The 72,089-nt window shown below is 38.7% G+C and overlaps 6 protein-coding genes and 1 pseudogene across 21 annotated transcripts in view; 4 read left to right on the forward strand and 3 right to left on the reverse strand.

The window, feature by feature from the left end:
• The window catches only part of esrra (estrogen-related receptor alpha), a 14,986-nt gene extending 12,248 nt beyond the window's left edge, over nt 1-2,738 (forward strand). For all 3 annotated transcript variants that reach the window (XM_053331293.1, XM_053331294.1, XM_053331295.1), the window contains one exon: nt 1-2,738. This exon is cut by the window's left edge and continues 713 nt beyond it. The gene's annotated coding sequence lies outside the window, so the exon portion shown is untranslated.
• A 1,473-nt stretch (nt 2,739-4,211) lies between these two features.
• prdx5 (peroxiredoxin 5) lies at nt 4,212-7,876 on the forward strand. The gene is made up of 6 exons (XM_053331296.1): nt 4,212-4,455; nt 5,770-5,904; nt 5,994-6,125; nt 6,513-6,551; nt 6,644-6,708; nt 7,509-7,876. The coding sequence occupies exons 1-6, from the start codon at nt 4,357-4,359 to the stop codon at nt 7,612-7,614; spliced, it is 576 nt and encodes a 191-aa protein (XP_053187271.1). The 5' UTR covers nt 4,212-4,356; the 3' UTR covers nt 7,615-7,876.
• A 4,651-nt stretch (nt 7,877-12,527) lies between these two features.
• Nucleotides 12,528-13,054, forward strand: LOC128371461 (barrier-to-autointegration factor B-like; annotated as a pseudogene).
• A 782-nt stretch (nt 13,055-13,836) lies between these two features.
• LOC128371540 (barrier-to-autointegration factor) lies at nt 13,837-16,230 on the forward strand. Of its 3 annotated transcripts, none has more exons than XM_053331888.1 (3): nt 13,837-13,926; nt 15,079-15,237; nt 15,715-16,230. In XM_053331888.1, exons 2-3 carry the CDS (start codon nt 15,112-15,114, stop codon nt 15,859-15,861), a joined length of 273 nt encoding a protein of 90 aa, XP_053187863.1. In that variant the 5' UTR covers nt 13,837-13,926; nt 15,079-15,111; the 3' UTR covers nt 15,862-16,230. The 3 variants fall into 3 exon arrangements, with proteins under 3 accessions (XP_053187863.1, XP_053187862.1, XP_053187864.1); XM_053331887.1 differs by having other exon boundaries at nt 13,854-13,926; nt 15,074-15,237; XM_053331889.1 differs by lacking the exon at nt 13,837-13,926 and adding an exon at nt 14,101-14,131 and having other exon boundaries at nt 15,074-15,237.
• A 3,899-nt stretch (nt 16,231-20,129) lies between these two features.
• On the reverse strand, nt 20,130-23,321 carry gng3 (guanine nucleotide binding protein (G protein), gamma 3). Its single transcript, XM_053331597.1, has 3 exons — nt 23,153-23,321; nt 22,182-22,281; nt 20,130-20,394 (listed from the first exon to the last, which is right to left on the reverse strand). Exons 2-3 carry the CDS (start codon nt 22,278-22,280, stop codon nt 20,266-20,268), a joined length of 228 nt encoding a protein of 75 aa, XP_053187572.1. The 5' UTR covers nt 22,281; nt 23,153-23,321; the 3' UTR covers nt 20,130-20,265.
• An 11,499-nt stretch (nt 23,322-34,820) lies between these two features.
• Nucleotides 34,821-38,969, reverse strand: si:dkey-175m17.7 (dual specificity protein phosphatase 10). The gene is made up of 3 exons (XM_053331596.1): nt 36,869-38,969; nt 36,164-36,466; nt 34,821-35,086 (listed from the first exon to the last, which is right to left on the reverse strand). The coding sequence occupies exons 1-3, from the start codon at nt 38,967-38,969 to the stop codon at nt 34,821-34,823; spliced, it is 2,670 nt and encodes an 889-aa protein (XP_053187571.1).
• A 19,983-nt stretch (nt 38,970-58,952) lies between these two features.
• Nucleotides 58,953-72,089, reverse strand: part of slc8a4a (solute carrier family 8 member 4a) — a 16,802-nt gene continuing 3,665 nt past the window's right edge. Inside the window, exons 3-7 of one of the 12 annotated variants that reach the window (XM_053331317.1) lie at nt 66,884-66,990; nt 66,084-66,202; nt 62,568-62,667; nt 61,302-61,574; nt 58,953-59,381 (exon numbers count right to left, since the gene is read on the reverse strand). In XM_053331317.1, the coding sequence (XP_053187292.1) occupies nt 59,002-59,381; nt 61,302-61,574; nt 62,568-62,667; nt 66,084-66,202; nt 66,884-66,990 (979 nt within the window). In that variant the 3' untranslated portion in view covers nt 58,953-59,001. Of the gene's footprint in view, nt 59,382-61,301; nt 61,575-62,555; nt 62,668-66,083; nt 66,265-66,865; nt 66,991-72,089 lie in introns of all 12 variants that reach the window. The other 11 variants (XM_053331318.1, XM_053331319.1, XM_053331329.1 and 8 more) reach the window with 11 other exon arrangements.

Consider the following 72,089-nt stretch of genomic DNA (forward strand, 5'->3'; position numbering starts at 1 on the left):
CTCATGAAAGCCATAATAACATATCGGGCGAAAGACTTGAGGGTCCAGTGTTGGATCAGATTGACATGCACATGGAGTGCTTGTATTTACTATAGTTTAGTGTGCCGTTGTAGGCAAATTCATAGGAATTACTTGCAATATGTTAAAAGCAATATAATGACTCGATTATTGTCTGTCACATTTAAAATGTGGATAAAATGGTGAGACATCTAGTTGTGTGTATGTCAGTAGTTCTCCACTCTCAGGACCCCAAGTACTGATTTTATTTAAATTCAAGTGTATAGACTGGTTTGGGTCGGGATGCCACGAATGATGACATGAGTTGACTTTAACGCCGGTAGAAGAGAAAACCGTCATCACTTGGGATGTTGAAAACTGGACTTGGGAACCATTGGTCTACATAGATGCAGGATACTTTATAAAAGGTTGTGCAATGGACTTATAGTCCAGGAGAGATGCATATGAAGACTGTACTCATAAAATGCTCTACTTGGAAGGTAATATATTCAGTGTTGTTTGTAAATCCTATTGACACACAAAAGACTGGCTTCCATAGAAGCAAGCGTGTGCGTACGTATGTGTGCAGTCAAAACCAATGAGCCACACTGAGATCAGGGAAGAAAACTCTTTGACATTAAAGCCAGTGTGGCAACAACAATGGTTAGACAAGAAGTGCATATGCCTCATCTGCTTTTTTATATGATCGCCCTCCACTAGATCGAACCACTATTTTTGACTTCAGCAGCTGTGCTGTTCAAAAGTAATGGCCTGACCTATGTGACCTGTTTCATTTTTGGGCTTTAATGTGTAACACTAACCCAGATGATTGGTGTAACCTATATTTGCAAGGTGTATGATAAGATTTAGCTGCATTTTCTGCAGTAGAGAAGAACGTCGCATAAAAGATCTCCTTTGATCCAATGCGAGATCCCTCCTCTGTGTACATACGTCTGTTTAACTTGTAAGTGCCCATAGTGGGCTCAGGGCAACAAGAAATGCAACATATGCAACATCTTCCTTTTGGATGTTGAGACCTTGTCTGACAACATCCTCAAAGTCCTACTCATTGTTCAGCAGGTTTGTATACAATTTAAATTATCATTATAGTAAGCTTCACAGGCAATGCACAGCTGAAGTATCTGATGTCAAAATCAGATCCCTAAAAATAATATTTAGTGGTCAAAAGGCCATGAATCTTTTAGCCATGTACAGTTCCATTTAAATGAAGAGAAACATGCAATTTATAATGAAACATGATAAAGCCAGCAAATGTGACATATTCCCCATTACATTTATGCTGTATTTGTGCAGCTTATAATGTACTGAAATTTGTAAAAACTTGAAACTTGCTTCTCCTTTCTAGGATTTAAGGGTATTTTAATTACGTTGTGACACACTTGTGGGTTTGGTATTGAACTGAAGCTGTTCATTCTGGATATTAGGAATGCTACATGTTTTTTTTTTCTTTTTCTTTATATAAGCAGTGTGTGTGTTATCTGAAGCTCATTGTCATTTTAGGGATCAATTTACATGGCTCTATACATCCTGCGACATGGTGAGGCTACAGGGGGGCTACCTCAGGAGGCAGAGTTAAGCCAGATGGCCAGATAACTGTGGAGACAAATGTGATTCTTGATCTTTTGATTTGTCTGGTTAAATTTGGACATTTGGGTATATTGAATGTCTTGCACCTGAGATCATATTTTCCTTTTTTTTTCATAACTTTTAAGGTATATATGGCTCATCAGTCATGCTTTATAAGATGCCCCACGGTACAAAGTGTCTCACACTGGAGGGCAAGCAAATAGTTGGTCTGGTTCTACAAGATTAATGGTGCACCTCAAAAACATGGCAGTTCAAAGTGAAAACGGTTCAACTTGTAACACAGGTGTTCTATTAGCAACAGCTAGCACTGCAGAGCAGGGGCTGATACTGTCTGATTCACCTGTTTGTACGTGTTTTCACTGATTTTGTTCAGTTCTTCGTGGGCCTGGAACATGTGAAGTAATACAGCATGTAATCGATTACAGCTCACATATTCCTGTCATCTAAATAAATGCTTTTGGTTCCTGATTTGCTTACTAACCTAATTTTCTCAAGTAGCAATCAGATTTCTGAAATGAACAAATATAGATGCATGGCTCCAGTTAGAGCTGTTTAAAGTTTCTCGATACAAACTTGGTCATTCACACACAGGTAGATTTTTCTTTAGCATACAGTATGTGTATTTAGGTACGGTGGGTTAAGGGTGGAGGGTGGGTCATTTGCAGTCATTGTTTAAATTATACAGTCATTTGTAGTTTCTACTAAATACGTGCGCATTAATATAAATGAGCAATACAATAAATTACCAAACCTCACACATTTCCTTGTATAGCCACACTGTACATTTAACATTGCCAGTTATAATGAAGAATAGCTACTAAACGTTATATTATTTAGAAGTTCAAATCAATGTTTGTATTTTGAAAGACTATTTAAATGATTAAATTCTATTTTTTACTCAATTTACTGTTGTTTGTTGACACTGCTTTATTTTTGTGTGTGATATTGGCTGTGAATTTCTGTGTGTAGGCTTTTTTTTTTCTTCATTTAGATTAAACAGTTTGATGTCCTTGTCTAAACATGTCCACATAAAAATCACTGTGAAAAAAGTGAGATCATCCACTGTCTGAAGCAACAGAGGAGTGGATTATTGTAGGTGCTTTGTGTTGTGTAATAAATGGACACACCGCCACCACATATCATTGGTCTCATCTCTACCTGTGTGTGTTTATGTATGTGTATGTGTTTTAGATGGGACTACTGCTGAAACTTTCAACTAATATTAATATTTTCCACCATGCAGCACAGATATTACATTTGGGTTTAACTGATGATGAGGGATAGTCCTTCAAAGGTTATGCAAAATCTAAACACAGACTTCTCATCCAGTTGCTGGGCATGAGAAATGAATACATGAAAGAGTGGAAGCATTTTTAATTTTTTTAATTTACCTTCATGAATGAAGGTGTCGCATTTGTGAAACGGCATCAAAAAATTGTGCACTCAATGACTATATCATCCTGCTTAGTTCCATGTTTTAAGTACCTGCGCATCGGGTTAGATAAAAAATTGCTTTTAAAACTGATGTTTCAGAACTCACTAAGAAGCTTAAATTTAAATTTAGGTTTCTGTTTTTTAGAAACAAGCAGTGCCTCACTTTTAGCTGTAGATTGCAGACTGTATGAGACATTTATCAATGCTTGACTATGCAGATGTGATTTAAATGCATGCTGCTGCCCGAACCCTAAAACTACAGATTACAGGTGACAGTTTTAAAACTCTTCATTGTATCCTCACAGAACGTAGGGTGAACATCACTTACCACTTGAAGGGTAGAACATTGTCTTGTTTTTATTTAGAAGGCCATTCTAAATAAGCTACCGTTTACTTATCATCACTTCCAAGACTTAGAAGTTCAATGCATTACCTTGGCTATCATATATGTGAACACAGAACTGGGAAGGTGGAATACATTGTAGCTAGGACTCCATTAAGTTGGACACATTTTTAACCAAAGAACACTTTAAGTTTATGTAAAACAATATTTTATATCATGAATCCTGTTTTCTTTGTGTCTGTTTATCACTGTGTAATATACTTATATCAATGTCTTTTCTATTTCTTTTGCATTTTTAAGCCATTCGTCTTCTGTGCTCTATTTATGTAGCCTATAAGATTATTGATATGAAAGTCTACTTTTTGCTATATGACTTGTTTTAGTTGTGTATCTGCAGGGTACCATTGTGAATGAAAGCTATATATTTTTCTGAATAAATTAAGGTTTCTATTTAGACTCTTAGGAAAGCCATTACATGTGCTTGAGCTAAAGTATTAAATAGGCTCAGAATGACCCAATAAGAGAACTAGCACCAACATTACTAGAATCTTTTAAAAACACCTTTATTACAATATTATGCAGAGGTTGCCTTGCCTGATATTCAATAGATAGAAACCTTGGTGAGTTTTATCAGACTTGTCATGTCTCCATCAGCAGCTTTCAGTGTTATGTCAAACAGACTAACTTACTGTCCACAACACCAGCTCTCAGTCTAACAGCTACTTCATTAACATAAGGCTTCTTGCTAGCAGATGGCGCAGTAAATAAAGATTTAGTAGGCCCAAATCTGGACGCTGGGTTAAGTCCCAGCCAGCAGCCAAACTCAATGAGGCAGTGTGTGTAACAGTACAGCAGAGTGGAGTGAGGTGTGGTTGAGGTGTTTCCCGTCTATAAGCGGAGCGACAGGAACTACACACCGCGCAAACCCACCGGAGAGAAACAGTCAAAGCTAGCCGGTTAAGTAACGAGCCACGATGCTTTCTGTCACAGCCCCCCTCATTAGGTCCAGCCGCGCCGTCCAGTGCTCTGCCAGGCTGCTCCACACGTCTCCTCTTGCCAAAATGCCAATTCAGGTAAGACTTGCGTACGTTTTTTTTTTAATCTAACATTAGCTGTGTGTGCTGCAGGGCAGGCAAGCACTCACCGGTGTCTTATTTTACTGCCTGTCAACCACACAAACTGCACGGTTACATTAAGGGTATTCATCTGTGTAGCTCACAGTGCTAACTCCGACTCTGACACTGGTCGCCATGATGCCAGCCGTTAGCTAGAAATGAGAGTTTGTTTGTTTGTTTATTACACCGTGACGGCCCCTCTGTACTTTACCAGCTGCTTCCTTCACTCCTGTCGGGCGACATGTGAAGGTCGCATAAAGCAAACTGTCAATGATTAACGCTGCTGTGTCGACACTAGGAAACAGGGCTGCTTACGCCGTATTAAAGGCCTGAGTAGTTCATATTAATCTTGCGTTGCCCTGTCAGTCTGTTTTTAATGTTTTAGTTCAAACGTGACAAGTTAGTTAACTTACAACTGTGTGGAAGCGCGCCTGCACTTCACAGCTCTGCGCACAGTTATGAATACATTTCATATCAACAAGAACGTAGCCATAGCTGCTAAAGTAATGTTATTGGGGGCTTGTTGAAACTGCGTTTAAGCACTCAGCGTGATTTGGGTTAGCTGTGACAATTAATCAGTCCGTCAATACCAATCTTTATTATTTTAAAGAAGTCATTCAGCCATTTTTAAGCACGCACCTGTATGTAGGTCGTGTCTAGACGGTAACCCTAGATTAAAAGTCTCGCGAGACTATTCATATTATTCAGGTCTCACTGTTTTGAGACGTTCCGACGCTGTGGTTAAGGTCTGGATATGTTTAAGCACAAGAAACACTAGGTTAGAGTTATCATAGTTTTGGTTGAATTGATCATTTGTAACATTGGGTGGATTAAGGTCACTAATTCCTGACAAATATCGCGAGTGTTCGCAACTCTAGGGTTACCGTGTGTGCACCTGCATCTGTATATGGGGGTTTGTCGCCCTCTAGTGGTCAGCAACTAAAGTATGCGTCTATTACAACAATATAAATCAGTCCTGCCAACTCCTAAACCACGATGCCTTAATCTAAGCTTTAACGAGAGGCCTAATTGGAGGTTTATTTAATAATCCCTTATTATGTTGAGTAAGTAATACAATAGCATTGCTAGCATACCGTACACAGTTGATGTGTATATTGTGCAAGTATGCTGACAATTTCTGCTCTGATAAATAAAATAAATTCTGCAATAAAAAGATAAAACAGCAAAGAAAAATAAAAACAAGAACTGACATTATTTTGATGTGGCAATTTAAAAAGTATTTTTGTGTATATTATCTCAATCCCCATATAGGTGGGTGCACAACTTCCAGCTGTGGAGGTCCAGGAGGGCGAGCCTGGAAACAAGGTGGCTATGGATCAGCTCTTCAAGGGGAAGAAAGGAGTCCTCTTTGCTGTGCCCGGAGCTTTCACCCCTGGTTGTTCCAAGGTGAGTCTACACCATTCCCCTTGTTTGCCATGTGTTGGGCAAAATGATCTTTGAATCAGTTGACCTTATATTTCTCTTGTTGCTTTCAGACTCACCTCCCAGGTTTTGTGCAGCAGGCTGCAGACTTGAAGGCTAAAGGTATCCAAGAGGTTGCCTGTGTGTCTGTCAATGATGCATTTGTCATGGCTGCCTGGGGAAAGGAGCATGGAGCAGATGGTAAGGTATGGATCACAATTATTATGTGACTTGCAAGTTCTGTGACAACCTGCATCTACAAAGTCAAACTGAGATAAAAGCAGATCACATATTATTATAATCATTCAGAGGTTAATCATGTGACATTCACACATAGATGTAAAAGAGCCATGGACAATTCCTGTCAGACATAAATGGGGAAATCCGATTTGGCACCAGTTTCTAGTGGATTTGACCAGTGCGTAGTCCCAGTAATGTTTGGTATCTCTGACAGCAACATGCTGACAGGAGACCATAAAGAAAAGATGAGGCATCACACTCTTAATATACTCCAAGCATTGATATCATCCGTGAGTTTATTGACACAGTAGTTATACTTAGATTGTTGAGCTTCCTGCTATTTTCTTCTCCAGGTTCGAATGCTGGCTGATCCCACTGGAGCATTTACACAGGTAAGCTAAATCCTCTGCTACACTCTGTGTACTTTCTGTTTAAAGTTTTATGTTTGTGTACACTGATCTGTCTTTTTCTCTCTGCCTCTTAGGCTGTTGACTTGTTACTTGACAGTGATCAGATTGTACAGGTACTTGGGAACAAGCGATCCAAGAGGTACAGATACTTCCTCCAACTTCAGTTTTTAAATGATACATTAATATAGCAGACGTGTTTAAGCTGTTGTTTTCTTGTGTTAAATCCAATGAAAAGTCAGGCTGTGTCCAAAAATACTCTCTATTTACTACAGTAGTGTACCATTTTCCCTGTCCACCATTCAATTTGAGTGTATGAATTTATATTGTGAAATGTACATACTATATAGTGCCAAGTCAAATAGTCCAGCAATCAAAGGAAAACAATGTACAATACTTTCTGCTACAAATCCAACTATGTAATACATTGCATTTTATGAATGCAAATTACTGTCATGTGACTTGACAGCTGTCAGTGATGAAAAATAATGTTTGTCATCACATCATGTTTCTGAATTCTCAGTTTACTGCTCACTAATGATAAACTATTATATACTGTATACTATAATAGCGACAGTAGTGAATGGTTGAACAAGTAAGAGATTTCAGACACAGCCTCAGATGTGCAACCTCTTTTTTTTCGATATCAGAAGTGGACACACACAGATACAGGCACATGATGTTAGTGTATTAGAGTACTTGAATGTCTGCTGTTAGACTCTCCTCCGGTGCAAAGACCAGTGACAACATCAGTATTTCTAGAGTGTTACTGAGAATATCACATCAAGACTAGACATGAAGAGTAGATATCCAGGCATATTCCATCTAAAATTAAATCTCTTTTTCACATCAGTTGCATTGGACTGAGTAAGTGTCTGGCTTTCACAGTCACATTTGAAGTTCATAGCTATAAGTCAGTTTGTACTTCATCCTGTGTTTCAGATATTCTATGTTGGTGGAGGATGGAGTTGTGAAGAAGATCAATGTGGAGCCTGATGGCACTGGGCTGACCTGCAGCCTGGCTTCCAGTATTCTCTCTGAGCTGTAGGCTTTTTCGCAGCCTATTACACCCAACTGTTAACCTTTAGTTACTGTAAAAGTTGCACTAACAAAGCCCAGGTCCAACCTGTTCAAGCTTCCTCCTCTTCCCAAAGATGTATGCAAATGCCTCATGCACACTAGTACTGAAAACAGAGCTGGAAGGCACTTAATGCGCACAAATATGAGATGAATGGCATTCCAAAGGACTGTGCATCATCCTCTGTATTTTGTTCCTTGATAGTTAATAAAAGTCACCCTGAAAGCAATAATCAATGTTTTCTTGTATTATTTTTAGGGAAAGTTATTTAGTGGATATTGATTTAAAAAACTGCAGCTGTGACCTTTTTTTTATTGTAATAAAAGATGCAAGAAGACAAATGCCCAGTGTCATCATGTTTTATGTTATGATGTACACCACAAGAAAGGCATTTTTCCCTCATTGTAGTTCATAGAATAAAAGAAATCAAAGTAAAAGAATGAATGTGGTCAGTGGAAGATTGGCCATATGAAAATGTACTTGACTAAAAGGGCAGATGAGAACATTGTATAAAAATAATGTAGTTTACTCCAGCCTACACACTCGTGCATAATTTATGCAAACTAGAACTTTCAGATGCACATTGCATTAATTATTTAATAGTGTCAGTGTCACCACATTGGGGCTTTTGAGGTTTGGCAACACGTATGAACAGAAATGTACATTACCTCAGTTATTTGACATTTTCATTGTTAAATATTAAGAGGTGTGCAGCAATCTTTGATAGGTTTGTTATTTTCAACAGAACTTGATAATTATTAGTATTAATCTGAAGGCCACTGATCTATATGACCAGGTGAGGTCTATGAAGAGTGTGATCTAGAGAAGTGTGAATTTTTTACTTATATCTATGTTACACTGGGATATGTTATGAGACCATACATATGTGACAAAAGTTTGTATCAACGCTAGTCTACTTGCATTATCAGAAAAAAAAGTAGTTGAGAGATGAGACATAGTAGGCCTGGAAGTGGGTCAGCCTCTAGTTGAGGGAAAAACAGCTTCAGCAGTAAATCAGACCAAGCATGTTCTTACTCCTAATGCAAGTCGTGAGAATAGTGATGACTATGATAATTACGATGGAGAGGAGGATAGCGATGTAAACCAAGTTGGAGGGGTTAGGCCTCAACAGAGAAGCGTAAGACCAGCACATGAGAACCTTTGGACACCGCAACAACGAGTTGTGAAACAAGAATTTGATGATCTCTGGGAAGTTGCTAGTCATAATGATTGGTACAAGTGGGCCCAATATACAGCGAAGGGAATGACAGATGAAGGATGTATAGTGTGTGCAGGTGCTCCTACCACCCTGCCCATAGCCGTGCCGGAAAATTACACCTTTGCAGGATGTGCAGTAGAGCAGAGGCGTATATGTAGAGAAGGAACCTTTGTAGCCCAGGAAAATCTGCCACGCGGAATGCCATGGGACGCATACAAATATCCCATGTGCAGTATATTATGTCGAACATTATGGTTATGGTTCTCCCCTGGGGCATGGAATAGTGGATCAATGTAATGGTTTCAATTGTGACATACGTGATCAATGCAAGAAATTTGGACTATCTACCTCTCAGAAAGAGCCTCCGACCAATTATAAAGTTGACGAAAATGCAGAATATGAATGCTATGCCAATGGAGGACATACAGGAAGCAGTGGAGGTGTTGAAGTAGGTAACACCTCTGTTAATTGTGCAGTGACTTGGGTGGTGTCGTGGTTTCCACAGGCCAAAATTACACCAAAATTTTTGAGCACACCTGTTTGGTTTGAGAATCCTAAACCATTTAACCCAATCTGCAAAAATTTAACCATGACTCTTCCGAGCCTGCCGTTACTGAGAAACCAGGCGCGTGCAGTTGCAGACAGCTATTGGATGTGTGGAGATAACATTTTAAGGAACACTCTGCCTCTCCGTTGGATAGGATTGTGTACACTAGTCCGTATGAAAGTACCAGTAGGCCTAGTAATCACCTATGAGGGAGTGGAAGAGGTGTTAGAGATTAATAGAGTCAGTGACGAACTACACAGACAGAAGAGACAGATAACATCAGATGAACAAATCTATCTCAATAAAATAGGACTACCTACAGGTATCCCAGAGGAATTCAAGGCTCAAAACGAAGTTAGAGCAGGACTGGAGTCTATACTTCCATGGATAACAATTAATAAAAATGTGAACTGGATCAATTACATTTATTACAACCAACAGAGATATGTTAATTACACCACTGAAGTCCTTAAGCTGCTAGGTCAACAATTGCATGAAACTAGCACTATGGCATGGCAGAATAGACAAGTACTAAATTGGATGCTAGCAGAAAAAGGGGGAGTATGTAAAATGTTATGTTATGTTATGTTATGTTGTACATATATTTCAAATAACACTGCAGCTGACGGAACATTTTCTGTTGCAATGAGAAAGCTTGAAATGTTAAAATCTGAGATGACTGACAATGCTGGTAAGGGTGGAACCATTAAGTGGGATGGGCTAGAAAACATATTTGGAAAATGGGGAGCCGTTTTGGCTAAAATAGGGACCGGACTTATTCCCAACTCCTGACTACATGAAGGACAAAAACAGTTCGGATGAGGAGGATGAACCGTGAGGTAAAACGAGGAAAATGAACAATGGCTGATTTACTCTTTGACTGGAAAAAAGATACACTATAACCACATACCACACATATAACAAGAGACTATGATCAGAATACAATATCATTGTCATTATATCATGCAATCAACTGTGTGTGATTTATGTTCTGTATCCCATATTCATTTTTGCATTTTTGAGTTGTATTTGGCATATTCAATGTGTGCCTTGGGTTGCAATATAACAAAATGAGCCCTGCAACCCCGCTAAAATCTGAAAGGATTCATGTTACAGTTCAGTCTGAAGCTATGTTGTTAATTCATCAATAGCATATTTGAACATCTGTCAGAAGTCCAATAATTTTGAATAGGCTGCCCTTGGGACGGGAGCGATGGAGGAATTTTCCTGAACTCGACAGCCGATCAGGTTTTTGGCCTTCATCATGAGGGTCAGATGTTGAAATATGTTCCAGTATTTCATGTGTGCCAAATTGTCATGCTAAGCCATATATCACTATACTTCATATATGTGCTTCATACGTGTATCATGTTCATGTTAAGAAATTCACAACATATATCCAGGAGAGTGAGGAACACTGGGTGTACTCACTGTCACATATCTACCAAATTCATATCATATATTCATATTAGTGAGGAACACAGGTTGTACTCACATTATCATATATCCATTATATCCACACCTATATAGACACATTTATCATACATAATCTCGGCGAAGAGGAGGGATATGTAGAGGCAGATATCACATTGTGTGTATCAGAAGGAAGAACGAGGCAAAGCACCAGATAGAGGCGAAGGTTAGTACATGGCCCAACATTGCTCAACAGCATCATGTTTATTCCATCAACTCCTTAAATTGTTTTTCACCATGTCTAATATTCCCAGGGAGATCTTGGCCACCAACACTTAAGAATAGAATTCCAGGAACTGAGAATTAGCCTGAACATGCCAGGTCAACTTGACCTGGTGCACGTACACAATGACACACAACACCACATGCAAACAATGGTATAAAGGGTCTGTAAGGGCGTGCCTCGGGGGCTGTTTTGCCGTTCGTTGGTCTATCATTGCTGTTTATATTGAATATCTGCAATAAAGATCCCAGTTGGCTGTTCGACGACTTCTGTTCTCCGTCTCATATTTAAGATTACTGAGTTTAGGTAATTGATCAAAGTTACTATACTACCATGTTGATGAGATGTATTTCAATTACTTAATTAATGTAACGTAACTTATTACATTTGATTACTTTTCTAATTTTCGAACAAATGTTTTCAGCTGTTAAGGTAAGTGTACCAATTAAGCCCACCAAAATCTAAGTTCAGGCGTTTTTCATGGATACTGATATGATTTTTAAGGGATATCATTGCGTATAAAGTTAGATTTATCCCTCATTTGAAAATGTATTCATTAGTTCATGTAGATTTTGGAATATGAAAGAAAGATATTTGATGAAAAAAGTCTTAAGTCTGGCATAGTTTGCCTTTAGCACATTACTTATACAGGGTGTCAGTTTTCTATCAAATAGTGAATTCCACTGTGTGCAGAATGCTGCATGCATGTCCGCACTGTTTTGTATTTGTGTATTTTCACATGGCTGTGATTATCTTAACACATTTTCATTATGGTTTTATTACTATAATTAAATCACAACCAAAATACACTGCTAGTATTAGCTACAGGTATTAATATAACTTTAAATAATGTCTCTGTAATACATCAATATAATGACATGCCATAATTACCAGTACTCTTTTTTTATCAGCTTGAAAAGTTTTTATCAGTTTTAAGATCTGTAAAGCGATATATACAGCAAGAAGGATACAGTTTATGATTCTTCAGTTAGAGCAAACGTTAAAGTTTAACAAAGAGATACTTATTACCATGAGGGTAAAGACTTAATGACTGTTGAGATAAAAGCTTATGTTGATGTATATAAATTGGGCAATACAGTGTTGTGCACATTCTGTTCAGTTTCTGATCACTTTCCCTTTCAAGATCACTGGTTGCTATGACCAAATATGAAACAACATGAGTATGTTATCTTATCCAATTATTATCTATCCAACAGGAACTTCAAGCTGAGTCTCAGCAATCAAGTACTCGTAGTCTATTCAGAAAAAGATTACCAAAAAATAACAAGTACATTAACAAAACGATTAAAACAATGGATGGGCATTGATTCCCTTTGTGGTAGGGATTTCACTGTATTTGTTTTACATTTTTTTGCATTACAGGTCAGTAGTTGATGATTTCGATCATCTACAAAGCAGCCATGTCATCAACGTCCCAAAAACATAGAGACTTTGTGGCGAGCCCATGGGCGAGAAGCCTGTGATGGCTCTTGCAGGCATTGGAGATGTCCTTGGCAAACGACTGGAGGAGAAAGATTTTGACAAGGTGACAATTGGAAATTCAGCATATCTTATTTGACAGGTTATTTATCAGTCTTTCACATGAGTCATCAAAATGGCACTCAGCAGTAAATTTTATTTTATCTTACAGAAACACAAGAAGAACTTGAATTAAATTGTATATTGTAGGAAAAAACAAGTTGCCTCTATCTTTTCAACTGCTATCTTGTTGGCTGCCACTATTGTTGCAGAATGTCCTTTAATTTGCTTTCTAATTGTGTGTTCATCTCTACCTCCACAGGCGTATGTCGTCCTCGGGCAGTTTCTAGTGCTAAAGAAAGACAAGAAGCGTTTCATGGACTGGCTGGAGAAGACTTGTGGGGCAAATGCCCAACAACAACGTGACTGCTATGGCTGTCTTAAAAAATGGTGTGATGCCTTCCTGTAAACCATTAAGGTGCTGCTTTCTACTTCTGAAGTCCAAACTGTACATTAACTCTTCAGTTATTGTGGGTTTTTTCCACATCTGTTCAGATATTATCAATATATCTGCATAATCATTATATCACCATTATATTAAAAATACCCAACAATACAAAATGATCGTGTCACAGAATGGCATTACAGTTAGGCCAGCATTGCAGGTAACAGTTAACTTTTTGCAGCATGTTCCAGGTCATCATGACAAGTAAAGCTTATTCTTTTGGCAGTACACTCAAGGCATGGATGTATTAGAGCTCAAGTAAAACTTTAAAGACTCAAAGCTATAGTTGACGTAATGTGTGGGAGAAGTGTAAGGGTCACTACAGATAAGGTCCACTTCGGATGGGTATAAAAGAATGCAAATCACAGATTGTATGTTGATGCCTGGTTCTTATGTTATGCATAGTAAATCTAATATTTCATTGAACTCTGCCTCGGATGGTGTCTTTTTGATTCTTGAAGTTCTTTTTTTAATTCAATTGTTTTAAATGAAAATACACATTGAGTTTTAACTGATCCAAACTGAAGGTTTCTTCTGCAATATGATCTCCAGCTTCACCATCAACTTACACTGTACACATTAATAAGGTTTACTTAAATTTAAAACATATATTTACATCATATAAGCAAAAGCATAAGACTCCACGATAAATTAATGAATAAATGGGACAAACCCAACAATAGTATGTCTATGGGACAAACGTTAGCTGTCACGTGACGTAGACTGGTGACGTAGTGGGACAAGGGACGTGCGCGTTGCATTGTGGTCGCCGGTGTTCGTACAGAAACAGAAACTACACACCACCCCGGTAATATTCAGACACAGGACGTGAGAAGGTAAGTTACAAATCAGGCGGGCTGTGACTGTAGTCGCCTTAAATGTCCCATGGACTAAATAGTAGAGTTTGAAGTGAATAGCCAGTGGTTAGCTAACTCGGGTAACGCTTTTGCTACGTTAGCATTAAGTCCATTTGAAGGCGCCTAAACGCGTATAAGCTACTAGCTGCTCTCTGGCCTCACATAGCAACCTTTATAGACTACGGTAAGGATTACTTACATGTCACCTTATAGTTGCAGATAGCGAACACTTTTTGCTAACACCCGATGAGTCGGAGGGAAATTGGCGTTTACATGAATCAGTGTGGAGCATGTTAGCTAGTCGTGCTAAAGTTGTTAGCAATGAAAGGTATTCGCGCGCGATTCAATGGAAGGGAAAATGAAAGAGTGTAAACACAGGCCTCCATTATTCAGAGTGGTGTGTGTCTGCTTATCTGCGTAGCTGTGTCTCTATTTGAATGCTGGACACACATTAACGTTGTTTTTTTATTTTATCATTATAATTAAATCACGACTTTGTCAATAAAGTTTTGTGCAGCCAGCGCCTGGTCGCCTGCGGTTGTTTCCTGCGTTGTCAAAGCAATCGGCCAAAATACACTGCTAGTGTTAGCTACAGGTATTAATATAACTTTAAATAATGTCTTGGTATAACAGCAGTATAATTATTGAAATGCCGTAATTTCAGGTTTTAAAATCTGTGAAAGTCTAATACAGCCTGTAACATACAGTTGACGATTATTCAGGTAAAGTTGAATGTAGACGAGGGTAACGTTTTTCTATTGTCTGCACTCAATGACTGTTTTATCCGGATGTAAGCCGCTGTAGGTGTATATACATCGGGCAATACAGTGTTAACATGATGTGCACGCTCAGCTCATGCTCCCATTTTGGCATGACCAAATATGAAACATCACCACTTAATTTAAATGTTACCTTATCCAATTACTTTTAATGGTTGCTATTACTAAACTGGTCATCTGATGTAGCTGAAATTACAGGAACTTAAACTGAGGCTCAGCAGTCGATTACCCCTAGTATATTCAGAAAAAAGATTACACAAAAACATTCAAATAGTTGATGGGTGTTCATTCCCTTTGTGGTATGTTCTGCATTGTATTTATTTGCCATTGTGATCTTTGCATTACAGGCCAGGTCAGGTGATCTTTCACAGTCTACAAAGCAGCCATGTCATCGACGTCCCAAAAACATAGAGACTTTGTGGCCGAGCCTATGGGCGAGAAGCCTGTGAATGCTCTTGCAGGCATCGGAGAAGTCCTTGGCAAACGACTGGAGGAGAAAGGTTTTGATAAGGTAACGGCAAGCATATCTTGATTAACAGGTTTTGACAAGGTAACAGCAAGCTTATATTGATTAACAGGTTTTGACAGGGTAACAGCAAGCTTATCTTGATTAATAGGTTATTCACCAGTCTTTTAAATGAGTTATCAGAATGGCACTCAGCAGTAAAACTGGCTTCATCTTACAGTAACCCAAAATATTATGAAGATAAAGATAAGATGGGAGGTGTTGTCCATGATGGTAGATGCATTAAATGCATTAAACTCTATAATGTAGGAAAAAACAGGTTGCCTCTTTTATTTTTTACTGCTTGTTGGCTACCAAACCTGTCTGGTTTTCATTTTGGCATGTCTGACATTTGTTTGTGTGACATTTCATCAAGCTTGATCTATTGTCAGTAAACTGTCCAGCCTTCAAAACAACAGGGCCACTGATGCAGGACGTCCTTGCTTTGCTTTTCTAATTGTGTGTTCATCTCTACCTCCACAGGCGTATGTCGTCCTCGGGCAGTTTCTAGTGCTAAAGAAAGATGAGGAGCTTTTCCGGGACTGGCTGAAGGACACTTGTGGGGCAAATGCCAAACAACAAGGTGACTGCTTTGGCTGTCTTAAAGAATGGTGTGACGCCTTCCTATAAACCATTCAGCCATTGTTTTCTACTTTTGAAGTCCAAACTGTACATTATCTCTTCAGTGATCTTCAGCTACACCATATATATCAACCGACACTGTACACATTGAGGTTTTCTGAAGTCAACATATTTTTAAAAGATGCTTATTGTGGTTGGTGTGTTGAAGAAATCCTGCAGCCTGAAAATCCCAAAAAGAAGTCACACACGCCCCTCTTATGGTCTTTGACAAATAAGTGTAGTTTTATAGTTGCTAACTCTTTCTCTCTTAAACTTTTGACTGCTCTGACTTGTGGTAGTAAACAAACTGACTGAAAACATTAAAGGCATACTATGTAGCTTTTTTCTAAAAATCAATAAATACGCTTCCAAAAATGACCCATATTAGTCAATACTTATGACCCACTAGAAGTGTGTGGTGTTATCATCTGTATCTACAAAGACTCTGCTCTTCTGCATTTCCTTATTATTTTGCTGTGTTCATGATGTTTGTTAGCGTCAGCCTTCGGGCAATGGGTGTGTAGCTCCCAACCAATAACAGTGTGTTTATTTGTGCTTTAGAACAAAATTGCTGTAACCACCAATCAGAAAATATTTAATTTCTCTGATTGACAGCTTTGTTCTCTCTCGCTCGCTTGTGGTCTGTTTGCTCTGGTGTTTCATTGAGCCGGGGTGGAGGGGGCCAACTTTTGTGTTTACAAACAGCAGGTGACAGAACCTACATAGTAAACCTTTAATGATGACTCCTTTCTATTTCGATTTGGCAGTAAGTCAATGAACCAGCATACACATTATTGATGTTATGACATTTGGACATCTAAATGTAATGTAGTCATTATTAATGCAATGACAACTGTTGTTTGACAAGTCAAAATGTGTGCCACGAGAACGATCCATAGAGGAGACTCAGAAGGAATCTGTCTAATGTTCACTTTCGGGGGAGAGCTGCTCATGTTCATGACAGTCAGTTTGTCCAAGATCATAGGAATCCTGAATGTTTAAGGTGGAATTTTAAATTGATAGCACATCCATTGTTCATCATTCACTAAAACGTGTCTTTTCAAGCTCAACCTCAGCAGTTTGTTCATTGTTCAAACATTTTACCATTCTGGTGTAATCTTAGTTCACGCATTGTTCTTCCTTGAAATGTGATTTATCAGTACAATCTACTGGATGAATTTATACTTAAATTCAACTCCTGGGCTTCTTTCCTGTTTTTAAAGCCATTGGAAAGTTGATGTAAGCTGTATTAGTTGTTTTTTTTTAAATGACAGAGCATACCACAGTTTAGTATCCTATACTGTTATTCCATCAACAATTTGGTTTGTCTGTTTGAATTGTTTTACAGACGATGTAAATGAATTATAAAGACACATGAAAACTGAACCTCAAAAACTGATGTCACACTGGTCTTTGCTGAGAATTATATATATATTTTGTAATTATGAAAGATTTGCAATTTTAACTTCTTGAAACCTCACATCTGATCTGCTCAGCGCTGGTTTGAACCTGAAGATGTAAATGTGTACAAATAAAGATGCCAATGTTATAAACTCAAACACCAATAACGTGTCAGTATATCGCTGACAAGTGATACTATCAACTTAGTAGTGGGTTTCTACTGGATTAACTAGATAATACTTTTTCTTACAAAGCTTTTAGTACTTGCCTGAAGTTCTGGGGGTGGAAACAATTGATGTGGCTAGTTAGTGTGTTCAGTGACAGTCATGATGTAAGGAATCCATAGTATTGATTGAACGTTGCAGTGAATCTACACCAAATGCATTGCAAGTTTTTCATGCTATCGGGCATAAATCAGACTTTATGACAACATTGTCAAAATCATGTGGCGCCATCTTAATCAAAACACAGCCATGAAACACGAGTCAGCACTGTTTGTCCATTAACAGTAAAGTGGCTAAAGTAGCTGAATGCTCAGTAATCTGATTGAATGTGTTAGAAGCTTCAATAGAAATTGACCTTGGTTCTCAATTTGCAAATAAAAATCCGAACAAGATTGAGAAAAACTGTCCAGTAGTCTTGATTTAGATATAAGATGTCTTGTATTTGCCTATTTCCAATGGCTTTAAATGAAGATGGATACCACTTATGTATGTATTTTGTAACCTGAAGAAAACGTAAAGACTGTAATGTTATCTTTGACTGTCTCTCTAAACATTAGATGCCTTAATGCATGATAGTTTTAGCATATTATCCAGTCAGATAATCTATAAAATCTACAGTAGTGCATGTCAAAGCAGTTACCACATAACCTCACACTGAGTAATGCTGCACCCAGCAGTCTGTATGACAATGTAAGACTACGTTCACACTGCAAGCCTTAGTGCTCAATTTAGATTTATGAGCTGAGCAGAGGATAACAAAAAAAAGAGCCAGGTCTTTATTCTGATGTGACCGTTCAGACTGAAGTTGCATTGCAGAAAATCAGACCTGTATCTGATTGAGGTCCACATGAAGGTGGATTCAATTACAATTGAGAAGATCAAAATCTGTGTGATTTGTGCTGTTTACACGGTTATAAAGAAACATCCGAATCATGTGTAAGTGGGGGAAGAAAAAAAAAAAAATCAGATTTGGGCCACTTCTGTCTGCAGTCTGAACGTAGCCTAACTGTTTTGTAGCCTGACCCTAGTGTTAAAACACTAGCTGATGTGTTTGCCTTTGACCATGAAAGCTTTCACTTTTTATATTTCTCTTATTATGGATAAAAAATAAAATGGAAGTATCAGATTTGGACACTTTTTTTTTTTTACATCATCATTAAAGATTGCATTTTTATCAAATAAAATCACAAATGAAAGAAAACCTTTGATGACATGAGGTTTTATTTCAATGCTTGATATTCCACGGTTGTTCTTTCGCCAAAGATCCAAATTGTGTTTATTGAAAATACATTGGTCAATTTTTGAAAAGGTCCAGAGCAGGGGTCCCCCCAAAAAATGAAACATGTCAAAGATGCCATGGAACGCGTGAAAGAATCACGTCAGGAAAGCAGTTTCCTTTTTGTGTGTGGGTATGACTCAAAACAACTGAGCAATGGCCTGTACTCCTAGATGCAGAAATAACCATGGAAGAAGTGAAACCTTTTAATTAAAATTGGAACTCCCAAGTCATTCTCATCAGTCCTCTCTTTAAGTATATTATCCATGATCTGCTCTGGAGACCCTGATTAGTCAAAGTGATGATGTACACCTCTCTGTAAAAGTACTTCATAACTTCTATATTTATATTTTTGCCTTTGCCTTAAAGAAATAGAAAATTGATAATGTCACACTCATAATAATCAAATATCTCATTTTGCTTAAATGGTTTAGATTATACATGTCAATAAACCCTGGAATGTTGTGGGTTTTTTTGGGTGTGTGTGCTATTGAACTATAAAATCTGGATTTGACAGTGACCAGATGATCAGAATTGTTACTGAAGTTTCACAGTAGCACCTAATGCAGACACATACACACATTTCCACATCCACACTACAGCAACAGCATAGAAATGAGCAAAAATGCTTAATAAAACTCTGACATGATTATAGCCCACTCATAAATAACTGTTGTAACAAATAACTGCCAAAACGGAGGAAACACTGTTCAGAATGAGGAATACAAAATGCTGACAACACATGGGATTCAGCTTTAAAGAACACTGCAAGTAACTTTATAAGTGAAGCATTTCTGTTCTGATGGAAGACGGGGTGTTATTACCTCCATCTACAGGTCATCACCAAATGTTACCATGGAAACAATAACAACTATGGGAAATGTAATACTTAATTACCTATCATAGGCTATTCTTTCTCAAATGTATGCACAGTTTACATGTGGAGAACTGACAACCTGGACCTATCAGAGCAGCATCTGAGTAGCACCACCACAATCCAAACACCTAATGTAGGAATTTAGCTTCCCAGTTAAAAGTTTCAAATGCTGCAGAATCCAAACAAATCTCTTCCTTTTTAATTGGTGAAGCCTGTTAAGACACTTGATGCTCAGCTTGTTTCCTTTTTTGGCAGTTACCTGTGATATATTTGAGCATGAGATGTCCATGTTTTCAACCAGGTGATAGTTGTGTTATACGTTTCATTTAAGGTTCTGTATTTTGGGTCTTGATAGAGATAACTCTAACTCATTATTACTGATTGAATGTTTTGGTTTTTGTCTCAAATTCCCCTCTTAATTCCCCTCTTCCCCTCTTAACATCGAGACAGACAGCATTTAAAGAATTTAGTTCAAGACATTTTGTTGTTGATTATGTACTGTACATCGGCAGCTTTTATGCAAGGTTACTATAGTACATTGATGTCTTATTTAGATTGGAAGTACATGTGCACACTGTACATACATGTACATACTGTACAGTTGTACTTTTATCACAACAATCCCTGATTTGGTCTCAAAGCAGAGCGCAGAAGAACTTCTTCTCCCTGAAGGGGTTCTCTGAGGTGGGCACTGGGCTGATCAGGGGGTCGTCACAGGCGTGTGCGTCGCAGTACGCCATCAGGTCTGCTGCTGCCTTTGATACCTGAAAGTGAAGATGGTCAGATTTAGAGCAGTTCATGAGCATGCAACTTCCTGTAGATGTCCTGTAGGTAAAGTGATGTACAGGATCCCACTCACTCATCTGTATGATCCTCATGAAGAGCAGTAGGTCAGTGTGTAGATTTATATTAATATGGCTTTTATTTATCATGCTGGACAGATTTTCACAGTTTTCTTTAAGAATGTTTTTTCCCAGCATGCCCTGTCACCTAAAGATCAAGTGCATTCATTCCTGTGATTTTGTCTGAGGGCCCTGCACATCATTCTATACAGTCTGTCAACCAGCTCATAATAACGACTCACTGGTTGTGTGCCTGAAGATTAAACATCAGTATCCTGTAGGTAAGATTTGACAGTCTCAAGTTTAAAGCTTTCTTTCAGTGATATGGCTCAAATTGTATCATGTGGACAGTCTTTAAAAAAACTGAAGATGTAAAATTTCAATGTGGCAAGTTTGCTCAAAACCAAATGATAGACATCATCTAAAACCCTGAACTGAACTACATCAAGCAAAGCTGAAGGAAAAATGGTGAATGTATTTGTATTGAATGTATCTAGAAATAGAATAGGTAAATCAATATACTGCTATAAATAATATCCACATTATTAGTGGATTAAGTTTATTGATCAATTTCAGGTCAAAAGCAGAGGTTTGCAGCTGCAGAGGTATATAACATGTAAAAGTAACATAATAAGACGGCAAAAAATAGATAATGCATTCAATAGAAATAGAAAATTGAATAGAATGTATAGAGTCAGTACATAGGTATATCCAAAAATGTTTGCAGTTTAATTTCTCAATATAATGTAGATTTAAATATGAAAGTGAATATATAAAAATATCTTTATTTTTATATATTCTATATATATATATATCTATATCTATATCTATATATATATAGATATAGATATAGAGATATATATAGATATATATATCTATATATATATAGATAGATATATATAGATAGATATATAAATATTAATAGCAATGAAGTACCACTGCCTTCAGTGACAGAAATATTAACTGAATTCTCATTGAAGTCCTGCAGTTAAGTTTGCTTTATGATCATATTTTTTAACAGTCTATGTAAAAATACATTAACACAGTTAGCAAGAAATAGCTACATATGCATAACTATATGTTTCCATGTTCATGGACAGTCAGTTTTGAATGGCTGGTAGTTAAAATCTGAATCATGAGTCAGAGTTAACAGAAGGAAGCAGCTGCTCCTCTGTTGAGCCTTTACATAAAGAAATGTTGTGGTTTTTGCTTCAGGTGACAGCAGCTGAATTTTTTCTCTAAGTTTGCCCCCCCCAGCTTCATTTTCCCTCTGTAAGGTGATTTTGATGCCATTAGGAACATGATAGAAGCCAAAACTATTTTGGAAAGCCTTCAGTGGGAAGCACTGACTTAAAGTGCAACAGAGAAGGTCACCAGTGCAATTCAGTATGGATAAAATTCTTCAGTGCTCTCATTTCAACTTTGATTTGATATACAAAACAGGAATAAGTCCAAAATAAAAACATCTTTTTAACATTTAGTTTGTGTTACATTTAATCATTTATTACCAATAAAGTATTATTACTATGGCTTGTGATATGTATGAGTATGTACTATCTCCATATAATATCTGGACATACAACTGAAAAGGAAGTCTGCTTACTATTGAAAATGTTCCACTGTGTTCTTTAGTCATTGGCTGCTTCTGTTTTGCCCTCGTATGTGTCTCATGATTTCTATCTGAATCCAAGGTGCTCGGCTTGTCTTACCTTTATCCTGCAGAAACTAGCCTCAATCTTCAGTTGCTCCACCAGCTTCCTGGCTTGACCGACACTCATGGTGCTGTTCACTGGGGTGTCTCCTTTCATCCTAGACACAAACACAGCAACGTTTCAGTGTTTTTTTGCTATATATGTGTATATCTATCTATATATATAATTTACATCTTGAATGAAATTGTAGCCCTGCTTCTCCATGAATGACTGCTCTTTGCCATTGAAATACTCCTTTGTCCAAATATGTCTTAAAATACATCAATAATGTTAATAGGTTGCAATAAGTTATGATTTTAATATTTATTTCCTATTCACAGAACTGATTTATTTTTAAAGCAGTATTAGCTTTTAATACATCATTATGGGATTGATAAAATGCACTATACAGTATGTAAATTAAGAGTTTAAAGACAAACACATTATATAGCCCTCTTATGTAATAAATAATATAAACTATGCTCAAATATTCTCTATATTTTTTGCCTATTTAAAAATGTTTCACCTAGATTTTGCCAGCTTTGGCAAGCATGAAAGCAGTCAGTCCCCAATAACTAAGTATAAATATCAGACAGTATTGTGTAATAGAATTGACACAGCTGCTTCATTAGGTCATCTTACATTGTGGAAAAAAAGCATGCATACAAAAGAAATATGTTATCTGGGCTAAATGGTTAGATTTATTCACCATGGCCCACACATTCTCCCACTACGAGCAGAAATAACCACAGGAGACAAAATCGAATGACATAAGCACTGCAGCCATACAGCCATTTAAGAAATTATGAATAAATATGCATGTCACTGAAAATATGTGTCACACATAGAAAAGGAATGAAGTCAAATGGATTGTCAACATGGGGAAAAAAGCAGAGCAGCAAAGGAGCGAATCTATATGAACCATTCTGGACCTTTCCCCATTGTCTTTTTTTCCTTCTCCCTCCATCCCCACCCCCTTTTCTCCTTACCCGTTTTATATTCCTCTTCAGGTGCAATCTTCCCCCCTCTTCTCTCTCTCTTTTCCTCTCTTTTCCTGTCTCTGTATCCCTCTGGAAGCTTATGTTTGGTGGTATCAGTGTACCGGACCCCACCCCTCACAGACAACAGCCTGGATGGTACCCTGCTCTGAACAGTCCAGTGCACTGCAATTCTGCCACAATGAGCACTAGATCTGTGGTGGATGGATAGGACCCCCCCCCCCTCCACCCCCAACCCCCTCTGCAGTGAATGGTACCTGCCAGACAGAGGGAGGGGGGAGACCATTGGCGAAGGTTTTCTTATGGGGGTGGATCGTACCATATCTGGCTGTAGGAAATTAGGGCCAACTAGAATCTTTCAGGTTTCAATCTCAGACATGGAGTAGGATTGTTTGTTTTTTATTTTTAGTGCTTTTAAAAAAAAAAAGACAATATACACCCTGGGACATCAACCCCAGAAACCTGAATCATTATGTGTCTTTTGTGATGCCCACCCTCTCTCCTCTGTTGCTATGGGGACTACTGCAGTCAGGTTGAGTGGTTTACATCACATTTAACATTTCTGCAGGCATTTAAATGTGACTGTGGATGTGGTTAGAGATGAAAGAAATACCTGATTTTCGTGTTGAATATACGAATAATATTGGAGGTGAAAAAAAGAGTGTAGGGAAGAGTATATTTTGTCACTGTAGTCTGTATCCTCAGCTCAGACCAGACACCCTGTGGAGAGGGGAGAGCTACGTCAGCACTACGCCCACAGACGCAGCCGTGACGCTATTTTTAACTCAATAACGCATTTAACTGTTCAATCAAGGTTGTTTTACAAATATTATAGCGCATTAAATCCTTTACATCGTGGGGAATCATAGGAAATCGAGCAGGCAAGCTAGTCTCGAAACATGCCTCCATAATGCTGCCGCCATCTTTACTAAACTAGTGTTTCCTCGGCTTTAATGGCGCTGTACAGCGACTCATCTTTCAGTTTGATCATCTCTGGCAGGGAGGAGGAGGGGACTTCATGTCCATTACAGAGAGACCTGCTGGCTAGGTAGTCCGTTTAATTAAGAAATGTTTAACTCTCAAAGCAAAATGTTCTCTGTCAGGGGGAGAAATGTAACATAATTATAGAGACTAATAAGGAGGAGAGTTGGTTAAAAAAAGTATTAGTTTGATGTAGTTAAAGTATTGCTGTAAAAGTACATAAGTGTTATGACCTTTATGTAGGTAATGTGTTGCAGTAAAAGTAGCCTACATAAGTATTATTAGTTTGGTGTATTTAAAGTATTACAGTAAAGTGGTTTTGTCCTTTTGACTATTATTATAGGCTATATGACATCATTAGATAATGTATACTGAGCAGCATGTTACTATTACAGCTGCTGGAGGTGGAGCTGGTTTCGACTTCTTTATATACAGTATAGTTTAGTCCAGTGGTTCCCAACCTAAGGATCAGGATCCTCCAAAGGGTCAGCAGATAAATCTGAGGGGTTGTGAGATGATTAATGGGAGAGGAAAGAAAAAACGAACAATGTTCTGATCCACAAATCTGTTTTCAATGTTTGGACTTTTTCTCTAATGTTTCATTTTTGGTGAAATATTGGATCATTTGAACATGTATTGAAATGGAACCATGTTAGAGGTTTAGAAGGGGGGAGGGGGGGGGGGGGGGGGCAACGACTATTTTTTTGTTTGCATAGAAATAGTCAGTGTACCTGTACCAGTGTTGACAGCCCTGTCAGTGCCTGCAGATGAACCTTGTGAATGGACAACATTGGATTTGAAATGCTGACTGCAGTTTAAGGACTCCATCTGCTGGATGATGAGGAGACATGTGAACCCCAGCTTCTTCTGAGGTAAATGCTAATGAGACCCTAGAGGGAACATGTTTTACAGAAACAGTAGCAAGTAGTCAGTGACAGCACAGTTGACAGAGATGTAAGAAAGGGAATCAAGGATAGAACCCATGTTAATTCAACAGGTCTAAACTTTTATTGGACTAAATCTCTACACACATTCAGAGGTGGAATATCTCGCTCAATGTTCTGACAGTGAAATGTCAATAAAGGGTTTTAGCAGAAGGCAAGCTTTCCAGAGAAAATGAAGAGTCGAATGTAGTTTGGTACCCTTTATGATTATCCTAGCAGACATGTTGACCTTTCAGAGCAGGAACAACATCGTGTCACATTAACATTTACAACAGCATCACTTCATTAAGTGTTTCAAACCATATGCATGTCCATGTTGAGGCAGAAAATTGTGAATTGAGGAGAAAGTTTCAACTGAACTGTATCTTTTTGGGTCCTGGTTCATAACTTCAATTTCACAATGTATTTGCAGCTGTTTAAGAGTCTATTAACTTTTATAGCAAATAAATAGATAAATATAATCATCAAATGTATATAATATATAATTTATATGTGTTTTTCACAGCATTGAGAACAGATATAAACAATAACATTAATAACCACTGTGTTTCATTATTCAGGTCCAGGTTCTTGCTGCCTCAATGGGACACTTAATGAAACAGAGCCATCGTTAATGTTATTTATTTGCTTTATCTGTGCTTTACCTACTACAATAAAAAATGTCTGCTGTAAAAATGGTCCACTGTGTCCCAAATAATGTGTCCCAGTGAACTGCCTGGAACTGCACAAGAGCAATCAATGACATTATTAATTGCCTTCCATTTAGGAGTGTAGCCTATAATAATGTTATTAATCACACCTGTGCTTTTCATGCTATGACAAGTCAAATGTTTACTGTTGCTATTTCTAGAACCACCTTTGGTTCAATGCAGCCTTTTCATATGGAGTAGTCTTAGCTTTTACCTATGTGCTGTTGTTGTATTGGGCAGATTTCGAGATGACCACCTGAACCCAAGGACATGGCAGCACCATCAAGACCTCCCAGCACCTCAGTCAACCTTGTACATTAACTCCGGTAAGACTGAGGCTTTGACACTTTGTTGTTAAACCCTCTTTTTGGGTCAAACAGCTGATGTTGATAAAATCAAAAATGTTTCTGATGCAGTGCCTCTATGTTCACAATATTTAATATGACACATGGCTGTGTTAGTGTCTCTGCAAAACACACTTAAGTGTTTGATTCACTTTGTAAAAATAGTCTAATACAATCAGAAAACAGGAGAACATAAGATTTAAGTTGCATCACAAAACCACAGTAATATTAAAAATATTACATAGATATCTATGCTTATGTAGATGTTACTAGCAAAAGGTAAATGCTCTCAAATCTGTACACATATGATGTACAATATATACCCTTGAATCTCATTTTTACATGAGAGATGTGAGAGTACATGGAAAATAATGTGAAACTCATGACAAACAACTACATAGTAATTAAAATTTTCTGGCCGGTTTTAAGCCAAATTTCATCATGCCTTTTTCAGGCTGATCTGCTGCAATCATTTCTAAACTGTTAGATATGTTTCAGGCAACATATCAAAAGTTTAAACCCACATTTTAATCAGCCTAGACTTGGCACCATTACTTGTAATTTGAGGACCAGTTTTAATCCTCATTTACCATTTTTTTTGGTCCTGGCACAAACTCTGAAAAACAGTGACAGCAGCTACAAACCAGTGCATGAGTGCGAGTGCCGTGTCTAAAACACTCACCAGATGGTCCCTGTTCCTGTTTCATCTCTGCAGGTTATGCTCCTTTAATTATATGATGCCATAATAATATCAAAGTTAAAAATGTAAATAGTGATAAGGGTTGCAGATTAAAATGATTTAGTATAAGAAAAGTAAACTTTAAATGTCCCTTCAGAAGGTTTTTCAGGAAAGAGCGCAATTTAAAAGATTAAATCTTTTGTATGTATAATTATCCCTAATGCCACAAATGTTACAATTAATTAAGTCATATTTAGTCTACTTAATTAATAATGCTTAATTAAGTGGATCTTAATTACTGCAGTGACACACTGGGGCCTTCAAGACTGGAGACCTCAGAGCTTAGAGACAGCCTGACTCATGTCATTACTCACTGTTTTAGTGTATTAGCCTGTGATGCATATGTCTCATAAAATCAATAGAAGCCAGGATAAGACCTAAAATCCGTTTTGTTATCTGCCTGTATATAACGCTGTGAGATTATCCTCTCAGACGATCTGCTGTTTCAAATAAAACTTGCGTGACCCGGGTGGTCAAAGCATTGTTGACATTTTGCTTTGAATCCATGAATCCAACAGATACTACAGTTGTCTGCCTCGAGGTTGATATCAATAAAGATTGAAACAATAATGCTAAGAGATTTTCATTTCAACCCATTTGGGCCATTGATTCTCCGATGGCTGGTAGAAACTGAAATGCTGGATGTGTTTCAAGCTCAGCAGCGACAGTGGCTTTATATGGAAGAAGTTAATGCACAATGACTGGAGGCTTTTTAACAGGGCTGCTGCATCTAAATATTCTCATGGGATTCATGCAGAAATTTAACCACAGTGAAATGTCTACTTAAAATGAGCAATGGGTGATAAGCTACAGGCAATCATGTAGCAGTGACTAACGAGATTTTGTGTGGAGTGTCTGTGCTTTGATTGTCCAGCGGACTGATGATGACAGTTTGTAATTCTTATTCATGAATGCAGTGTAGTCCATAGATATTTCACACCAGTGCACCAGACACTATGCTGGAGGTGACAACAGATTTGTTAACAATTGAGATGCATATATGTGCCAACAAAGGAAACTATGGAAACACTCAGTATGATGAATAATATATTAGTAATTGTGATGTCAGTTTTATTTAGGTGAATAATGACGCTTGTATTCCATAAACACATGCAGCATTATCCTCTTATAGTGTTTCTCATATTTATTTAACTAAGATATAAACTGTATATAAATGTATTTTTAGGTTAGGATGTTACAACATAAGCTAAGAATCCACAGCTAAGCTAGTGGCTCTGTGAAGCTGTCCTAGCACTGGACACTTAGCTGAGGCTTAATGTTTTATTTATTTTTAATTAGTTTTTCAGGTATTTGGCCTATAAATTATGGGACAAATAGAACATTTGATATGATAATGGTGCTAGAGAAATGGTCAGGAGATCACCCAAGTTATTAAAATGTACACAGAGGGGGACAGTAAAATCTGGGCCAAATTTCATGGCAATCCATTTAGTAGTTGTAGATTTTGAATTTGAATCTCATGGTAGCTATAGAGGAAAAGTCAGTTGATCGCCAAAGTCAGTAAGATTCATCCTATGGGCACCCTGAATATCTACACCACAGTTCATGGAAACCTTCCAGTAGATGAAATATTGCAGTCTGGACCAAATTGTTGGACTGGCCCATGTTGCCATGCATATAAAAATGAAACAAGGAAATGTAAGATTACCACTTGTACGACTGAGAAGTCAATATGTGATACAAACCTGCTGGTCAGAGTTAAATACTGTCAGGGTTGCTCTGCTCAGACCTTTTATTAACTGTAGTTATTGCCAGGCAGATATTGAGTTTGTTTTAGCCTCTCTCGCTGATTGATCCGCCCCTGGGTGCTCAATGGCACGGCTGTGAATCCCAAACCGGCTCTTACGCAATGATGAACAAAGCAGATGTGGGTGATCATCTGAACCATCAATTGCAATTGGCTGTTTGTATTGATGGTAATCTAGCTGGTCGATACTTTCCAAATAGACACTCTTGACTTACAGTGAGTTGTTGGTGATCAGTGAGTAGAGTGAGCTTCAGCCTATCACGGTGCGTGGTTTTATTGGATGTTTGACGTTCACCAAAGCTTTCGATGCACTGGAATCTCAGCAAATTCTGTTCGCTGGCGTCTTTCATCATCGATTGCGTGTGCTGCTTTTATACATCCGTGAAAGGAAGGGTAACAAAAAAAATCACTACAAATAATAATAATTTCTCAGTTTTTTTTTTATTAAAAGAGCCAGTTCAAGTGTCTTTACTAGAAATTAACATAGAGAACAACTTCACAATCCAGCCATCAGGTTTTGTACTGCACTTTAGGATGCTATTATGGTAACATTATCATATTCAGCTATAACCAACAAAAGAGAGGACAAGACCGCAATTAAATCACTTGATGGGAAATCTTTAGTCATGTCACCAACACAGGTACCAGATGAATCAGGTCTGCTGCTAATCAAACATGTAAGAAATAGAAGAGAAAGTAGATGTGTTGTCACTCACGTAGAGCAGCTACTGTCCAGAAAGCACTCCTACAAAATGTGATTCATCTTTCCGCACAGCAAAGCCTTGTTTCCCAAACCTCTCTATGCATCCGCTGTGCCTACAGTATGTATTGCACAACTGTTCTGCCTGGACGGGAGTTTGACGTCATGCCAACAAAGTATAGTCACATCTAAACCAATGATCAATGTCCACTCACAACACTTTCCCCGTTATCTGCATCATTGTAACTCCACAGTGTAGAAACAAACTAATCACAGCAGCTGCCAATAGCAGAGGAATGCTTAAACGCGGCTCGTCCAAACCACCAACCAACAAGCCTTTGTTCCTCTTTGGGAAAGGCCTGCGTATATTTGAGATAATAATCTTGACACTGGCTGATTTGCAAGCTACAGATGCTCTGCAGGATATTTCAGTATAACTCCACTGTATTTTTTTGCATATTATTTTGTGCTACAGGATGATTTATAGATGCTTTTTAAAAAAAAAGTTTACACCTGAAATCTACTCAAGTATATATTTTGTTGTATAAGAAGGCAAATTAAACATATTGTAAATGCTGTTTTTCACAAAGTTTAACTTCAGGCAGTTTATCTCATAAGCAAACATGAAATACAAAAAGCCCCTAATGAATGATCTAACCTATGAATGTCAAGGTATAACTGTGTCTGTATTATTGACATTGTTAGGTATTATTGTCATTCTGTGTTAATTTTATCAGCCAATTCAATTTTAAATGCATTTGATATCACATCATGACATGAGATCAATTGCATATAAATACATATAATTACATTTAAACTCAATATTTTCTCAGTTAGTTAACAAACAATCAGGACAAACAGTTTTATCTTCTGGAGCTAAAATCAAATTAAATCCTGCATCTGAAATATAGTACCAGTCAAAGGTTTGGACATACATTCTCACAGAATGGGAAGGGGGGTCCAAACATTTGACAATGTTAACATGGCTTGTACATTTTTGCAATGTATGTATGTCTATAGAAATAATTATGATTCTTGTCAAGTGGGGTCAAGGGGTCTTTTTTGTGACTCAATTTGATTCGAATTACCAATTAAAACTTCAGCATTTGCATATTTTAATATACTTGTCATGACAACACTTTGTTACATGTTGCAAAATGTGATACAAACATGCATCTTGTCAATATTTCAGCTCCAGGATTTAGGTATTTTGGCTTTTTAAAATCACCTGATTCTTATGTTTTTCAGGACTTTCAGGTGTGTCAAATATCCCTATTTGGATATTTTTTTATTATATAACTAAATGACTAAACAACATAATTTCTGCTGAAATCAACACTGCTGCAGAAAAAGCATCATCACAGTTTTATATAACCACAGTGAGTAATGAAATGGTCTTTTAAAAAAACACTTTACCGCTACATTTTACTCTTTCTTTTTCTCTCTATCATGCTCGTAAAGGAAGACCAGCAGGAACAGCTACAAATCCTACAGTTGTGCACACAGTCGCTCTGAGGTTAATACACTGCACCAAGGCAGCACAATGAAGCTTGGATTAAATTGGAACAATGTAAGCAGGGGGGCTTCCAGTTTCAAGCCCACTTTGTATCTGTCACCTTTAGCGATAAATGTGACATACATATAAAAGTCTTTGTGATATAGCAGCATTGTATTAGTCACAGTGCACCTCAAAGAATTATGAAGAGTATAGTCGGTACATGAAGGTAAAAACATCGTCTAAATACAAGGACCAGTTATTACAATATGAAAATATTACATTTGTTTAAGAGAAACAATCCATTATGAAAAGGAAGAGGGCGTCAGAAGAGCATCACAGGTGAGATAACGTGGGTAAGGGAGAAACAGCACAGCATTACTATGATCATCATACCTGAAGAGTTCTTACCACCATTAGGAAGGAAGGAGGTGATCTGCTTCTTTTTTTTCTTAAATCATCTCATCATCATTCCTATGAAGTAGTACCATTAATTCAGTATTTGGTAGAGGAAATAACACACTGTTTAAAAATTAGCAATAAAATACAAACAGGAATAATTCAGTTCCCACAAATAAGCAATGCACGGATATACAATGTTGTCAAAAAGTTATCATACATACAGTAACAACTTCCAAATGTTTCCTCTTTTCAAGTGCAAAACACAAACAGAAGATTTTTTTTTACACACACTGACACTTACAGAGACACTGGCCCTTCAGTTCATATGAATTAAGAGAAAATGTTCAGTTTCCTTTCGATGTGTCTCTCAAGTACAAATGTCTGAGGTCAGCATTGACCCAACTGCACAGTAAATCCATACAGCATAGAGTTAACGAAACTGCTTCAACAGCCATTTTGCATATAAAGTCTGTATAAAAAAAAATAATCAAGGAGTGATAACATCAGGCCCTCTTCAAAGGTTAACACGACACCTACTGTGAGCTGAGCCGGAGAGCCCGGAGGTGTGTATAGCATGTTTGGTTGAAGTCTCTCCGGTCGAAATAAAGGCGACAGGTAAAAACAGGAGTACGGTATGTTGACCCACGTTTACTGAGGTCTGATAACAGTGAGAGTGTACTACTGCAACGCGAAGCATGGCTGGAGGTCCATATTGTCACTGCACAGTTTGAAGATGTCATTCTGTTCAAACAGCCTTTCATACAAAACAAAGATTCATGTAAAAAACTGTAAATACACAGATTCATGTGTATACCCAATGTGATGAAGAAATCTGACTGTAGAAAAATATATAGCCTATATCAAAGTCACTTAGCCAGAAAATAAATCCAACAAGCAAAATTCAGAAACTATCATTTTACAAAGTCATATTTATAATGACACTGGAGGACCAAATTACATAAGCTGAAGGCATTTTGGTTTTAGGAACATGTTGCAGGGCATTTTTAATCAAATGTTAAAATCTGGAAAAGGGGCAACTGGAATTTGGATCATTTTTATTTAAAAAAAATTCCAATAGGGCTTTGTTGTGCTTCCCTCCCTCTCTCAACCTGATCACTTGCCAAATGATCTATAATCAATAAGAGATGTGTGTCAAATCGTTGGACTTTCAGAGCGCCTAAGTGTCTCTGCCAGACTGCACAAACATTTTATTTCCTCTGCTTTCAAAGGACTAAGAGAAGGGGGTGTGTTTAAAATAATAAGGAGCAAAAATGACCCCTCTGCCATCAGCCTTGCATTAAGAAAGTGAATCTTTCTTTACAGATCTGTCATTCGTGACACCGTTTTACAATTGATGCTAGCAAAAAATACTATTTTCTCAAATGTTTCAATCTTAAAGTACTGAATACATTAACAGCGTTTTATCAAAAACAGTGTATGGCATCAGTTTAGAAAATGTGCAAAATAATTCTCATTCTTAGTGAACAGATTAGAAAACATTAGTTCTCCACTAATCACTAATTCTTCCCATAAAACCAATGAACTGATATTATATGGAGTGTTAACAGGAAGCTTTCAAAAATTTGCCAATCAAAACTGCTATTTGTATAACACTTTTACAGTTTTTGTAGCCCCAACTTTAAGAGATTGTTAAAGTACTGAACAACACAGAAGGCCATCTGCACTGATTTATGAGCCACAGCTGCAGTGTTTTGTAACATGAAGATACTTTGAAAAAAAACTTTTCTCAAAGGCGAATCCCATTGTTTCATATCTTCCTTCATATCTATCTGTGTCCAGTGTGTGCAGATTGGCTGTAAAGGGGCTCTAACTGTAATTCAATGCATGCTGAATAGGACTCAGGAGGAGTTCACAGTGATTCACGTAACCACCTCTAATCAAACCAGAGCTTTCTTAATAAAATAATGCATAGTCATGAGGGGCACAGTCAAGAAGTTCATTAAGGACAGTAAGGCAAAAGAACATAGTAAGGGAGTAACAACGGGCATCAGCTAAGACGTTACCATCTCTGGCAAAACATTTTTGACTCCACAAAAGTAGTAAGACAATAAAATATAAAGTAGATTTGGCTTAAATAGAATTCAAGATGGTGTAATGTGAGAAACACCACATTTTCCCTTTCTGGTTTTCGTGATTCCATTTGGGAAATAACATGTAATCTGCCACAGGCTGTTAATGCAAGTCAGTCAAGATCAGAAATCAAAAGCATTTCTAGTCTCTCACAGTGTCTTCACCGTAACACATAACCATGACACACAATGAATATTTTTGCTCTACGGTCTGACAAATGATCTCAACCAGAGAAGTTAAGCAGGATGTTAAATGTTGCCTTGTTACTATTACTGTGTCAACTCCAATAAATCTTCCATGTGCTCTTTGAATTTTAAGAAATATCAGTCCATGCATCATGAAAGGACTGTTTCATGCTTAACACCAAACAAGATTTTCGTAACATCTTAAAAAAAAAAAAAAATGTATTACACTTATGAACTAACCAGAAAATAAATGGTGCACAGTTAGAGAAGGTCTGTTGTTTAAAGCACATTTTAACAGCAGCACAATACCTGCCAAATCACACATCCACTTAAATTTACTGTAAATCATGATGTGCATAAAAAATATATCAGAAAGTTTTGTTGTTGTTTCAGCTTTGAAGGAAATGTGTTTATAATGACCTTACTTCAGTGCATTAGCCTGCATATACCTAACAGTAGCTTTTATTCATACACATTAACTCTGTGTTAATGCTCTGCTTGCATTGTATTTCTACTCTGAACACTTCATCTGTGACAGGTTCTCAATACACATCATTAATTTAGACTTTTAGACTATTGTAGACTTTCTCCTTTGCTTGTGTACAGGTTGCTTCACTGAAATAAAGCCATCCTAACTCACTTATATGAGGTGTTTGTCCCTTTAGAGATAACTTTACTGGGTTTATGCTACTCACTTCTGTACTAGGTCTGTGCTGCTCTGATGCACAGATCCCAAATACGAAGTAACCCACAGACATGATCATAGAAACCAAAAACATGGACTGTGTGACAAATTCTTACTCTTGTGACAGTTCAGTGGGTGATAATAAAATACATTTTAGAAATGCATGGCAAGTAAAGTGCATTGCGATAACCTGTGTGTTGCTACATGTGGTGAAAACAGAGTGAATCCATGTTCCTTCCATGTTTGTGTTGTTGTTCTGCATGCGTGTATGATTAATGGCGACAAAGTCACTGTATTTCTGTGTCTGAGGTTATGAATGTAAACGTTGGGAACAGAAAGGAAGAGGCATCAGAAAAGGAAGAAGTTAGATATCTGAGAGTGATGTTAAATCTATACAAAATATTGGCACATTATCTTATAAACAGTTTACTGAATGATGGTCAACTGTTAAAGAGTTACTACTTAAACAAATGAGCCATCCAGTCATTTGTCTCATATTTCACAGTATTAAAAGTGTAACATTTCTTTTTAAATGTGCTGCTCTCTTTCTTTCACGCTCATTAAAGCCACTTTAATCTCATGTTTTCTCCTCTTAACTTGTGATAACCTTACACACTCCTGACCACCAGACCTTTCTCACACCTGCGTCTCCACACCGTTTAGTTTAGGCATCAGAATACGAGGAGTCACCCCAGAGTTGAGGTCCCTCTCAAACTCCAAAAGCTGGCCCATGAAGTTTAGATTTGGGGACACCACGGGACGGCGGCTTCGCACATATTTGTAGGCATCTGTCATTGTCATGAGGGTGTGCTTCATAAGATAGGCGATGACGATGGTTGCGGAACGAGACACACCCGCCTGGCAGTGCACCAACACTCCCTGTCCACTCTGATAGGCCTCCTCTGTGGATAAGAACAATAAAACAGGTGATCTCAATTTTCTGAATTAAAGAAGTAAAAACTGGCTTGATGTTGCTTGCTGGCCAGCTGTAAGACTATATGCTCATCATAATTGTCATTACTCAAACTTGGTTACTACTATTGCAATTAACAAGTGCCAAGCAAGGCCTGTGAAAGATACACAGAATTATGCTCATTTACCACCAACATTTTTCTAATATTATTTAACATACAATGAAACTTCAGGGGGTTTCTTTTAAAGTATAAATATACATTAAACAATAATCCTTCTCAACATTTCATTCTACTTACTAACGTTTTTATAAACACAAAACACTAGAAAACTTGAATCTCATCTACCACAGTTTCTGTGGCATTAAGCAGGGATGGGAACTCACTTCATGATGACAGTCACAATAGTCAATGCTGCAGCTTTGAAAGGAAATATTCTAGCTGATGATCACATTGCAAGTCAATGCAATCCTCTTTTTTGAGTAGAAATAATCACTAATGGCACTTTTCCACTACACAGTTCCATTACGACTCGACTCGGCTCCTTTTTTTTGCGTTTCCACTAGGGATAGTACCTGGTACCTGGTACTTTTTTAGTACCTGCTCTGCTGAGGTTCCAAGCGAGACGAGCTGATACTAAATGTGACGTCAACAGACTGCTGGCCGCTGATTGGTCAGAAGAGTTGTCGCTGGAAGTCATGAGCCGTCCCACACAAGAATCAAACCTGGCATTTTTAAATACCGGCAACAGCGTTACAGCGATTCATTTCTCTTCTCTTGCTTTGTGTGTGACAGAAAGCCACATACAGCAGCAAGTACACCATTGCCTCCATGTCCTCCATTGTTTATGTGTTTTGTGTCACGTAAATCACGGCAGTTTTGCGGAGTGCTATGATGACCCCGTCCACGTTGAGTAGGTACTTTTTTGTAATGTAAAAAGTCGTTCCTGGAACTGTGCCGAGTCGAGTAGTGCTAGAACTGTATAGTGGAAAAGCGCCATAAGAAAAATATTCATATTATGTATATACACTCATAAACACAATATAATATCAGAGATGGGAGTCTCACCAATGAACTCAAAAACCTCCTCAAAATATTGTCGAAGGTTTTGCTTGCTGTTATCAGTGGCTGGCAGCCTTTTGTAGCGCAGTCCAGAGTTGACATGGTAGAGGGGCAGGTGTGTGGTCACGTTGACCACATAACCAATGTTGAGGCGTAGCAGCAGGTCCAGGTCCTCGGCATCTCTCTCGTTCCCTAGAAACAGGAAGGGCAGGATAGGACTGACCACAGCGTTCTCTGCATCGGGAGTCATCACAGTCTCATCGGATAGAGAGGCCGGCAATGATGAAGAGAGTGGCAGTGAAAGGTGCACTGGGAGAAGACAAGACAGACAAAAAGTGTTGAGAGATGTTTTGTGCATGATGTGTATACTGTTATGCTTTAAACTATGTTGACAGAACAAGAAAAAAAACATACATGGTGATGAAATATGGATGCATCTGACAAAATACTGAGTTTAGAGTCATGACAGTATACGCCATGCACATACAGGTTGCACTCACAAAGAAGAACAGTGGTCACAAGTTGAAACTAAAGAGGGATTTGATGAATAACTGCTGAACATACTGTAAAAATGCTTTCAGCCTAATGTAATTTAGCTTTATGTTACTGATTGCAGTGCATATTGAGATAATGTCCTTGAATGTGCTGTGCGCACTATATTTGACCTATACAGTTTATCATTTGCAAAGGTGAAGTGCCAGAAATTCTTACTTCTGCTATTCTCCTCATCTTGCTCTCTGTTCAACGAGTTCAGGGCCAGGTGAAGCGACTGAGCCGATGGCAGAGAATGCCCTCCCTCTCTGTCTCTCTGCCAGGGTTTGGGTTTGATGAGTGTGGTAGGGGCAGACGGTGGAGGCGAAAAGGACACAGGTGATGGTGGAGAGATGGAACGGGGAGATGGGGAACAAGGATATGCTATATCTCTTTCATGCTCAGGAGAATCCCCCATTCCTGCATCTTCGGCTTTATTCAGGAGCCTTTTCAGGGAGTTTCTGCCTTCATCATACCCAGATCCTGATCTGTAGCCCATAAAATCGAGGGCAGCCATTTTACCCTGCTGCAGCCGTCTTCGGCCAGCGTGGTCTGTTAACTGAGACTGTGCATAGTCCTGGAGGTTTTGACAGTCCAGGAGGACAAGGCCTGTTCCGTTGCTGCCATTTTGGACCTGGCTCGCACCAGTCTTCCCAACCCCTACTCCCATCCCGGCACAGTGATTCTTTTGGGCTTTAGAATGGGTCATCTTCTTTGCCAATTCTTCAGGCCAGATAGTACGCACGCTGTAGTCATCATCATCGGGTGGGAACATACCCATTGAATGAGGTGCTCCCATGCCCCTTCCTGGAGGTTTGCCTCGGCGAGGGTTGAATGTCACCACGATGGGGTCGCTGCTGCAGTAGCTGCAGGTGGAACTGCCTGTCTGAGAAGCTTTTGGGTTGCAGCCTGTGACACAGCTTTGTATTGCCCGGAGAGGGGCTGAAGAGCACAGCGGGTTACAGGGCAGGCATCCTCCAACAAGTTTCTTACGAAGGATAGCAGGACTCTCAAAGTTTCCAGCCTCACCAGAGCAGGAGGCACAGCGAAGGGGTTTGAACAGGGTTGCTCGGCAATCAGAAGCAGTGCTGTTGGAGGAGGAGGTGTTGGAGGTGGAGGCGGTGGAGAGACACCCACCCAAGTCTCTCATACCCATTTCTTTGCCTCCTGTCTTCATATTCATAGCGCCGACATTGTGAACACAGGAAAATGAGGTGGAAGAGCTTCCACCACCTCCTTGGCAGCCAGCTGAGTGCCCCTTATACCCTCTGCATCTTACCAGCCTCCAACAGCCACAACTGAGCGGGTGGGTACAGTCGATGGTGCAGGTATGGTCAGGGCTGGGGAAACCTCCGGCATGGGAGGAGCAGGGGGAAAGGGGTAGACCATGGAGAATGTGAGGACGGTGATCCCTGCTACGGGACGGGCGGGGCTGGTTGAGTTGCTGAAATGAGATTGGGACATGGGTGGGTTGGGGGGGAGGGGATGAGGGATAGTTGGAGTTTAGGATGGCAGCATGGGGTACAGGGACAGAGTTGTGGTGGTAGGACAGACTGTGACTATTATGGCTTTGATGGACAGTTCCCAGTTTGGACTTCTTCTTGTGACCCAGAGAGGGGAATTCCTGGTCGTTTCTGTTAAGAAAACTAGTGTTTTCCTTCTCCTTTTCTCCCCTGAACTTATGCTGCTGCGCCTGGGCGGGGACAAATTGTAGAATGCCTCCAGGGGAAGTCGACAGCTGACTATGGCGACTTCGCTGTGACTTCTGTTCGGCTCCACCTGGCCTCCCTGCAGTTCCAGTTTTTCTCTCACATTGTCCTTGATCAAACTGTAACGAAGTGCATTTCCCTCTGCCACCTTTTACACTTCCACTACGACCTAATGAGTTGCTGTATGCTCCCCGTCCTCCTTTGTCCACACTTACCCTGATATCAATAGTATGTGTGTGGGACGGTAGCCGTGGGCCGAGAGTTACTGTGCCATTGCTGTGGCAGTGGCTAGGGATGTGTCTGACGCCCGCTGGGATAATAGGCTGGTCGCCCTTGAATTTCAGTACGCGGGAGGATCTGCGCTTGCATTCCAGAGTCAGAGGTTTACAGGAGGGTGAATAGAAATGGGACTGAGAATGGTGGATATGAGGAGGGTGGGCGACTTGTCCATTGGAGGAAGTTGATATTTGAGAGGAATGCTGTGGGATAGTTTGTGGGGAAGCCTCACACAGGGTTATGTTTTTAGGGCGCTGAATGACCACTATGCGCTCGTCAAGAGGGAGGGGAGGCATCTGGGTTTATGCAAAGCTGTCCAATGAAGAGGGAGAGAAAAACAGGAAGAGAGTAGTTAGCAAATTATTGTAATTTCACAAACATTGAAAATGTGGGGCACACTTTACATTCCATCAGTTCAGACACAAACTATTCATGTTGATGCAGAACTAGTCAAACTAGGAACATTGCCTTGCATCTATAAAATATTTAAATAGTACAATACATACACATAATTGGGAGCACAAAAGTTTGTTCTTTTGATGTGGACTAGTACAATCTTGTGTAAATTAATTCATGAAGGATTATGGTCAATTGTCTGTGAAATGTAAAGTAAAACCCCAAATCCACCACCACAACAACAATAATAGATTGTTATGTTTTGCATATTTTTGTAAGTCACCTCTACGGTGTCTTTTGCATACCAAAACATAGCGAGAACAAATACAAAACCAAAAATATTGCATCTCAGTTTTGCCCATTAACTTGTCACACATAATTCCTTTCATATTTGCTGCAATTGAAAGGAGAATATACCCACTGAGGTGCATGTTTGATTTGAATGGATAACATCGTAGCCTCACTCAATGATTACCTTTACCGAATCCATTTAAACATGCACGTCACAGTCTGCTACCTGCTTATACCAGGGCCACATGCCAGAAAATTAAATGCTCATTTATATTTATGAGTTTGACATTCAAATATTTTCCCTGTAATACAAATTACCATCAGGGTATAAAATTCAGTACACAAAGGTGTAAGAGTATGTACCTGTTTGCTATTAGAAGCATATAATCTCAGTTAATCCTGATGTCAGTGACACTTCTTAAAAGCTCAGTCACAAATGCTGAACTGCAACAACCTTCATCCCTCTGAGGACTCATCATTCTTAACAAGACACATTCACTGATGTGAAATAATGAACCAAGTCAAGTCATGACTGATGATAAGAACAACAAAATATATAACATAGCTGGATGTGCTCTTCTCTTTAAGAGGTGCACTATATAATGATGCCAAAGCTTTCATTGCTGTCCTTGCACTGCTTTGTCACTGAAAAACAACCGTCCGACTCTCAAAGTTAGCTAATGGCTCAGTGGATTCTTGGAGCACAGTCACATTAAACTGTTTAATGCTGGGGAGCCATGTGATTATCTGAAATGAAACACTTCTTGCCACAAGCCATTTGGCCTGTTCATCCTACCTCTGGTGAAAACAAAATTAACTGAATCCCTTGGGCCACTTATAAATGAGCATTTGTCTGGGCCATGGTATAAACAAGAGGTCACCACATACACACCAATACAACTTAGCTGGAGAGAAAGCTTTCTCACTATGACACAGCAAAAAGAGATTAATGGACCGTGCCGTATAAATATGAACTTTGTAATAAAATACACATTGAAGAAAGTTTTTGTATCATTAAATCACCTTTATGATTAATGCTACTAATAAAATATTGGTACAGTTTCTTGTACAGTAAATTCATTATAAAGCTGTTCTCAAACATTCAGATGAAATATTTTCATTGTTAAGGTGAAAATCCACCATCTAATGCACACACTGTTAAATACAATTAATCTGTGATGTTAATTGCACCCAGAAGTTGTTTAGTTGATGAAGTGCTTCAATTTAGCTCCTTTTTTTAGCCACACCAGTGGCGCATTTATGCAGTTCAGGTGGGAGCATTTTAACATGCTAATAATAGCACTGAGCTCAAACAACAGCTGAGGTTAACAAAGTGCAGACTTCTGTTTGAGGGAGAGCAAGAAAAGTACTGCACACATGACAAGTATGAAGTCTACTTGGTATTCTGGTTAGTTGAAGCTTTTTGTATCTTCTATCTTGTGTATGATGGATTCTCCGCTCATGTTCATAAGTTGGTGTTCACTAGTGTATCTAGACAGAAGCCTGCAATCATTGTTTACAGTGGGCTGAAAATCTGACTATATTTGAAGGTCAGTTCACATTTCAAAATGTGATTTTAATAATTTTGTCATGTGCTCCTACTGACCACGCAGATATTTTCGGTTTCATTTTGAGTGACATATCTCTGAGATTTCTGCCAAAACCCTTGATGGAGATGAATGGAATTTCGATTATGGTGCTAAATACAAGCTCAACATCTCTACTCAGAAAAAATGGCCTAGTTACTCTGGATAATCTTAAGACCCCAATGTCAACAATTTCTATGGGAATTAATTCCTACTGAAGAAATAGTCCCTGTTAAAATGGGTGGCCGTGCATTCTCCATTGTCTTTTTTAACTTCTTTTTTATTGAGTTGGAGGTAGAATTCCCAGAGGCAGACATCCCAAAACCTAGACAAGTAAAACCCAAATTATCTGTGTGGGCACTACAGCTAAATGTGTTTTTTTTTTGTAAACTCCTCAAGATGCACCACCAAAAGCACATGATTACACCATACATTGTATATAGTTGTTTTAAACAGTGTTATGGTGGATTTTCATCTTAAGCCTTTTGAGCCATATTTATAAAGAATCTCTCAGGGAGCAGAAGAGCAAAAAGTCGAACGGGGGACCAGGAGGAGTAGATACTGTGAACAACACTGGCTGACAGACACAGAGTGGGTAGAGAGAATATACAGGGAGACAGATTTTAACATGACACTATAAACCACAGACTACAAGGGAAGGAAGCAACATGTCAAAAATAATCTGGGGATGCCTGGAGTCCTAACACAACACAGATACCGACCCACAGAGAACCACGCTCCAGTGTCCCCATGCTTATATCCAGGCACAGAGTCTGGTGATGGTATCCTCATCTTTTTTTTTTCCTTTTTCAGCCTTGCCTGTGGTGGAGGGGGTGGGGGTTACATTGACCCAGTTTTATCATGGTGGAAGTCACTATCACTCTGATCACTTTTCTCTCACACACTGTAAACTGCAGCCTGGCTAGTGGCCTTTTCACTCACTCATAGTCATAGTTTCAGCAGACAGTAAGAGCCAGAGAGAGAGACATGGAAAATACTCAGACATAGTAATGCAATGATACCTCTTAAATTGTCACTGGTACACGATAATATGATTTTTAACAGCAAGGATAAAAAATAATGCACTATTGACTATGGTGAAGCATTATTCTGGAAACATGAACCCATCTAATAGGCTGGTTAAGTCACAATAAAATGTCTCCGTTGGAAATTTCACATCACTACACAGTCAAGTATATAAAAGGAAATAATAAAACAAGCACTGAAATTGTCTGCTTTGTGATTTTATGTGAGATTATTTGATGAGGCTTCAGTCAAATGTTCAGCCAAATCTACATAATGAATCTAGTGTGGTGTTATATTTAGTGTGTCAAGGCAATAAACAAGGCTCACAAAGTACATGAATACAACAAATGAATGCAAATAGAACAACGTGGTTGACTTTCTTCTTCAACATTTTCCCTGTTAAAAGGTTTTTCCTTATTAAAAATGAAGGTATAAGGACAGAGGCTGCTGTATTGCTGCAAAGGCTGTTTTTCCCCCCCTGAGGCAATTTTGTGATTTGTGATATTGGGTTATACAAATAAAGGTTGACTTGACTTAAATAGGAAGGAGAGCAGAGGCTGCAGTGAAACACATTAAAGTCATGAATTCAGTGCACAAAAATTGAAAATAATGTCAGATGTGACAGGTCTGTGGGCGCATGAAAGAGCAGTCAGGTATCTGTCAGTGTAGCTTTTTTTTTTTTTTTTTACTTTGCATTTTCTCTCATGTTCATATTTTTAATCGTTACAGACCGACCATGTCTAATGCATGTGTTTTCCTGTGCAGAGCCTTCTCATCTGCACAGCAGGTTACTGCAATAAGCCACACTGCAATATCAAGGCACATTAAGAAGAAAAGGAAGATTTATTATGTGCTTGCATCCTGATTCTTTGTGGTCGTGTCAGTCAGAGTGTTCTGGTTTTGCGGGGTAGAATTGGGACAGTTTGGGACAATTAAGAATTTAAATATCCTGTTATCTGGTTCTTTGAACGTGAGGCCAGACTGCTGCCAGAGGTGGTTAGTGACAGTGTTCACCAACAAGAAGGATAATGTAAAAGGGTGTGTACATTGTTGATAAGGAGTTTAATTGAATTGTGTTTAATTAACTGTTATTAATTAATTTATATTAAATGACTCCGATTGGTTAGTCCTAATTAATCTGCCTTTGTAGCACATTAATTTAATCTGATAAAAGGCTGTAAACTACCTCCTGTGCCACTGTACGCTACATGCTAATGTTGCTGTTGTGTGTCCTTTTCAAAATTGAGCTGCCTCAATCTGCTTCACTTGGAAGTTCCAACCATATAGTACTAAGCTCCTATTGGCATGTTTGATGCTCATCAAATGAGGAAACTGTTGCTCGCACAATAAAAGAAAACAGACTTGTTCTTGTCAGTCTGTGATTTGAGAGTTTTTCTTTATTGCTTCCTTGTTAATAGCTTCAATTGCCAGATACCAGACGACCTCTGAGGTGGCAGCCAATCTGACAGCTTGTAAAAAGAACAACAGAGTGCTACTGTAGGGTAGCAGAGCAGAGAGACAAATGTTAAGTGGCTAATTGCTGACTGAGAAATAGTTAAAAAAGGAACTCTTCCATCAATTTGAAGGCCAAAATCAATGTTTTACTGGCCTGATGCCATCAGATAATCTGTTCTGTTCAACTGTGTGAGTGTAGACTCCTAAACCGGTGCGAGGTAGTTTATCCCTTTGCAAGAATCATAGCTTATTACTGAGTGCATAACTGCAGCATATTATATATCAGACAAGTCACATTAGTGTGCAAGATTGCATAATATATCTGCTAGGCATTTATGACTGCTGAGGTTGACAGTAATGTGAGTAAGTAAGAGCAACCTACAGAGGAACCAAGGCATAATGGTCTATATGAAATGTTTGACAGAGTGAGCTACTTATATTGGACTAAATCAACAAATGACAGGTTTTTATCAACGAACAGAAAGGCAGATGCAAATGTATACACATGATTCTGTGTGTATTAATATTAAAGGAAAAACGCTCAGGTGTACTAAACTTTGCAATCATGTTAGCTGCAAATGAAACTGTAGAGAGATGAAATGCAAACTCACACAGAGGAAAAGAAATATATATATAAAAAAAAAAATAGAGGAAGAGTGGCACTCAGTTCCAGTTAGCAAGAGCCAGGCCTACGGGGGAGATCATGATGCCCTCCCTGAGCTCACTGCTGCTGCTCCCCACCAGCAGAATGAACATAACAGCTTTACAGCTTTACAAGCGTGAGCCACAGACACGAGAATGGTACACGTCTTTCCAGATGATTTCACTTTCCCAAACACCTGATTGAAACCTGCAATATCATACATAGTTTTAATTTAGTTAAATGTGTCCAATCATTCCTTTTCCTACTCGTAATACTTCTGAATGATGTAATATAATCGAGTTGGAAAATCTTTTAGTGGCAAGAAAAGAAAAAGAAACGAGGACAAGAACATAACATAACGTGTACTGACGTGTATGAAATGATGAGGCCTCACATACAGAGCAGGAGGACAGTACGAGACTTGTAGTGGAGAGTACACTATCAAGAATAATATATCACTGTGCATCATTTAGGCAGCATGTTGTTCAGTACATCTCCGGCTGAAGATGCAGTGCAGTGAATGTTTTTGGGGAGAAAGTGTTAAGGGAGCTGGTGTTTTTGGAAACAGATGGCTGTCTGACTGTGGAAGATTGATGGCGATCTTTCCGTTCCTTCTCTCCGCTCCGGCTTTACAGTATGCAGCTCCTCCATCAAAGGCTGCCCAGTGGACAATACAATGAGGTTTGAAATAGGACGAGCCAGAGGGAAAAGAATAAGCAGTAATAAGAGGATGTGCTCATTTGCTGGCTTGTAAAATTGCTCGAGTTAGAGAATTGCTTTCTCTGCTGCATGATAAAAGATCTTCACAGATCACAGTGGCAGCTTCTCGGGATGGTGGATGGGAGGATATTAGTCACTCTTTTTCCAGAGGCTGATGGTCAGGCTGTTTCTGTCAGAGGACGATCCATGTTTCCATATTTTTGCTCATGTTTAGCTTTGGGATGGCATGAAATGACATGAGGTGGTCCACTTTCTCTCTTTTTATGGTCATCCACTCACATAACCAAACTGACAGATGGATAGCAAGAGCTATGGGCACTGGTCATAAAAGCAAAAGATGTTCACAATCATACACATAACAACATGTGGAGATCAAAGAGTCAGATGCTACAGGAGAGTCCTACATCAAACACAGACTGGGGAGGTTTGCTGCAGAGCTGCTGATGTGACTGAAAATCAATGAACAGGTTCCTGCAGTGAAGAGAGCAGTGTCAATGTGCTTTAACTGTAAGAAAATGTGTTTACTAACTTACACTGTCAGCAAACTGACAGAGGTTAAAGACTGATGTGTGACACAGCTGGATGCTGTTAACTGTGTCTAATGACAAATTAGTAAATTAATACCTCAAATTCTTACAGTTACAGAATGTCATAAAAAATACAGTTCTTCTAAATTCAACACATGATGCCACACAAAAAAGGATTAGTTGTGATGTTAAAGGAATATTTTGACATTTTCAGACATTTTATCTGCTTTCTTGCAGAGTGATGATGTGGTGAGAGCATCATTACCCCTCTTGGTTTTACAGGCAGTTAAGTGTGTGGCTATTTCTTGGCCTGGAAGAGCAGGCCGCTGGTTACCTGGCAACCTCAGCTTGACAACAAGACATAGTCCAGCACATAGCCTCCTGTAAAAGCACAACTTGTTGTTTTTACACTTCAATTTTTAAATAAACGAGAGATGGTCTTTGCTTTGTCTCTGTTCATTGTGTGACAGCTCTGCTCAACTGCAAACCAGAGGGCCAGATGGTAAACAGTCTGTGTGAGCTGCCTTGAGTCAATTTTCTACTCAATAGCAACTTGAACACTTGATTGACAAAGAGGAACTAATAGGAAAATAAATTGTAGTTGCTCCCTGTGTAATTTCATATGATATCAGCTTTTTTAATCTTCAGAAACATCTGGAGGTATGTGTGCACAGATTGTATCAGACTTCTGACTTTAATGCTGAGACATAGGACAAATTTAATAATTTACTATAGCTACATGCTATCTTAGGAGGAGCAAAAGAGTCTTCTGCTATAAGCAAATGTTGGCCTTATGAATTTATAAGAATGCCTTTCCTTTCCCGGCACTGATATTGATATCAGAGAACGAGCTAATGCACACATCAGAAGAGGGACAAATAATGATCAGGTTTATCAAAAATTAAACACTCAAGCTTGATTTGCCATCAATTTTTAACAAGCCAAACAGCAGATTGGATCACTACACCCTGACAATACATTTCGACTGACAACCAAAGCTTTGTAGGTAGTAACATTCGATTCCGACACCAAGTGCCAAATTGACAAATCTAGTTAAAGACCAGTTCTAAGAAATACACAGTATTGTAGTGTGATAAAGGTTAGCCTTGACACTAGTGTCACAGCAGCATATAGAGTCTCCCATTTAACTTCCACCATGGTGAAGTGTTTATTGTGTCTGCAGCAGAATGGGCTGTAGATGGGGGAAGGCAGCAGAGAGTGATGTGCCTCCTGCCCATTGCAAATATAGTATGAATGATAATGAATACTAAAGCACCCTGCACAAATGGTAGACAAGGTGAAAAGCACCTTTAAATGAGATATTTAACCCCACACATCTTTAACTTGAGATATTAATTTACTAACAGCAAGATGCAGTGAGTGGGACACGTGTGTAAATGTCAAGTATTGAATAATTAATCAGTTATAGCCACATTACCCACAACTGCTCTAAACATAGTACAAATTATGCAATATTTTACAATACAAGTCAGGTATTTGTGTGAAATAATGAAATAACTGAAGAACATCTCAACAAAGGACCACATGTAGTTAACATGTGAGTTGTAATAGATAATTGCCAGCTTCATAAATGCACAGTGGTGTGGGCATAAGTCATTATGACTCACACTGTAATCAGGCTTAAGTCACACATCTAATGATGTAAGATTTAGTCAGGACAAAGAAAATGACGAGCAACTTGAGCTGTATGAGATGACGTGCTTGTGATTCAGATGCCTAAATCAGAGTATGATGTCAACAATGCCATGATAATGTTACAATACTGACACACGAGGATGAGACTCATACATAAGCGTTAATTTGACTAGTCTAAAATCCTGCTCCTCCTGACATTTCATTAACCCTAAATTACCTGGAAAAGACAAATAAGTCTCCACGTTTACGGCCATTCTGTGTTTTGTGTTTTTTTTTTGTTTCTGTCTCATCAGGGCTCACACCACTACAGGCTACTAAGGGGAAGTCAAAATAATTACATCAGCTAATCTCCACAGTCAGCGGACAGAAAGTGATGGAAGCAACAACACAAACTGGCCAATCAGTGGGTGGCGTGATAGGAATCATTCAGCCACTCCTTCTCCCCTTCACTACTGTCCAGACAGGACTGATTTAACACAGAGACAAACACTTCGGTAATCCTGAGTGGAGTGTGTGTTGACCTTGAGCACATCATTTTTATAACACAGCACCATCACATCACAAAGGTCAAATTTCAGTAAGATTCTTTTATATGTGAAAAATGTGGTCTGCAGTATTTCATGTTTTTTTTTCTTTTTTAATTAACTGCAAAATAACTTTAATAATAATTTTATTCACCGAGCAAATCAATGCTAAACAGTTGCAGGTAGCACATTTATCAGCACAATACTTTCTATTAAACCCCATAAAGAAAGTTTTGCCTGCAGCTGTAATGTTATAATAATGAGACAGGAGGAGCTGAACTTCGGTGCAGTTTAATAAAAATTAAAAAAACACCCCCCCCCCCCCCCCCAAAAAAAAGACACTATCCTAAAATAGGATACCAAAAATAGAAACAGACAAAAGCAGCTTGGAGAAAGATTTTTTGGATGTTAGGATTTGAGCCCTCTGTCAGATAAAGATAAGAAAAATATGCTTTGAGTATATTTTAAAATCTTTAAAGAGTGATGTCAGTAGGAGTGGTTGGAAAAAGCACAGTCATGGTTAGTGATTGCATAGCTGACCACTGACCACCATTAAAATGCACTTGGAAGACATGTACCTCTACTGATTATCACCCCAAACTGTAACTTTCTGATATACTCGATCTTGTTGTTGAAAAAGACAGACAGCCTTGAAACATGATTCTTCAAAATTCATTGTTGGAGGCAACAACTGAACAAACACGGCGTAATATTACCACCTGACACGGACTGTGTGAGTGTGTTCTGCTGCAGTATCAGATCGATTTTGTTTTGTGTATTTTGATCTGAAGCGGTGCAGGTGTTGCTGCTCGGCCTCACAGAATACACAGCAACCTGCAGGGACTTGTTGAATGAAGCGAGCACAGGTTCATAGATCCACTGGTCCCCCCCTCCCCCTCCCTCATCCCCCAAACCATTGAATCTCCTGCAGGGTTTTAATTGTTTCACTGCAGAAAAGTAAAAACCAAAACAACTCTCTGACACTATTCTTTTTGACAACGGATTGCTCAACCTGAACAAAAAAAAACAACAAAAAAACAACAAGCAAAAACTCAACAACATCTCTCAGCAGCTGCAGTGTGGTAACAACAGTCTGTTTCTATTTCCCCTCTGGAGTTTTATGTAAGATCATTTTAATATCCTGGAAGAAAGCCTGAAAGTATGAACATGCATGAAAACAACAACGCAGCCTTTAGGCCGTCACATCATCTCCCTCAGCGCCAGGCCGGCCTGCAGCATCAACAATTTGGAGGAAGAGAAACTTAATAATATAATTATTATTAATGATGGGAGTAGTATGAGGTTATGTTTGGAGTATTCAATCTTTACTGCCATGTAGCAACAATAAACCCATATCACTTATATTTTTTAAAATCTCTTATTTCATATTTAAATCTATTTTAACCTATAACTACTCATCTAAAGTAGCATTTTGACCTGGGTTAAGCTTATTTATCTTTTGAATAGATAGTGATATTAAACTACTTTTATAAAGCCCTTATGAAGAATGCAGATGACACATGGATATTATTAAACAGATGACAAATAGCTTTCTACTAGTAAATAAAGTTAAATGGATAAATAGAATAGAATTGAATCTGTGCTGTATCCTCAGTTACCTTTGCAGTGCTCCTGTTCTTTTAGGAGTAATCAATCATCGGTCAAATCGAATCATGTAGAACTTAAGATCTGATGACACACAGTATCTTTCCCGAAATAACCCAAGTCAATTCAGTTATTGTTGGATTGAAACATTAGACCGGTAGGAGGAATGACCACATATGGTTTTATATGAGGAGGTTTATGAAAGCAACGAGAGCAACTCAATCTACATTCAGGTCAGGAAACTAAAACTATGAGCTAAACCCTAAAAAGCAGCTTCAACCCAACTGAGCTGAGTCTTTCTTCTCAGTGGTTTGGGGTGGTTTCGATGACTGATCCTGAAATTACAGAGCCATATTGATATCAAATCTATTATTTAATGCAGGTTTAGGTTTTAAATCGGTTTGTCCCTGCAATTGCTTGAAAAGCAGTGTATTCCTGCAAATGCACTGCAGTGACTCTACTGTCCTTGTTTGTCTTCATATGAACAGCACAGGATATCTGAGCTCACTATACTTAACTTTTACAGCATTTCTGCCTTTTAAGAAAATGAAGCAGTAAACTTTAACCATGTATATGTTTGATTTCTAAATGGCTCTGGATGTGTAAAAACATTTTAGTGAGGGTTAGGGCTAGGGTTAGGGTTACAGATGTGTGTCTCTGGAGGATCTGCATCCAATGGCAGGAAGACTTGACTAACATCACCTTACTGTACATTTCAGCTGGGTTTTAACACAACTCACAATGTGACTGACCCGAAGCTTGACATTCAATTCAATAAATCATTGTTGCTCCTTCAAATCTGTGCTGTATGTTACATTTGTGCCCTCTCAGCAGCTCTTTGTTGCGGCACCGCAAGCAGAAACACAGCAGCTATTAATATTTACATTACTCTGCATTGTTGTTCATGGGGCTATTCTGCAGGCTGGCAATGGAAAATCTATTAGTTCTTGTTTACTCTGTCGCTAGATGGCGCGCTGCCTAATTTCACTGTATTTTTAATCGAGTCTTCGCTTTGAACCTTTATCATGATGAGAGAATAAAGCTGATGTGGGCGACAGGGCCTGAGCCAGCAGGCCTGCACTCACTGACTGTGTGCGGATAATATCATTAAGGTTCATTTATTATTGTTATTATTACTACTGTAGTCCTTGGCACTTTCACATGGCTGCAACTATGGGTCTAAATGAATAATGCACGCATGCAGCTTAAATAACAAACACTCATAATTGCTGGCATCCTCTGGGCAGCGGTGAATAACACGAGGATGCATTGCTTGCTGTTAATATGTGGTTTCGATTTGACTGTTGAATGCAAATACACGAGAAGCATCAAGAGATCCAGAAAGCGATCATTCTGTGCTGTAAGCTAAACCTGACCAACACGTAGTGCTGTGACAGCCGCGACACTGAGCAGCAGCACAGGCTGCAGGCCGGCCGGACAAACCGCTATCATAGGTCTACTAAAAAAGAAACATCACTTACATCAGCAGTGGTAGTCCCGTAGTATATTCATCATTTATGCGCAGCGTAATGATGAATCCTCATGTCTGTGTTGGTCCGAGTAGCACGACCCGATGTGTTGGTATGATCCAGATGTGTAACACCTTCTCTGCCTGCTCGCTTATTAATGTACTTCAAAAACAAGACGTGGTCTAAGTGGAGGAGGCACAGCTCTGCCGGATCTCTAATGCATAGATAAATAAATAAATAAATGTCACCAGAAGTGCTTTGGCCAACTCAGCTGGCGTCACGTCTGAGCGTGTGTCACTCTGCGCTGCGATGCGTGTGTGAGCGGACAGTGACGGGGAGGTGGGCTCTATTGTCTCCACTGTGGATGACATCATCCCAGACCAATGGAGAAACACACGAGATGAAGAGCTCAGGGGCGAGCACGCAGCACGTGCGGGATGTTGGAGGAGGAGGAAGAGGAAGGGAAAGATGATGCTGGTGATGGTGGTGGTGATGATGATGATGATGTTGAAGCTTGCCAGATAATAACTTAGTTTGCGTGTGATGTCATTGAATAAAAATGTCTTAAAGTGTGTTAAAGATCAGATCACTAGGAAGCACCAGTAGTACTTAGATTTTATGTAGCTACTTGAGTATTCGAGATTCATACTGTACTTTTTCCTCCACTATATTTCACAGATAAATATAGCTAACATTTTTTTAACTGCACTGCATTTATATGATAGCTTTAGTTAGTGAAGTTTTCTTTACAGATTAAGATTTATAAACACTTATATTATACATAATATATACAATGTATCATAACCTCATGTGATACACAGTTATATATTAAACTACACAATAATATGAAATAATTAATGTTGGTACCACCACGACAAACTAGTAAAATGCTACTAATACAATAATATCATACCTAGACAGACAGATACATAGATGCAGCTCCTTAAATTAAACCCATTTGTACCATTTGGACTTATTATTATTATTATCATTATTATTATTACATTGTTTTCCTTTTCTGTCTTTGTAAATTGTTTCGATGTTATTGTAAATGAGGCTCAAACTCATCTCTCAGGCATAAATATAGTTTTACTGCTAGATAGATAGATAGATATACTACTTCTTCCTTCACTATTAAACACTATAATAAAACATAGGCCTATAAAAGGAATATGTACTTTTCATAGTAACTGAAATGTAGTGAAATATATGTGTAAAAGAGTAGAAAGTACAAGTATCTGAAAACTGTACTTAAGTTTTGTAAAAGATGATGTTATTATAATATTGTCATTTTAAAGATTCAATTCCTACATTACTTTTCAAAAATTGCATTACATTTTTTGCCTATCAATCAATCAATCAATCAATCAATCTTTATTTGTATAGCGCCAAATCACAACAAAGTTATCTCAAGGCACTTTACACATAGAGCAGGTTCTAAACCGAACTCTTCAGGTTTTAACTTTAAAGAGACTCAACATTCCCACATGAGCAACAGTGGCGAGAAAAAACTCCCTTTTAACAGGAAGAACCCTCAGAACCAGACTCAGAAGTGGGCGGACATCTGCCTCAACCGGTTGGGGTAGAGAGGAGAGAAAGGAAGGATAGAGGAGAGAAGCACAATGAAAATCAACAATGAAGCTAGAAGGTCCGGGACTGGAATCTGTCATCCGGACGTCTACAGGCCCAGATTACCTATGAGACCAGAAAGCACAGACAACTCCGGGGAAGAAGTTTAGTTTATTGAATGCATTAATAGTACATGAATGTTAATGGATATAGATGGATGGATAGAGAGAGAGGGAGGAGGAGAGAGGAGCTCAGTGCATCATGGGGGTCCCCCGGCAATCTAAGCCTATGGCAGCATAAGTCAAGAGCTCAAAGAGCCCTAACGATAAGCTTTATCAAAAAGGAAAGTTTTAAGCCTACTCTTAAATGTAGGGAGGGTGTCTGCCCCCCGGACCAAATCTGGAAGATGGTTCCACAGGAGAGGAGCCTGATAGCTGATCAGCCTAATGGTCAGTTTTGTCACGCTTGTCTTCAGTTTAAAAGTATTTTTAAATATGCACACACACACACACACACACACACACACACACACACACACACACACACACACACACACACACACACACACACACACACCAGTAGCTGTATCTGTGTGTTATTTCTGGCTAAGCTGTTTTGTAAAGAAAAATCCACATTTCTTTTTTCACAAGCAGAGAAGATGATTGACGCGGATGTCATGCTGATCAGGAAATGATCCTCTCATCATGTGAAATCTTGAAGTAGAATATAGCCTCCAGTTCCAGGCTAATTTTAACTGTTAGAGCAATTTTAACTGTCACAGATGCTGTGAAAGGAAGGATATAATGGAATAAATCGAGCTGAAGGACTGAGATCTGTTTCGTACGTGCTCTGCACTCTAACGAGCAGCACTATTGCTTCACACCTCAGCACCTGGGGACAGATGAAGAGACTCACCGCCCGGTCAGGTGAAATGGGCTCCCTTCTTCACATAGTTCCCCTTTGAGACTCCTCTATAGCTACAGTGAGAATGTTGCCACTCACTTGTTTCATGACTGACTGATGACCTGCGGGATCTACTCCACACACCCATGGGGCCTCTCTGGATGGCCTGCTCCTCCTATTCTGCTGCAGGAACAGCCCTCCCCTGGCTGGAGGCGGCCTCCTGTCCTGCTTTTGCAAAGCATGAGTGGCCCCAGCATCTCCACACTGACTAGGCCAAGACACAGTTTACACATCACATCAGGGTTTTGACTCATCAGCTGCACTGTACAGTATCAGGCTGACACACGCTTTTTGGATCTAAGACAGATGGGCATTAACTGTGCAGTCAGCAAGAGCCCCTGGAAGGTGGTCTTTCATTGTCAGCTCATTTGCACCCAATCAGGAATCAGTGTTTTACATGTTTGGGTCAAGCTTAGATTGCATATATGTCTCCTGTCCTTCATAAACACATTTAGTTGCTATTTTCAGCTTCTGTTTGAACCACAGCTGTGAAACTTTTTAGCCTGTGTCTTCATTCAGTGGCAGTTTCAACTGAACAAGTAACATTTTCATCCTTATTTCAAAGCTCCGTGAAAGATGACAAGAAGATAGAATCTAACTTGACAAAGACATCATCAACTGTAGCCAAACAGTAATTTGGCACAAACTGAATGCTAATCAACTGGCACTATGACCATCTGTGCCCACTTGCAACCTTGGAGAAAAGCCCTGGTTGTGGATATCTCAGGCTGGCTGACTCCCACACAAACCTGCTCACCTGCTCACCACATCCTGCTGGTGATTAGAGGAATTGCAACAGATCGGTGATAAAACGACACCCAACCTGTCTCACAGCTTCCTCACAGAGGATAAATCATAGCTTCACCCTTCTTGCGTTACTTTAACACCCCCCCCCCCCCGAACCCCCCACCCCCTCGTGCCAACACTGGAGACACTTCACCTGCCATGTCAATGAATAAGTTATGGAGATGTCTGCACCTCCTGCACTTGAGTGTAAATGTGATAATGTGAATAATTAACCCAGCACATTTGACACCTGCAGTGTAAATGTGTGTGAGAAGATAGTGAGGCAAAATTTACACCCTGGATTTACTTAAGGCGTAATTGTTTTCAATTTGCTTGCTGAAAACATCTGTAAACCTCTTAATGTGTCAAAAAAATTCAACATTGTATCACGACTGTAAGCCAAATCCTCGTACCCTTACTATTCATATGTAAAATATCTTTCCAACCTATTATCTATTTGCTGCAGTGACCTTTCATCCCCCTTTAAAAAGTTTTATCTCTCGCCACTCCATCTTGAACGACAGAGATAATAAATGTTCATTGTGAGTGGTTCACACTTGCATAGTTCTCTTTTCATTTCAGAACAGCAGGAACAGAAGGACAGTGTTGAATTTCAATATGCTTCTCTTAGCTTTCAAAATCTGTTTATGTAGGAAGTTAATTCATAATCTGCAGTTCAAGTAGGAGTCAGTTGCTTCTCCTGTAAGCCTGTTGAACTGGCAAATGTCCTCTCTGTTTAGAATTTAGCCCAATATCTATCAGATATGTGAAAGACAATGAGGATGAACAAATAGGAAATATGTGCTGCAGAGTCTGAGAGTTGAGATTAGTGAGACGGAAGGAAAACAATGAAATTTAAAGACACAAATAAAAGCCCTGTAGAGCTGAGAGGAGGTGCAGAGTGGGGTGATGATTCTCTGTGGGTTCATATATTTTTATATTTATTCATTTATATGACACATAGTGATTTGATCCATTGTTAAAATAAACATATTGGTCAGTACAGCTTTAACCAAATTTTAATCATAGAGGTGGCAGATCAGACATAAATCTTTTTTGAAACACAGATCGCTCGTTTCTGAAAAACAACTGAGATTATCAGTAAATCAGCCATTCTCTTCACCTGCTGATTCCTTCTTACAGTGCTAGAGCATATCCCAGCATGCTTTGTATCCAGCCTCAGCATGTACATGCATATTAAGTCCATGTCTCATTTCCCACTCAATACATTAAGTCCATATCTCATTTCCCACTCAATACAGCAAAATGTTAGTGCTGGGAAACATGGATGACAAATAATAATCTAATGTGTTAAAAGCCTTGATGAAATGGTTTTTAGAGAGTGAATTTAATGTAAACAGAACAATTATTTAGACTGTCCACTGCCAATGCCATTAGATTTGAACAAAACATTACAAACATGTATTTTATTGAAGAAAATGTAGAAAATGTGTAATAAGATATTCTTTCTGGTTCTGGTCAAATGGTTAAGTGGCGCGGCAGTGCACACTTATGTGTACTTAACTTGTTTTCTGTTGAAGTTATTTTGTCAAACATATCAGACCAGTAGCTTTTCAACACTGATGTAAAAGAAAGGAACTGAGGATTCAGGGAACAAGTCGTTCTGCAGAACAAGCTGCTTCCTGCATTTTTATCCAGTGTTTTTATTGAATCCCTCAGAACTTCATGATATACAGGAGTGACCTTTAATACAAACCCTGCCATAGAGAGTTGACAGTGTGTGGAACTCATATTTTAGTTGTCAAAGAATTCATAACATGATAAATCACTGTTTTGAGTTACTTGAGCAAAACAAAAGGTCCAAAAAACTCACAGAAATATATGCCTATAAAAAATAATATAATCTTTTACTACGCAGGATTCATTTTCCAGCTAATGACTTTGCAATTAGTACATATTTATACTTGCAATAAAAAAGTCCAATTATCAAGACACTGTAGGGTACAGCGAGGAAACATTTTTCTTTTTGACACCTCTTTGATATTGTCTCTGTAATTTGTTGCTGCTGCTGAGCATCAGGATAAACAATCATCAACATAATGTAGCCGTATCCTCACACTTTCTTTTTTGAGGGGCTTTCTTTGCCTTTACATGTACAACTTAGATTGTTAGTAGCATATAGAGGCCGACAGGAAACAAGGGGAGAGAGAGAGAGAGAGAGAGAGAGAGAGAGAGAGAGAGAGAGAGAGAGAGAGAGAGAGAGAGAGAGAGAGAGAGAGAGAGAGAGAGAGAGAGAGAGAGAGAGAGAGAGAGAGAGAGAGAGAGAGGTCCCTTGCCAGAGTTAAATCAGGGACATTGTGGGTATATGGCATGCACTGTAACCATTCGGCTGCGGGGCGCTCCGTCCTCACACTTACAGAATGGAATAAGTAGAACTCAGAGGTCCTTCTCATGAAAGACACACCTCATCAGTTGACTTCCATTTTCACTTTTCTTTAATTTATTATGATAGTAATCTCACATGGCTGAGAAGGCTCATAAACATACTGTCAGTCACATCTGTCCTGAATTAAGAAAAGATAGATTGAAGTGGAATAATAGTATTTATATTATTGAGTGAGAAGTGGAGCCCAGCTGCCTCACATTCACAGAGGTGACACTCATGCATGCTGACAGCATTATCATTAGTCATACTTCTCAGTGACTAATTTCAGTGGTTAAAGCTATCGTTGTTGTTACTGTGCCTCTCTGTGTCTCCCTCTTTCCTCTGTCCTCCCCCTCTTCTTACTCCTCTCTCAACCCAACTGGTCCAGGCAGATGTTTGCCTAGAGTCCAGTTCTGCTTGAGGTGTCTTCTCATTAAAGGGGAGTTTTTCCTTGTTGCTATCACCAGGTGCCTCTCATGGGGGAATGTTGAATCTCTTTAACCCTCACATACTGTTCATATTCTGATTCTTAATTAGTCTACACACCAATTCACATTCATAAATTCCCCATCGGTCATTAATACATTTTATCAATCCCTCTGTTCAATTAATCTTATTGAAAAAAGTTCACAATCACTATTTTATAGTCCAGACGATTTTATAGAATATGATGAATACAACATGTATGAATGATGATTTTTGAGTTTTATTTTGGTTAAAACATAATAAAAGCAGGTCAAACTTATTCATTTGCATATATAAAAAAGTGTATCATTTTGATGCATTTTGTCTCCATTTTTGTAAACTGTGGGTCACATTAGCAAAAGTCTGGCTAAAATAAATGTGTCTATGGTGTTTTTAGAGCTGTCAAAATATGACCTAACAGTTAAATTAAATTCAAGAGTACAGTCTAGACCTGCTCTATGTGAAAAGTGCCTTAAAAGAACATTTGTTGTGATTAATTTATATTTACATGAGGTGGACAAAACATGATTATGATTATAATGCAATCCAATGTAACTGATCTGCAACAGCTTAAAAACATTCAATTTAATATTTATTTGGTTTCTGTTAAAAACATCAGTGTCTTATTTTGAGTGAATATAGTGAATGTAAGGCTGGACTTTGTGCAGTCTTTGCTGACATTGTAATTCCTTTGATGTTATTTGAAGAGATAATATTCTGCATCTGATATTTTAATCATGTGCTTTGGTGTTTGTATAGAACAAATTACCCTTCAATAATAACATTGCTTGTTTTCCATGAAATGCATAATTAAGACAACAAGGCGTCTTACAACATCATAAATCAGCAACATTTATTTCCAGTTTTTATACATTAAACGTGCATATCAATAAAACTAAAATTGATCATATAAATACCTCTACTGTAATACTGTTACAATAAATATGGCTCTACAGATTCTAGGTTAAATAAAAAACAAACTTCAATATCAACTGCTGTGCGACACAAGGAGACACTTTGTGTAATTCTGTACATGTCTTCTCTTTTAGCTTTTAGTGTTTCATCTCAAATGATGGACCCATTTAATGATTGTGCTATGATAAGGACATTACTCTTCTACTAGGCATCTGTAAAGTGGCCCTTCGCTCTACTCTGTGCTTTTTTCTAAAAGTGATGTTGTTGTAAAATGTTCACAGTGCCAGTGTGACAGATAAGAAAACCAGTTTTCCTCTTGTGTCTGAAATCAGACCTTGTGTTTGGAGTTTTATTATTATGTTTGTGTGTGTGTGTGTCATGAGCACCCGTACCATTTGTCAAGAAAAGAATAAATAACGAGATAGTGCCATGCTTTTCCTCAATTTGTGCTGTAGAGCAGAGGATCACGCACACACACGCAAAAAACAGAAATGTGCTCAAAAAATGTGTGCTTCTTAATACAATTTAAAGCGGGCACTCTTCTCCAGGATGACTTATGATGTAAAAAAAAAAAGAAAATATATATATTTTTTAACCTCAGTAATGTCAAACATGATACTGATGGAGAAGAAGGGCGCCAGGCAGTGAGAGATTATGATACAGCCGTGATTCACATGTACAGGAACACATCAACACGTCAACAGCCATGTCAAAAATATTACATACAGTACTTTAAAATAGATTACCAAGAAACTCTTAATCAGATACGTGCAAAAAAAAATAAACACACCTACTCTTTCACAAAACTCCCACGCACAATGTTCATCTTTTACAAGATATACAATGAATAATTAATGTATAGATTGAGTAATAAATATCCACACACAAATATGTTTTACCACTCACTTTTTGCCTCAGTAATGTCTTTCCTTTCGTGTAAGAGTATGATGTCAACCCATGCGCCATCGGTCATTTTCCTTTCTTTAACACCTTTTAAATTCTTAAAAATGTAAAAATGCAAATAGTTGTCCACACAGAGGGAGGACATGAAGCAACAAGTTGTACATGTCTGATGCGATTTATGCTAAAAACAATGAAGGAAAGAAGAAAAGTTGAGAAGAGGTTGAATTTCAGTGGCTAAAGCTATCCTTCACAGCATAGTGTCTGGTAGCAAAGTTCCAAAGTCCAACGATTCAAAGTCAGATCAGATATTGTGCCGTATCAATAATAACTAATGATACAAATAGTTATAAACCTTTTGTGAAAATAGACAAAAACTGAGAGAAAACACGTTTCAGTAGACTGTAAAAACAAGGAGAGGAGCTGTGTCTGTGTTTCCCTCTGTCTCAGAAGCCAGGTATGTGGCAGTAGGTCTCCAAGGAGGACAATAGGATGTAGATGAACCAGATGGAGATGAAGAGGAACAAGGTGAGGAGCTTGGCTGTCCGTGGGCCCCCGAGCTCTCCGCCCGACACGCTTGGACGCCGGCGGTAGAGCAGCACCAGCACGCACACCAGCGCCATGACGGTGAAGAGGGTGACGGAGAAGGCCAGGGAGCCCGGGTTCACCCTGAACACCTTATTCTTGCTCTTCCAGTAAACAGCTGCGATGGTCCACGCCACACCGATTCCCAGGAACACGTTCACCGCGTTGCTGCCTGTCACGTTCCCGATGGAAGCGTCAGCGTATTGGTCCTGGATGGCGGCCACTTTGCTCGCAAATGTGTCTGTAAGAAAAGAAACAGAAATATGAATCAAGGACACAGTAGACTTTGTTTACATAAGCTTCTCATGGTGGTCTGACAAGGGTGTCTTCTAAAGACCCTAAACTCTACCAGTGACTTCGGCACCAATAACAAATCATTAGTTACATGTTGTATGAACATTAAACAACTAAAATGTAACTCTTTCAGACACACTCATGCCACACATTTAAAATAATTTATGTGTTATGGTCTAAAAGTTGCTGATGATGATCATTTTCATTTTCACACTTGTGACATCACACGAGACACACTTATACAACTTTTTTAACACCTGCAGTTAACTGTAAAAAAGGATTTGGGGTTTAAGTCAGATGGATGAATGCTATCATGCTGAGTGAACTCATTGGCTCTTACAACAAAGTAAAACAAGTTACAACTTCTACCTGAAAGAAACTTGAAAACTCATGATAATCTATTCAACTAACTCAAGAAAATAAGTCAGTGTTTCCCCACAATGCATCTGTGTAGTTTTAGCGCTTTTATAGAGTTACACAGGTGACACCATGGCTAAGTTTAGGTATAATGATGTTCATGAGATTTCTCGACTATTATCAATTCTGGCCAATGGTGGAAGTGCACTCTTAATCACGGAACCACAAATTGCATTCTGCTCAAGACTGATGTGTCTTTATGTACCAAACTTTGGAATTGTCTTATTTGACATGAATAAATATTCGGTTGTGCTGACATAGTTCGGTCGGTACCACTAAAAATACCAACCTTGGTACCCAACCCTACTGTCAACTTCTTTAAACTTTGGTGACTTGATAATGTAAATTGAAAAAAAACTGTATTCAAATTTGTAAGAACTTGATAATATAATATATAATATTTTGTTCTAATGAATCTTCTGAAATGTACATTATTTGACACACTAAGTTGAGTTAACAGAAAATATGTTATATCAACACATTTCTTTAAGTGTAATAAACTTGACACCTTTTGTTGACACTAATTAACTCAGTCGAAGCAACAAGATGACTTGACTGAGTTAAGACATTTGTTTTACAGTGTTGCACCTCCCAACACCTGTAAACTCTGATGTGTAAAATCAGTGCAGTTCCCCAACAAATGCAGAATGTAGAGCTGAAACAAAAAAATAGTAGGAAACTATTTTGATAATGAACAGTTTCACTTTCAAAGCTACATAATGAAACATTTGCTGCTTCCAGCTTTTTACATGTAAGTATGTTCTGCTTTCCTCTGCTTTAGATCATTATAAATGAGTATTTTGGGGTTTGGGGATGCTGATCAGGCAAAATAAACAATGTGAACACATTCATTTGGGCTCTGGGAAATTGTGAAGGGCGTTATCTGGGGAGTTTTGACTTTTTGACAATTAATGAATAGAGGAAACAGTTGGCAGATTAATTTATAATGAAAAAATAATTAGTTGCAGCCCTTGTAAAAAGAAAGCAGTGTCTTAGAATTTCCCTACCCAATAAAATGAAGTGATAGCCTCAGCTAATACTGCCACTACATGATAAGGATACTGTCATTTCCTGATAATTGCCTGCTGGCTAATTTATGCAGGGCAATTTCCAGCATAACTACACTGCCCACTTAAAGTAGACTGTGGGGTGGCTTACTTTAGTAGAACCTGTCAAAACCTAATTTTCATAGTCTTTGTAAAGTCTCATTTGTGCTTCTGTGTGGCACTGATTCAGACAATTATGCAGCACAATTAGGCAGAGAATAACAAGTGAAAGCCTGTTTTTCTTTTGTTTACAGCTTGTTAATACTCGAAACAAGAACTCTGGAGGGAATTGCTCAGACAGAACAGAGGCAGAGGTTACACAAGTCTCCCCAAGCAGCTGCTCGCAAACCTCAGAGGAAACACCTAGACAAGTCCACTGTTCGGAGCTGATACCAGACACCCACCTGGAACAGAGGTGCCGAGGGCCACGAACACCACGGCGGTGACCGAGTCTTTGAGTCCGATGGTGCAGCCGAAATGAGAGGCCAGGTCTCCGGTCACGGCTGTCAGAACGCCGATGAGGGAAATGGACACAAAGAAGCAGGCCCAGCCGTTCCAGTACTCAGTGGGTGGGACAAAAGCAAAGAGGACTTTCCAGAAAACCGTCAGGAAGTGCATGATGTAATCAAAGCAGGACGGCAAGCGTTCTTCGCCGCTCTCTTCCTCATCATCATCACCTGGCAAAGACAGAGAAGAGTTGCATGAAGGCCTGATTTAAACCTTCGTTTGGGTGAGTTAGATATTAAATATTATTTTAAGTGCTGGCTCAAAATGTTGGTGAAACAGTAAGTTCCAGTTTCATGCTTTAATAGAACTTAGAGAACATCTCTGACAACAAAATGGAGCCAAGACTAGACAATTCTAATTCTCCGAAATACCCCTCACCACCTTTAAGCCATTTGACGAATGTGTGGGAGCTAAGCTTTTCAAATCATTATCTTAAACCTATAAATAAAGCTATGACTCAGTGATTATATATATATATATATGTATATATATATATATATATATATATATATATATATATATATATATATATATATATATATAGCCAGTAAGTGTACTTTCTATTTTTAAACACACTCAGCATACAAACTTAAGTGACCTCAACCAGAGAGAAAGAGAGAAAATGAGAGAACACATTAACAAAATGACACATCTCTGGAGTGCAAGCTAGTTTTTAGCCCAAATGTTTTGAGCACATGTGCATATCTAAAAGGCTCAGAAAGCCAGATGAATTGCTTTTTTTGAAAGGGCAAAAATAAAAAGGGTTCACCATACCACATACATTAACATGACTTCTTCAGAGCCTTTAATTGTTCAGGCAGAATGGGATGGTTTAGTTTTTACAGTGGGCCACAGGAGGAATTCACTGTCATGCATTTTTAATAAACTCTCAGGATTAAAATGATGCCGCAAATAAACATAGAATTGCCAAAATGTTTAAAAAAGGCTGTTTTTGTAACGTCTTCCATTCATTATCTGTTAAATTGGTCTTTTTTTAATCCCACAATGACATGATGGAACATTTGGGATTTTGTTCTAAAAAAGTTGCACTGAGGCTGGTGGAAAGCAGCTGGTGGACCGGATCCAGCCTGCAGGCTCAGTCTTCCCCAGGTCTGATCTCAGAGGGATGAACAGATGAGACATCTCGGGACGCCGCAACTCACCTGCGCTGACAGTGACGGCACTGACAAACTGCTCTCTCCAGCTGCTGCTCCCCACCACCAGAGCCAGGTTTGTCTTTTTGATCAGCTTGTCCACGGTGCTCTGCGGACGGCCACAAACACAAAGAAAACAAAAGTAAAAGGACAAGTAGTTTCTGGACATACTTCTGTTTACAGATACAAGATATACAGCATCAACAAAATCGAAACAGTCATTCAGGCGAGGGACACTGATGAATTAAGGTGCTATTAAGTGTGACTCTCCTCCCACTGTGGTGCACAGTGAGTCACCAAAACAGATGCAGGGGAGCAGAAAGCCGTACTGTCCCTCAGGAAAAAAGGCACTTTGCCAGCATTAATCAGCTTTACACCAGAGCAGAAAATAGAGTCCTTTTGTATCAGCACATGAAACTGGAGCCTTAAGTGTCAGTGTCGTATCATGATACGGCTTAAAATCCCAAATCCTGGGAAAACAAATCTGATGATGTCAGAGTGATGTCAGGATATAATGTTTTTAGAGTTTAGAGTCAGTGTATCGCTGGCTCTGCTGCATCATTTTTAAATATTTCATTTTTAATTACTCTTAAGTCTGTCTCAAGTCTTCCAACTTTATGAGAGTGAAATAATAAATCAATTGAATATCCTTTAACGGCGACATTAAGGTTAAACGACAATTTTCTAAATTTATTTCAATATTCCAGCTGACTGAAACGATGAGTACATGCCTATATCAGCAGGGCCATTAGTTTCATGCTCATCAGTAATAATTTATTAGCTACAGTATGTGTGCTTCGATTAAATATTAATCTGCTGCCATTACATCCAAAATATTGTGACATAACTGATGTAAAGATGGGTGAAAAAAAATCAATGTTTTATTTTGTCACTTTCACCAAGCTCTAATTAAATTGCAGTCATGCAATTTGGGGTTGCAACATCTGGTTTTATGGTAAATTCTTAAGATCCAGTGATAATTTTAATAATCCGCGGACCGCCCAGGTCAAACAATGTTTTTATCCAAGAGTTTGCTGAGTTATTATCTTATTTTATATCAAATTATGAAAATATTCTTCTTTTAGGTGAATTTAACATGTCTCTCAGATTTCCTCACTGATTTTAATGGATACTTACTGGAATTGTTTAACCTGACTCAGGCAATAAGGGAACCCACACCTTTAATTACGCACGGAGGTCTCGGCCTTGACAATGTTGAGACTAATGATATCTGTGTCTGATCACAAAGCAGCTTTATTAAATGTGGTTTTATCGTAACTACATATTAATCACAGCACAGCACACCTATCAGTAAGAATGTTTTGAATTCTGTGTCTGCTGGTTTTCTGAGCTTTTTTACTGCTGCTTCTTCCTCTTCATTCAATCCACCTTTTAACACAAAGGAACTGGTCTCTCTTTGTAATCACACTTGTCAGACTGTTCTGGATCTTCTTGGCCCCAACAAACAGAAAGAGTCAGACAGAACATGGCAGTCCTGCACCCACTAAGGAGTTAAAGAGAGACTGTAGGAGAAAGGAATAAAAATGGGAAAACAACAAGTTCACATCTATTTTATGAGATCTGGAAAGATGCAATGAAGAATCATCAAAAGGCAGTTAAAGAAGCGAGAGCATCCTTATTCTCTAATTTAATGTTAGCACATTACTCTTACCTCAGAATGTTATTCAAGGTAACTCAAGGCTTATTCATCAGTCCCCCCCCCCCCCTGCCCCCCCCCCCCCCGTCATTTTACAGATGCCTCACAAGAGATGAATGAATTTTTAGCTGCTTTGCAACTTTGCCATTTTGAACCTGTATCATTGTCCTGTTTTATCTGAAATCATATCCTATATAAAATTACCAAGTGCAGCTGTGATATTATTCCCACTAAATGTCTAAAAGATGTTACTGACAATGAGGCTCTGTATTTTATTGACTATTAGTAGCACCCAAGCAAAATGATTTTTATATCTACTTTTAAACATATTGTAGTCCACCTTCTTTCACAGAAATCTAACCTTAATCTATCTGTTCTTAATCATTTTAGGCCAATTTTAATCATCATCATTTTCATCAAAAGTTTTAGAAAAGGGCTTTTAACCAATCTGTTAACTTTTATGTATCATAACATCTTTGAGAAGTTTCATTCACGCTTTACAAAGCACAGAAACTGCCCTCCAAAATATAACTAATCACCACATTTTAGCAGCTAAGAGAGCACAGTTTTGACTCAGTAGATCAATGACATCAGGGCATCAAGGACACTACACTTGTCTTTTTTTTAAGTTTTGCCTTCATTGGATAGTAGATAGTGAAGAGACAGACAGGAAACAAGGGGAGAGGGAGATGGCTACAAAACACAACAATGGTCTCTCACTAGACTCAAACCAGGGACGTTGCACTTCTGTTGCCTCTGCATTAACCATTCGGCTACCAGGGTGCTCCACAATTTAATTTTCCATGCTTCCATTTGGCCAAATCATCCAATGTTGCCATGTCTCTTTTCATGGCTACGCAGACGACACACAGATGTACCTTCCCCTGAGACCCGGTGACCCAAAAAGCCTAGCTGCTGTAGTACATTGTCTCGGTGATATCATCTGTTGGATGCAACAAAATTTTCTTCAACTCAGTAACTCAAAATCAGAAATGGCCTTAATTCCTTGTCTGCTAATGTAAAGTCTGCTGCCAGAAATGTGGGCGTACTATATGATTCAGATTTATGCTTTGAACCACAGATCAAAACAAGTTGTTCAGTCTTGCTTCTTTATATTCAGAATTAAATCAATGCTTTCACACAGTGACCGGGGAATAGTTATTCACGGCCTAATCTTCTCAAGACTAGACTCCTGCAACGCTTTCCTTTCTTGCATAAACCAAAAATCCCTCTCACCTTCAGCTAGCTCAGAAAGCAGCATCTCGGCTTCTTCCTGGTTTTAACAGATGACCTCACCCCAATCCTGGTTTCTCTCCACTGGCTCCCTGTTCGACTTGGAATCACCTTTAACTGATTACTTTTAAAGCATGTCTGGATTTGGTCCCAAACTAGAAATGTTAACCCCATATGAGCCAGTTAACCCACAGTTCCTCAGATGGGGCTCTTTTGCCCACTTCAAGTTGAAGCTTAAATCTAAAGGTAAAGGCCTGCAGAATCAGTGACTTGTCTTTTCTCTCTTGTGTTTTTGCTTCTTTTGTCATAGTTCTTTTTGTGAGTATCCTACTTTTGCTATCTGTCAAAGCACTTTTTAAACTCTATTTTTAAAGGTGCTATTTAAATAAATGCATTATATTATTATTTTTATTATTATTTATTGAACAAACAATTTAATGAAAGGAAAGCTACTTCAGGATGTAGAAAGGACTACTGTGATGTTTATTCAGTAGGAAGACAGCAGGTAAATCATGTGAGAACAAACAAAATTCTGGTGTTCATCAGCTCTCTTAAACTTGTGAGAAGTTCCAAAACATCATCAGTGTGATGACTGAAGTAGTCCTGATTTAAAAAAGCTGCTTATTGTGAATTACCTTGAACTCATAGGACTCCTCGATGACCACCTCCAGCTTGGTATGCTCTCCCAGACAGGGACAGCCCATCTTTGACACGTCTTCAGGTCCCACCGCTGTCTTGTTATCATTGGTGTCTCCTGCAGCAAACGGAAAAGCTTGTAAACTGTCAGCCAGCGTTCCCTGCATGAGCTTAGGTAGGCTTGTTACAGAATAAGATACAGTATAAAAGATTAATGAAGCCCAGTTTTCCTTGTCTACTGCTGGCACAAGATATAAGCACATTCGCCAGTGACATTGGAAGTTGTGTTGGAACATTTGCTGATAACACGACACATGAATTATACTTCCAATGACTGTCTGATTCATCCACAACGTTTTTCATGAAATTGTCAATGCTGTGACAATGTTGGCTTAATTATTTGAAGGATTATGTGATTACATTAAATGAAGAACTCAGGACATAAATACAATGTATGCCAATTTCAAAATGAATGAACTTACTGCTTTTGTGCAACTGTTTAAGTTATGTGTAGAAATGTGCAAATGACGAATACCTTTTTAAGTTCTTATCCTTTTTAACTCCAACCCTGACCCATGTTCTGTAGCACAAATTACTTTAAAGGTTAAGAATTAAACGTTTAGTCCTCCCACGGGGGAAATAAAGAGATCACACTAAAGAGTTCAGAGGAATTTGTGCCAGTAGAAATGAACTGTTGTCACCTAATAAATTAAATCAAATATGAAGTAAAATGTATTAGATTTGAAATAATGAAGAAAACCCTTCTCCAGCTAAGTATGACTGCTGTAGCTGTACTCACCGTGTCTCTGTCCCACCTCCAGCAGAACTGGCTCCTCCAGCACAATTGTGAAAATCTTGTTCTTCTCGTACTCCTCATCATCGATGACCTTCACATTTAACAGCTTCCTAAAAGTACAGGGGTCACGGAGAGATGAGAGGTGGATGAGTTAATAAATTTGCGTCATTCAGGAAATAACAACAGCTGGGTTAGGGTTAGCCTTAACTGTTTTGATTTCTTCATTAACCCTTCCAACATGAGTTAATCTGCGGTTGTTTTGGATCAGTGCAGTGTGCACTAGTTGAACAAATCCCATCAAAAATAGCAACCACTAAAAGCAGTTTATAATGCTAAGCCCAGCTTTTGTACACATTCGAATAAAAACAGTGAAGCCAAGATATAGACTGCCTACACAGTGAATCATGAAGCAGAGCTGTTAGATAAGAAGATGGCAGCACAAGATTTTAACAAATGAATAAATATATCTTGTAGTGCAGAACATCATGTACAAAATAAAAAATAATAGAAGTCACATTTTTTTGAAACACTTTTTCCCCATCACCCCACAAGAGGGCGGACTCCTTCAACGCCAGTATATTCCATTAGTGCACAAGAGATATAAAAGTAATATAGTGAGATAGCCCACAACCCTCCCACACACTAAGTGCATGTAATGGGAAATATAATTATTATCTTGTTCTCTGTGGAAATTAAACGCTGTCTATCTAGGAGTCCGTGCAGGTTAAAACATACTCTTAAGACCATTTGAAAACCACAGTTTGTACTGTTAAATGTTAGTGCTATGGAAACATGTGAAGCTGTGGTGTCAAACTGTGACCGACATATTTTCCTCAGCCCGCTTCATTCTCCTACACTGTCACAGTGAGTCTTTCTCTCCCTCCATCTCCCTAATGATATGTGGGTGGCTGTCTATTTCTGTCTACACATATACGCTCAGGATTCGACAACACGCAGGAAGAGCTTTTGCTCACAGAAGAAAAAGAAGTTTATTTTAAACATGAATGATATGTCATCGGCTGTCTAATGTCAGGGAGAGTCATGCCAGTGGGAGCAGGGGGAGTTGTAGTATAGCCTAGAGTCATTGCATTGGAAACGAAAAGGGTTTATTTTTTAAACTAGCGGGCATTTCAAGTGTATTTTGTGTAGGAACAAGGTAGGTTCACTTTGAAGCATCATAGAATGACCTTTTAAAATATGATAGTTCAGCTGATATAGACCATATTCATGCAGCAGCCATTTTGGTGTTACATCACACTTGGTTCATGTTCATTTCGATGCTGTGGCGCATCAAGATTGTAGCTCCAATAAAACACAAACTAGAAATGAAAGGCTCTCAAAAAGCAGCAGGGAAACAGATTCAGATGCTGCATTAAGCCTGATTAGCTGGCAATATAAAATCTAAATTAGACAGAGGTCTGATTTGTTTTTTGAAATAATCTTACAAAGTTAATTGTTACTAAATGCTACATTTTGAAGTATTTTGAAAAGTGAGCAACTGTACTGAAAACATAAAAACATATAAAAGTAGGCCTACCTGAATAAATACAGAAATGTATACAGTCCTATAGAGTTTCTAGCATCAATCAATCAAGGATCAATAATCAATTAAAATAGGATTTTGTATAAGCTACAATAAAAAAGGCTAAAACTGGAATCTGACCTTACTACAACGTCCACTGAGGCTCATGGATGATGTGCTATAAAGCAACTTGCAAAACTGAATGAAAAATGAACCAATGGTCATGATATACCCCAGTGATGCTCTTTATAAATGTGACTTCCATGTTTATGAGTTGATTTATTACTTCTTAATACTTCTGTGTGACTTCTCTGATTTCACAATCATGCAGCTTATTATTTGTCTCGAGGTCTGACTTTGAAAGACTCTCAGAAACTAATCTAGTAGCTCATAAACTAGTTAAAGGAATGGTTTGACATTTTTGGGAAACATGCTTATTCTCCTTGAATATGAAGATCGTATGCTTAATATGAATCTATAGCAAACAGTGATCTAGTTAATTGTAGTACAAATGCTGGAAGAGGGAGGAAACAGCTTGTCTGGCTCTGTCTATAGGTAAGAAATCTGCCTAAAGCTCACTAATGAACAAGTTATAAGTGTAAAGTTATAAATGTTCAACTATTCCTTTAAAATTGGTGATAAATTCAAGAGGTGTGTGTATTTATTTTTAACACCTCTCCCTGCATGTGAGTTTGAATCAGACTCACTGAAATCATCACCAGCTTTTCCGTCTTGAGCTCCATATTTCTGCAGGTCTGTATAAACTCTTCAGGTGCAGCTGAATCCTATCAAGACTATAAATCTCTCACTTACTGAATGTCACATCTCACCGTATATCAGCCATCTCTGTTCACATGTCAGCTCCCATGGATACTTTCTGAGAAGCCACAGTGGGTAACCTACCTTGTTATTGTATCTGTCACACACAAACATGGAGGACAGCTCTAGTATTGTCCGACCTCTTAAGATTGATATCTGTTCCCCTGAAGCAACCACAGTCTCCACTTTAAGTGTGTAATTCACTACAGACTGCAGGTTTCCTCTTTACAAGTTCCAATAAAACTACCAAAGGAGCGTTGTTCTCTTGACTCTTGTTCTATTTAATGAAAAAGTAAAAAGCGTATGTTTCTTCATCTTTAAATGAAATAGCCATATTAATCCGTATTAACCTGTATTAACCTATTTGAATTCAGGCTGAGTAAAAAGAAAGCTGTGGCCCCGAGGTTGGATGATATGCTGCCTCAGTAGTTGACACTGTCACCTCTAGAAGTAGGACCAGGCAGCTGTGATATTTACAGTGCTTTTGAACCTTTTTTATTTTATTTGGAGGTTCCCTCTCCTCCACATTCTGCGTTGGTTTGGTAAGGATGCACCAGTTTCCTCCCACAGTCAAAATACATTTACAGTCAACCCTGAGGACTGGAGACTCCAAACTGCCTACAGGTATGAGTATGAGAGATTTTATGCCTCTGCTGCATATTCACCCAGGGAGTGTGTCTCTGCCCTCAACTCTTTGCATGCTGGGAGAGGCTCCAGTCCCCCTGAGACACTGACAAAAATGAAGTGAGAAGAGAAAATGAGTGAATGCTTAAATGTATGAAAGTATGTCAAATGCCCGAGAATGAGCGAGGCACTAACATTTGGTTTAAGATCCATATAGATAAAACCAGTTTGTGTATCTACCATGCAGAAGGGTTCTTGAACAAGATACTGAATCAAGATAGTGGATTTCTCCCAGTTCCAGAGACGTCATTGTAGCAGAGTATAGGCAGGGAGCAGCAGCACAGTGAAGAAAGAGTGTTCCTCAGATAAAATATGAACATTATCTTGTCTCCACTCTAATGGGGATTACACTCAGGATATTTATGTGGAAAAAGTGGCTTTTTGACAGTAATGGTGATATATGGCCCTACTGCTGATAACTTATACTGGCAAATATTGCATGGAAAAACATAACATAACAAAGAGGGCTACCCTAATGACAACTGAGCTAATTAGCACACGAGGAAGCCAGAGCGATAATGAGAAATTCACCATATAACACACAACAACACTAAGAATCTACAGCCACATTAGCGGCTCTGTGCATGGCTGCTCAATTGCTGGGCGGTGCCTGCATATTGGGGTTATCCACCCCAACTTTTAATTTAGATCATCAAAGTCAGGAGGGTGGATCGTCTCAGAACTACGAAGATCTGTACCACATTTTGCGTCAATCTAGTTGATGTTGAGATATTCACAGGATAGCAAAAGACTTTGATCTGATGGTGGCGCTAAAGGGAAATGTGAGGGGATCATTAAAGTAAGTAAGCTTCCTCCTCTAGGGACAATGAATGTTTGTACAAAATGGCAATCACCCAATTGTTGAGACATTTCACTACGGCGGTGGACTGATGTTGCTATCTCTACTACTACAGTATCTATATCAGGGGCTACAATTCGATTTTATGAATTTCTGTGAGCATAGATGACATTTGAGAATGAATGTTGTTATATTAGTGCTGTTAAAATGGAGCACCTTCACTTATACTTTGATGAGTCTTCAGTGGAGGCGTGCGTTTCAGAAAAGGTTTTAACCGTTCTGAATGCATTAACGTTACCTGACCCTGATTCTGCTGCTCTGATTTATTCATGTTTGTTAGGAAGTTCAACACGTTATTGATCCTGATTATATTAAAAGTGAGAAATAGAAAAAATACCAGGGTATTGATTTCCCTTTTCAGAAGTGAACCCTTACATCGCTTTCATCTTAGCTTATATAACTGGCCCCGTTATCCACTTGAGCCTCAACTAGTGTATAGTGCCACACATTTTGAGGCGCCAACAAAAACAGATACAAGAGAAAGCTACACACAAGCATCAAAGGGTCTGTGCAGATCTTCCTCTAATCCATACCCATAATGTAAAATGGTTCTCTATGTCAGCCTGTTTATTTTGGCTCAGAGGTTTGTGTCTGTACATCATAATCTATTTACTGCAGTGCAGAATATAGATGGTAAATTATTATTTAACTGTACGTCTTGATGTTAAACCGTTCCTTCTGGAGCCATGTCAAAAGCTTAAAAACTTGGCTTCCTGCTCTTTTGCTCCTCTGCATGCTCAAACATCGAACTCGACAGACAGATGTACACAGACACTATAACAAATACACACACACAGACAAAGAGCTGCCTGGGGGCCGCCTGCCTGGTGTCAGCTCTTTGTCCTGAACGCCCAGGGAAACACTCGGGTAAGAGAAGCCAGCCCTGTTTGAAGGATGAACTGTGGCAGCCAGCTCAGCAGTAAGGAGCACAGATATACATTTAAAACAGAGCATGCGAAAGCTCGTCTGCTCGGAGACAAAAATAAACGCACACATGCATTCGTACACACACATAAACATGCAGAAATGCTTTAAGATGACAACGCAACCACGCAGTAATGAGGTATCTATTGACCGAACTCTCCAAATTAAACAACCTCATAAAAATTTCAGTCTGACTCGAGAATCTGAGTGAAGTAGGAACAAAATGCGAGCTTGTAGAATGTCTGTGGCCCTTAAAAATCTGTTCAGCTGTAGAACTTTGATTAATACATTTCATCTTACAAAGCAGTATGGCAAATATAGAGGAATGCTCCTTTCCTGCAATAGAATGTCTTTCTCTAACACTCAGAAAACAGAAAACTAAGCTGCTGTGACTCAACCCA

This window comes from Scomber japonicus, chromosome 13 (genome assembly GCF_027409825.1).
Source record: "Scomber japonicus isolate fScoJap1 chromosome 13, fScoJap1.pri, whole genome shotgun sequence".
Classification (NCBI taxonomy): domain Eukaryota; kingdom Metazoa; phylum Chordata; class Actinopteri; order Scombriformes; family Scombridae; genus Scomber; species Scomber japonicus.

Coding starts and splice junctions, on each gene's coding strand:
- prdx5 (XM_053331296.1), top strand. CDS start 4,357: ATGCTTTCTGTCACAGCCCCCCTCATTAGGTCCAGCCGCGCCGTCCAG. Junction 5,905..5,993: donor TCACCCCTGGTTGTTCCAAG/GTGAGTCTACAC, acceptor TGTTGCTTTCAG/ACTCACCTCCCAGGTTTTGT. Junction 6,552..6,643: donor CCACTGGAGCATTTACACAG/GTAAGCTAAATC, acceptor TCTGCCTCTTAG/GCTGTTGACTTGTTACTTGA.
- LOC128371540 (XM_053331888.1), top strand. CDS start 15,112: ATGTCATCGACGTCCCAAAAACATAGAGACTTTGTGGCCGAGCCTATG. Junction 15,238..15,714: donor AGGAGAAAGGTTTTGATAAG/GTAACGGCAAGC, acceptor CTACCTCCACAG/GCGTATGTCGTCCTCGGGCA.
- gng3 (XM_053331597.1), bottom strand. CDS start 22,280: ATGAAAGGAGACACCCCAGTGAACAGCACCATGAGTGTCGGTCAAGCC. Junction 20,395..22,181: donor CTAGTTTCTGCAGGATAAAG/GTAAGACAAGCC, acceptor CTTCACTTTCAG/GTATCAAAGGCAGCAGCAGA.
- si:dkey-175m17.7 (XM_053331596.1), bottom strand. CDS start 38,969: ATGCCTCCCCTCCCTCTTGACGAGCGCATAGTGGTCATTCAGCGCCCT. Junction 36,467..36,868: donor AGATGAGGAGAATAGCAGAA/GTAAGAATTTCT, acceptor GTCTTCTCCCAG/TGCACCTTTCACTGCCACTC. Junction 35,087..36,163: donor GGAGGTTTTTGAGTTCATTG/GTGAGACTCCCA, acceptor TCTTATCCACAG/AGGAGGCCTATCAGAGTGGA.